This window comes from Muntiacus reevesi, chromosome 17 (assembly GCF_963930625.1).
Source record: "Muntiacus reevesi chromosome 17, mMunRee1.1, whole genome shotgun sequence".
In the NCBI taxonomy this organism is placed as follows: Eukaryota; Metazoa; Chordata; class Mammalia; order Artiodactyla; family Cervidae; genus Muntiacus; species Muntiacus reevesi.
The window spans coordinates 1,857,073-1,916,768 of record NC_089265.1 but is presented as its reverse complement, the minus strand read 5'-3'; the positions used below and the strand labels follow the sequence as shown (position 1 = coordinate 1,916,768).

General features: G+C 41.1%; 1 protein-coding gene and 1 pseudogene across 1 annotated transcript; both read left to right on the top strand.

Moving 5' to 3' along the window:
* Nucleotides 1-9,994: 9,994 nt before the first annotated feature.
* LOC136148446 (kynurenine/alpha-aminoadipate aminotransferase, mitochondrial) lies at nucleotides 9,995-32,015 on the top strand. Its single transcript, XM_065907999.1, has 13 exons — nucleotides 9,995-10,311; nucleotides 10,868-11,036; nucleotides 12,377-12,509; nucleotides 16,368-16,442; nucleotides 18,239-18,448; nucleotides 19,524-19,589; nucleotides 20,608-20,690; nucleotides 21,099-21,195; nucleotides 22,348-22,409; nucleotides 22,677-22,741; nucleotides 26,808-26,914; nucleotides 30,636-30,737; nucleotides 31,667-32,015. Exons 1-13 carry the CDS (start codon nucleotides 10,245-10,247, stop codon nucleotides 31,706-31,708), a joined length of 1,278 nt encoding a protein of 425 aa, XP_065764071.1. The 5' UTR covers nucleotides 9,995-10,244; the 3' UTR covers nucleotides 31,709-32,015.
* Nucleotides 32,016-41,978: 9,963 nt separating this feature from the next.
* LOC136148737 (kynurenine/alpha-aminoadipate aminotransferase, mitochondrial-like) lies at nucleotides 41,979-59,086 on the top strand (annotated as a pseudogene).
* The last annotated feature ends 610 nt before the right edge of the window (nucleotides 59,087-59,696 follow it).

The following is a 59,696-nucleotide window of genomic DNA, read 5'->3' as shown; positions in this document are numbered from 1 at the left end:
TATAGTAAAATGCCAGGCTGGATGAAGCACAAGCTGGAATCAAGATTGCCGGGAGACATATCAATAACCTCAGATAAGCAGATGACACCACCCTTTTGGCACAAAGTGAAGAGGAATTAAAGAGCCTCTTGATGAAAGTGAAAGAGGAGAGTGAAAAAACTGGCTTAAAACTCAACATTCAAAAAACTAAGATCACGGCATCCGGTCCCATCACTTCATGGCAAACAGATGGGAAAACAGTGGAAACAGTGACAGTCTTTATTTTCTTGGGCTCCAAAATCACTGCAGATCGTGACTGCAGCCATGAAATTAAAAGACGTTTGCTCCTTGGAAGAAAAGTTATTACAAACCTAGACAGCATACAAAAAAGCAAAGACATTACTTTGCCAACAAAGGTCTGTCTAGTCAAAGCCATGGTTTTTCCAGTAGTCATGTATGGATGTGAGAGTTGGACTATAAAGAAAGCTGAGTGCCAAAGAATTGATGCTTCTGAACTGTGGTATTGGAGAAGACTCTTGAGAGTCCCTTGGACTGTGAGGAGATCAAACCAGTCCATCCTCAAGGAAATCAGTCCTGAATATTCATTGGAAGGACTGATGCTGAAGCTGGAACTCCAATACTTTGGCCGCCTGATGAGAAGAGCTGACTCATTTGAAAAGACCCTGATGCTGGGAAAGATTGAAGGAAGGAAAAGAAGGAGACTACAGAGGATGAGATGGTTGGATGGCATCACCAACTCAATGGACATAAGTTTGAGCAAGCTCTGGGAGTTAGTGATAGATAGGGAAGCCCTGCATGCTGCAGTCCATGGGGTCGCAAAAAGTTGGACAAAACTCAGCAACTGAACTGAACTGATAGTCGCTTTATAATTTCCCATTAATTTTCTTTGAAACTAATGTTTCACAGTAAATAATTTGTAAGAATATAACCAAATTCAAAATGGTATATCATGTAAACTCTATTTTTAATTAAATTTAACAAAATTTAATTTAATGCAAAAGTTGTTAGAATTTGGCCATTAGGTATAATTCTCAGTAAGAGAATCACAGATGATATGCTATAGCACAGGAATCTCTTTAAAATAAAATTCTAAAACTAAACATACCTAAAGGTCTGCTTGCTAATTCTAAATGAGGAGGAGAGATCCAGGACATAGAAAAATGTACTAAATTGTATTTTTATGATACTACACAACTTCAAAAATGTATTCATATCAGTTACATAATTTCTTGCTACTACACTCCTTTCAGGTACTTAGAATATACTTTTTAAAGATTTTCTTTCTCACCTTTAAGATCTTTATTTTCCTCATCTGATTATTAAGTATATGCTGATCTAAAATTTTTCAAACAATCCAGGATGAATAAGCAATAAAGTTAAAGCTGCTGGCTGTCTCAGCCTCAGAATTCATCATCTATCCTTTTAGATGTTTTTGTGCATGTACACATAATATGTACAAGAATAGGATGCCATTAAGACAGTATCAGAAATACCCTGTATCTGTTTTCTGTTGCTGTAGAAAACTTTACCAACATTCCATGATCTAGTCCTTGTAAAGTTATCAGGTTCTTTGAGGAATTAGGACACTTACGTCAGTTATTCCCATCTTCCTTATGTATATAAACATCTCCATCACGGCTATTATTTTCCTAGCATCTGAATGAGCTGGAGCAGTGAGCCCTGGTGAGAATCACTATGGTTATTTCAAGCTGACCTAAAATTAAAAGTTGTCAGAAGGTTCAGAGAGCCCCAGGCAGGATAAACCCAGGGAGGAACACACAGAGAGGCATAGTACTCAAATTGACAAAAATTAAAGAAAAAATATTAAAAGTAATAAGGGAAAAGGCAATAAATAGTGTGCAAGGGAATCCCCATAAAGTTATCAGCTGGTTTCTCAGCAGAAATTGTGCAGGTCAGAAGGGAGTGACATGATATATTTAAAGTGATAAAAGGGAAGGACTTACAACTGAGAATACTATACCCAGCAAGGCTCTCATGCAGATTCCACAGAGAAATGAAAAGCTTTACAGACAAGTAAAAGCTAAGAGAATTCAGCATCACCAGACCAACTTTACCATCTGAGCCACCAGGGAATTCTTGATGGCTCAGACGGTAAAGAATCTGCCTGCAATACAGGAGACCCAGGGTCAGGAAGATCTCTGGAAGAAAGGAATGGTTACCCACTTCAGAATTCTTGCCTGGAGAATTCCATGAACAGAGGAGACTGGTGGGCTACAGTCCCTTTTGTCACAGAGTCAGACACAACTGAGCAACTAACACCTTTTTTTCACTTTCAGACCAGCTTTGCAACAAATGCTAAAGGAACTGCTCTAGGTGAAAAAGAAAAGGCCACAACTAAAAACAAAGAAATTATGAATGGAAAAGCTCACCAGTAAAGGCAAACATACAGTAAATGCTTCTCACCAGCAGTCGTGAGAAGAGTACAGCATAGACATAGGATACTGGAAATACCTTTGAAATTAAAAGACCAGTAACTTAAAATGATCATGTATATAGATGCTATGTCAAAACCTCATGATAACCACAAACCAAAAATCTAAAATAGATACACACAAAAAAGATAAAGGAATCTAAACACAACACCAAAGTTAGTCATCAAATCACAAGAGAACAAAAGAAGAAGGGAAGAAAAAAGATCTACAAGAACAAACCCCAATTAATTAATTAAATGGCAACAAGAACATATATACTGAAAATTACCTTAAGCCTAAATGGATTAAATGCTTCAACCAAAAGACACAGACTGGCTGAATGGATACAAAAACAATACCTTATACATAAGAGACCCACTTCAGACCTAGGGACACACACAGACTGAAAGTGAGGAGATGGGAAAATGCATCCTAAGCATATGGAAACCAAAAGAAAACTGGAGTAGCAATATTCACATCAGACAAAACAGACTTTAAAATAGAGACTGTTACAAGAGACAAGGAAGGACAGTACAGTATGATCAAGAAATCAATCCAAGAAGAAGAAATAACAATTGTAAATATATACGCAACCAACCCAGGAGTACCTCAATATATAAAGCAAATAGAGCAGTTGTCACTCTGCAGGGTTTCCTTCTGATTTAAATTTAAATATTGACTTGTCAATTATGAGTCCCTCCTCTGGTCCCATGTAAAAAAGTCTTTAATGCTTCCCTATAGATCACTGAAACTGAAGATTTGTTCTTTGAAAAGATAAACAAAATTGATAAACCACTAGGCACACTCATCAAGAAAAAAAAGGAGAGGACTCAAATCAATAAAATGGGAACTGAAAAAGGAGAAGTTGCAACAGACACCACAGAAATACTAAGGATCATGAGAGACTACTACAAGCAACTACAATATACACCAATAAAATGAACAGCCTAGAAAAAATGGACAAATTCTTAGGAAGGTACCAAGACTGAACCAGGAGGAAAGAAAAAATATGAATAGACCAATTACATGTATTGAAATTAAATCAGAAATTTAAAAGCTCACAACAAGCAAAAGTCCAGGACCAGAGAGCCTCACAGGTAAATTCTATTAAACATTTACAGAAGTGTTAACACCCATCCTTCTGAAACTTTTCAAAAAATTGCAGAGGAAGGAAATTTCTGAATTCATTTTATGAGGCAACCATCACTCTGATACCAAATCAGACAAGATATCACAAAAATAGAAAATCACAGGCCAATATCACTGATGAGCACAAATGCAAGAAATCCTCAACAAAATACTATCAAATCAACTCAAAAAAAAAACATTAAAAAGATCACACATCATGATCAAGGGGATTTATCCCAGGGAAGTTAGGATTTTTCAATATTAAGAAAATAATCAATGTGATATACACGTTAACAAATTAAAGATGGCTTTTATTTTTAATTTGGATCATCTCAATAGATGCAGAAAAATCTTTTGATAAAATTCAACATCCATTTATGATTTAAAAAAAACTCTTCAGGAAGTGGGCATAAAAGGACCATATGGTGGTTCCCTGGTGGTTCAGATGGTAAAGAATCTGCCTGCAATGCAGAAGACCTGGGTTTAATCCCTGGGTCGGGAAGATCCCCTGGAGAAGGAAATGGCCACCCACTGCAGTATTCTTGCCTGGAGAATCCCATAGACAAAGAAGCCTGGTGGCCTACAGTCCATAGGATCACAAAGAGTCAGACATGACTGAGCAACTATCATTCACTTACTTTGATGTCAACATAATAAGGCCATATATAACAACCCACAGTGCATATTGTACTCAACTGTGAAAAGCTGAAAGCATTTCCTCTAAGTAAAACTGTCGCTGTTTGCAGATTACACAATGTAGTACACAGAAAATCTTAAAAATGCTACCAGGAAACTTCTGGGGTTCATTGGTGGACTCCATAAGCTTGCAGGATACAAAATTAATAAATAGAAATCTGTAGCATTTCTATACACAAACAAAAGAAAATATCAGAACAGAAATTAAGGAAACAATCCCATTCACTATAGCAAAATAATAATAAAGATAAAAAAAAAAAAAAAAAAAAACCTGTGACTAAACTTACCTTAGAAGGCAAAAACCTATACTCTGAAAACTATAAGATTTGATAAGATATATTGAAAATATAGATGACACAAACAGATGGAAAGATGCACTGTGTTGTTGGACTGGAAGTATCAGTATTATTCAAATAACCATATTATCCAAGGCAATCTACAGATTCAATGCAATACCCATCGAAGGCATTTTTCATAGAACTAGAACACATAATTTTAAATTTTTTATGGAAATATCAAAGATCTCTAATAGCCAAAACAATCTTGAGAAAGAGGAATGGAGTTGGAGGAAACATGCTTCTTGTCTTCAGCCTATATTACAAAGCTACAGTCATCAGAACAGTAGAGTACTGGCAGAAACTGAGACATTAGATCAGCGGGACAGGACAGAAAGTGCAGAAATAAACTCAAAACCTGTGGTCACCTAGTCTACGGCAAAGGGGGCAAGAATATACAATGGCAAGAGACAGTCTCCTCAACAGGCGTTGGGACAACTGGACGGCTTCACGTAAGAGAACAAAATCAGAACATTCTCTAATACCATAAACAAAAATAAACTGAAGATGGCTTATAGACCTAAATGCAAGAATGGATACTATAAAACTCCAAGCGGAAAACACAGGTAGAACATTCTTGACATAAGTGGCAGCAATATCTTTTTGGGTCCATCTTCTAGAGTAAATGGAAATAAAAACAAAACTAAACAAATAGGACCTAATTAAACTTACAAGCTTTTGCACAGCAAAGGAAACCATAAATAAAATGAGAAGGTAACTTAGGGAATTGGAGAAAATATTTTAAAAGATGCTCCTGACAAAAGATTAATTTCCAAAATATTCAAAGAGCTCATATAGCTTAATATCAAACAAAACCAAAAAAATCCAATCAAAAATGGAGAGAAGACTTATATAGACATTTCTGCAAAGAAGAGATACAGATTACAAACAGGTACATTAAAAGATGCTCAAAATCACTAATTATTAGTGAAATGCTAATCAAAATTACAATCAGGTATCACATCACAAGGGCTTCCCAGGTGACACAGTGGTAAAGAATCCACCTGCAAAGCAGGAGACATAGGTTCCATTCCTGGATCGGGAAGATCCCCTGGAGGAGGAATTGGCTACCCACTCCAGCATTCTTACCTGAGAAATTCCATGGGCAGAGCAGCCTGGCAGGCTACAGTACATGAGGTCACAAAAAAGTCAGATATGACTTAGCAACTAAACAACAACATCACATCACAGTGGTCAGAATGGCCATTATTAAAAAGCCTACAAATCATAAATGCTGGAGACAGTGTGGAGAAAAAGGAACCCTCCTGCATTGCTGGTGGGAATGTAAACTGGCACAACCACTATAAAGAATAGTTTGGAGATTCCTTAAAAAACTAAAAATACACCTACCATGTTATCCTGCTATCCCACTTCTTGGCAGATATCTAGAGAAAACTCTAATTCAAAAAGATACATGCACCTCACTGTTCATTCTAGCACTATTGTCAATAGACCAAGGCACTGAAGCAACCTAAATGTCTGTTGACAGATGAATTGATTAAAAAAAGATATGGTACATATTATTCAGCCACACAAAAAGAATGAAATACTGCCATTTGCAGCAACATGGGTAGATTCAGAGATTATGACATTAAGTGAACTGAGACAGAGAAAGACAAACATTATATGATACTACTTATATGAGGAATCTTATTTTAAAAAAGATACAAATGCACTTATATACAAAATAGGAATAGACTCATAGATATAGAACATAAACTTGTGCTTACCAATGTCAATGGGAGCAGAAGGGAGGGAGAAGTTAAATTAGGAGCTTGGATTAAAATAAACAAAGTATGTTATCTATAAAATAGATAAGTTCTAACGGTATAGCACAGGGATCTATACTCAATATCCTTTAATAACATATAACAGAAAAAATCTGCAAAAGAATATAGATGTTTAATTGAATCACTTTGCTGTACACTTGAAACTACACATTACAAATTAACTATACCTCAATTTTTAAAAAGAGACACTTTGGAGCCTTAACCCCTAGTACCTAGGAGTGTGACCTTCTCTGAACACAAAGTCCTTATGGAAGTAACCAAGTTAACACGAGGTGATGAAGGTGAGCCCTGGTCTAATGAGACTGGTGTCCTTATAAGAAGCTTGACAACAGGGGCGTGCACACTACAAGGAGATGCCATATGAAGACAAAGGCCGACATCACGTTGATGCAGCCACAAGACAAAGAAGACTGAAAATTACAACACACCACCAGCATCTAGGAGAGAGGCCTGGAACAGATTCTGGGCCACAGGTCTCAGAGAGAACCACCCCTACCGACGCCTTCATCCTGTACTTCCAACCTCCAGACCTGTCCTTTGTCTCTATCATCACTTTAAATAAAATACAGTGTGAAGATTCCTTAAAAAACTGGAAATAGAACTGCCATATGACCCAGAAATCCCACTATTGGCCATACACACCTAGGAAACCAGAATTGAAAGAGACACATGTACCCCAATGTTCATCTCAGCACTGTTTATAATAGCCAGGACATGGAAGCAACCTAGATGTCCATCAGCAGACAAATGGATAAGAAAGCTGTGGTACACATACACAATGGAGTATTTAGTTCAGTTCAGTTCAGTCACTCAGTTGTGTCCGACTCTTTGCGACCCCACGAATCACAGCACGCCAGACCTCCCTGTCCAGCACCAACACCCGGAGTTTACTCAAACTCATGTCCATCGAGTCGGTGATGCCATCCAGCCATCTCATCCTCTGTCGTCCCTTTCTCCTCCTGCCCCCAATCCCTCCCAATATCGGGGTCTTTTCCAATGAGTCAACTCTTCACATGAGGTGGCCAAAGTAGTGGAGTTTCAGCTTCAGCATCAGTCCTTCCAATGAACACCCAGGACTGATTTCCTTTAGGATGGACTGGTTGGATCTCCATGCAGTCCAAGGGACTCTCAAGAGTCTTCTCCAGCATCATAGTTCAAAAGCATCAATTCTTTGGCGCTCAGCTTTCTTCACCACCCAACTCTCACATCCATACATGACCACTGGAAAAACCATAGCCTTGACTAGATGGACCTTTGCTGGCTTTTTAATATGCTATCTAGGTTGGTCATAACTTTCCTTCCAAGGAGTATGCGTCTTTTAATTTCATGGCTGCAATCACCATCTGCAGTGATTTTGGAGCCCCAAAAAAAGTCTGATACTGTTTCCACTGTTTCCCCATCTTTTTCCCATGAAGTGATGGGATCAGATGCCATGATCTTAGTTTTCTGAATGTTGAGCTTTAAGCCAACTTTTTCACTCTCCTCTTTCACTTTCATCAAGAGGCTTTTTAGTTCCTCTTCACTTTCCGCCATAAGGGTGGCGTCATCCGCATATCTGAGGTTATTGACTTCTCCTGGCAATCTTGATTCCAGCTTGTGCTTCCTCCAGCCCAGCGTTTCTCATGATGTACTCTGCATATAAGTTAAATAAGCAGGGTGACAATATATAGCCTTGACGTACTCCTGTTCCTATTTGGAACCAGTCTGTTGTTCCATGTCCAGTTCTAACTCTTGCTTCCTGACCTGCATATAGGTTTCTCAAGAGGCAGGTCATATGGTCTGGTATTCCCATCTCTGTCAGAATTTTCCACAGTTTATTGTGATCCACACAGTCAAAGGCTTTAGCATAGTCAATAAAGCAGAAATAGATGTTTTTCTGGAACTCTCTTGCTTTTTTTGATGATCTAGTGGATGTTGGCAATTTGATCTCTGGTTCCTTTTCTAAAACCAGCTTGAACATCTGGAAGTTCATTACTCAGCCATTAGAAAGAATACATTTAAATCAGTTCTCATGAGATAGATGAAACTGGAGCCTATTATGCAGAGTGAAGTAAGCCAGAAAGAAAAACACCAATACAGTATAGTAATGCATATATATGGAATTTAGAAAGATGGTAACAATAACCCTGTATGCGAGACAGCAAAAGAGACACAGATGTATAGAACAGTCTTTTGGACTCTGTGAGAGAGGGCAAAGGTGGGATGATATGGGAGAATGGCATTGAAACATGTAAAATATCATATGTGAAACAAATCACCAGTCCAGGTTCGATGCATGATACAGGGTGCTCGGGGCTGGTGCACTGGGATGACTCAGAGGGATGGGATGGGGAGGGAAGTGGGAGGGGGTTTCAGGATGGGGAACACATGTACAACCGTGGCGGATTCACGTCAAAATAAATAGCATACAGCTTCCAGCACAGAGGAAGCACTCAACAAATGTTTAGAGAATGACTGGGTCCAGAACACCTGGCCTTATAATTCATTCTGTACCCAAGAGTCCTAAGCCAAGCCTTTAAAAGGCAGCCTGAGCTGCGAACATTGATCACTTCTTCCACACCCTCAGCAGAATTCCTCCTGTGGTTGCTCCTGACAGTTCCAAAGTCTGGTCTTTTTGATTTTCCACCAATCAATCACCTCTTCCATTTTCAGCTTCTGCTCTTCAGGCAAGCTGTCGCTAGCGTAGCCCTTGACTACCCTTTCCCACCACACTGGCCGTTCTCTGCCTTGAATTTCCAAGCACAAACTCAGGGCCACTGCATTCCAGTATCTGCTCTGATGGGTCACTTCTCTTCCTGTCTACCTGAACTCAATCATCACCACCTCACAATGAATCAGCACCCTCAAACTCTCACCTGTCCCACTCCCGTAGCCGAGTGGAAAATTCAGCAAACTGATGAAGGTTCAGAGCCTGCATCTTATGAAGAGAAAGCTCTTCAGTTTTGGCTCCCTTAGTTTTGTTACCATTGACTGGAAATGTGGGGGGGGATTAATTCCATACTTTAAAAAATAAACTTCTATATGTAATCAGTACTATAAGAAGCACACACCTGTACAAGAATATAGCTGCAAAAGCTAATTTTCTCCTATGCCCTGCACGCCAGAAACCAATACCCAGAGGAGGTTCCTACTGGCAAAGGGAAGATGTTTAAGTTTGTATTAAGGATGGAATCACACTACCTAAATGTGAGGGGGAAATCCTGAATCTCTAGTAACATCAACATCTCCATTTTATCGCCCCTACTATCCTGCTCCTGGCCAACCGGCCGCTGCCCTGCAGGGACTGCAGGTCCCGTTCAAGCTGCTAATGCGGCCCGGCCAGCTCCCCACACTGCCTGCCCCAAGACACACCACCGAGCCACAGGCGCCCGGCCGGGCCTTGGGTTGGAGGGGCGGACCATCAGGGCGGGGCCGGAATGGAGGCGTGTTCTCGGGCTGGAGGCGAGGACCGGTCCAGAGGCGCGGCCAGGGGTGGGGTTGACCTGCACCCACAGGTTGGAGGCGGAGACGAGACCCGCGGCGCGGCAAGCAGCCACTACGGGAGTGGAGGCGTGGTCTCGGGGCAGAAACCGACTGGAGCGGCGGCCATTGGCTCTAGACCACGTCACGCAGGGAGGGAGGGGGCACGCGTCGTGACTCTGCCAGTGGACTTTGCCAGGCCTGCCGCCCGCCGGCCGGATCCTAACCAGGCCCGAGCGCAGCCTGCAGCCGGGACTCTGGCGGCCTCTCCTGGCCCTGCACGCCAGAAACCGATACCCAGAGGAGGTGCCTTTCTCAGGCAAGAGTTAGGCGGCCGGACTGAGGAAGATCCTCGGTTTTCCTAGTCTTCAGCCACCGAAGGAAGGTCTTGGTCCAATCGGAGAATGAATTACGCTCGGTTCATCACCGCCACGAGCGCGGCCAGAAAGCCTTCTACCATCCGAGTCATGAGTGAGTCCGAGCTGCGCCCTCTCCCATGGGCTGGAAGTGGGGGTGGGGGTCCCTGCAAAGCGGCTCCAGCCTGGGTGAACCTGGCTCTGCGCAGACTGGCACAGAAATCGGGCTGGAACTGGCGCGAGGGCAGGGAATCTGCAACAGAGAGAGGCCAGGCCGCGGGCCTGCTTAGAGACCAGGGGGCTCTCCTGGGCGCAGGGGTCAGGGTTCAGCACAGCCTGCAGGCGCTTGCAGAGTGGGAGGGCGGGGACACAGGACAGAAGGGGGTGTGGGAGCCTGGCGGGCAGGGAGGGCCGAGTGGAGGAGGGTTTTCTGTTACTGTGGCCTCTGCTTTGTCCGGGTGATCAGTCGGCCTTCTCAGTGGCACGTGTTGATTCCTCAGTTCCTCCACTACTGAGGTCAGTCCAGACATGTTTCTTTCAGACTAGCATTCTATCACTAGACATGGTTACACTGTAAAGTTTTATTGACTTTAATGAAACATGCTGAACCATCTCTGTTTATGAAAGTCTTCACTGAAAGTGTTTCTTCTTCTTTTCCATATTTATTGTAGCTGAAATATTGAGCAAAGCACCGAAATCTGTCATCTCCTTGGCAACTGGGGCACCAAACCCCAACATGTTCCCTTTCAAGACTGCTGTTATCACCATAGAAAACGGAAAACCCATCCAATTTAATGAACAGATGATGAAGAGAGCACTGCAGTATTCTCAGAGTGCTGGGTACTGATCAGTATTTCAGCTGCTAACTTGTGTGGACTCTGTGACCCCATGGACCATAGCACACCTGGTTTCCCTGTCCTTCACTATCTCCCAGAGTTTACTCAAACTCATGTTCACTGTGTTGGTGATGCTATCCAACCACATTATGCTCTGCTGCCCCCTTCTCCTCCTCCCCTCAATCTGATCAGTAGATAATTTAACTTAGTTGGTTCATTTTCATGAGCAATATTCTACAGCCAGCAGATAAGCATCTTGTGTCTTTTTAAACTGGATATTCAGCATTTAGGAAAGTCTGGGGAAGAGTTTTCAGAGTAATTAAGAGCAGCAATGTTTCTGACTGCTTAAGATCCCTAGTGACTGATTCTCAACCTTCATGACTAGGAGAGGGAGAAGTTTTTGAAAGTAGGTACCATTTGTGCTCAGACTGGAAAAAAAAAAAAGAGAGAGAGAGAAAATAGATAGGTAAAGAAACCAGGATAGGAGAAAGGAGGAGTGGATGATGCAGGAAGCAGACATTTTAGGTCCTGAGAAAAAGTTTTAATGATTATGTTTCCATGCTAACCAGGCAGCTATGGAAATGTGTTGCCTGCAGTTCAGATGTATTTAATTTCATAAAGGCAAACGGAACAAATATTCTAAAGCTTTCCTTAGCTGGTCTTCTTCCACTGATGAAGAGTAACTTACAGACTGTCTATTAATTATATTTTATTAGTCCATTGCTTTGTGATGGAAGAATAATGCATGTTAGGTACATAATTGTATATAATGTATACCGAGAACACACCTGCCAATGCAGGAGACATAAGAGATGTGGGTTTGATCCTGGGGTTGGGAAGATCCCCTACAGAAAAAAATGATAACCCACTCCAGTATTCTTACAAGCATAATCCCATGGACAGAGAAGCCTGGCAAGCTACAGTTCATGGTGTTGGAAAGAGTAGGAAACGACTAAGCAACTAACACATACAGGCTTATCTTTCCATGATGCAAAGAACTTAGTGAACCTGAACTTCAGGTATCCTACAAAATCTCCCTAAGAAAAACAAAAAGGCAATACCATAGTGAATGCTCTAACGGAAAAGAAAAACTATAGGTTTTGGAATAAGAAAGCTTTAGATTCAAGTCTCAACTCATTTAACCACCAGTTGATTAATTTATGTGAATTTCTTACTCTGTAAACTTCTTGCCTTGTATTTTAAGTAAAGATAGTAATATCAGCAAGAGGCATTCAAAGATTTTTAAACTGAATATATAAAGTGCCTGATATGACCATTTAGTTACTGTCTACTATTATTATGATTTTCACTACTGTCAATTTTTAAATGCATTTTATGCTTTAGAATCCCAGAGCTGTTATCCTGGCTAAAACAGTTACAAGTAAAATTGCATAATCCGCCCACCATCCATTATGCACCCAGCCAAGGGCAGATGGACATATGTGTCACATGTGGCAGCCAACAAGGTCTCTGTAAGGTAAGAGTGGAGGGGAAGGGCACCCATGGAAAGAATCTAACATGTGCACCCATATTGCCATCTCTCCCTTAACCACAGAGCAGCATGTTTTGTGGGTTAGGAAATCTTCAACAGAATCATAAAGGGAACCTGAAGACATTCACCAACATGATTCCTCTTAAACAGAGAGCCCAGAGCGCTGAGTCCTTAGGACAAGCTTCCCTGCAGCTTAGTGAGCTCGGATCAGTTTCATGTGGCTCAGAGATGCAGGCTAATTTGAGTTAGGCTGTGGTTATGTCCATATGACTTTTAAATTCTTCGAGGGTGTGTCCTGACCCTCCTGAGATGAGGCCTCATCCCTTTGCGTGTCTGCTGCTGTCATCGTCTGTACCAGCGGCCTCCTGCGCCCCATCTCCCTCTCGGCTGCGCTTCTCCAGATCTAAGGATGCGTCTGTGGCTGTGGCTGACTTCTCCCCTGGGCTGGCGTCTTCTCTCTCTGTCTCCCTCTCGGCCATGCTTCTCCAGATCTAAGGATGCGTCTGTGGCTGTGGCTGACTTCTCCCCTGGGCTGGCATCTTCTCTCTCTCTGTCTCTCTCTTGGCCGCGCTTCTCCAGATCTAAGGATGCGATTGTGGCTGTGGCTGGCTTCTCCCCTGGGTTGGCATCTTCTCTCTCTGTCTCTCTCTCGGCCATGCTTCTCCAGATCTAAGGATGCATCTGTGGCTGTGACTGACTTCTTCCCTGGGCTGGCGTCTTCTCTCTCTGTCTCCCTCTCAGCCGCACTTCTCCAGATCTAACGATGCATCTGTGGCTGTGGCTGACTTCTCCCCGGGGCTGGCAGCCTCTCTGTCTCTCTTTCATTCTTTCTGTTTGTCTCTCTCTCCACCTCTCTCCTGGTAGTCCACTGAGGTCTCCAACACTGGGTGTGCCCCCATAAAGAGACCATGTTCTCAGTCTCGTATCTTTTTCTTTTCTTTTTCTTGAATAATTAGTCCTGGATAAGGAGGTTCTGTATTAGTCTGCACATCTAGCTTAAAGTATGATTCTTGTTTATATCAAACCAGAGTGGTTTTCTTGTTCCTCTTATGTAAGTGTGAAACCTATAATCTGGTTACTTTTAATGAATTTTAATTAAATTATTATTACAGAATAATGTATTGAAGTAATAACACTTTAAAACTTCCTCCCTGTTTTATGACTTAATTAAGACAAAGACATGGATAAGCTGCTGTTTGAGGTTTTTTTTTTTTCTTGAAGAGAAATATTTGTGATGCCCCAGACCAGTAGGAAAAAAGTTCTTTTCAGTGAAATACCTTTCCTAGAAAGGTATACCATGAGCCTTTATTTTTCCCCCACAAAAGATGCTCTGGAAAGTTTCTTCTTTGTCTGTCTCAACATTAGTCATATCAAAGAGGAAGACAGCACACATGGCCAAAAACATTAGTAACTCACTGGCTTAGAGCCATGCAGTTACAGAGGCCTCCTGGGAATATGGTTTAACATTTCTTCCACTTTAGTCTCCAGAATAAATATTATTTTAGGTGTACAAATCTCAAATAATAAACAGCACTCACTCCTCATTTAGGATTTTGGACTTTGTCATGTCCCCTTACCAGCATAGGAAATGTTGGTCATGAGGTTTTCATCTGATCCATGGCCTATACATGGATTTGCTTGGTCCTAGGAGGGCCTGTAAAATGTAAATCAACTAACTTGTCAGAGGAAACTGTGTTTGTCATAAAATGCCTAAAGCTCGTAAGAAATAGTAAATGGAATACCCTAGGCCAAATCAGGAAAGAAAAGTCAGATATTCTGTCTCAATGGATACTGGCCATGATGTCTGTCAAGAGCTCTAAGTTGTTAAAATGATACAGTGGAGAGGCTTGACCTGGGGATGATGAAACATCCCAGGGTAGGAAAGGATGGGTCTGTGCCTTGGGTAAGATTAGTTGGAACATGTTGGGGTCCTTGAATAGACCGGAACCTGGTGGTCTGGAGTTGACAATAAGAAAGTGAAAGAGAGAAAGAGAGAGAGAAAGACAGACAGACAGACATGGGGACTCAAGCTCTGATGGAGCAAGGGTGCTTTATTAGCAGAAATGCAGGCTTATGTATCTTTAGTAAGATGATTACTCAGCTATTACACAGGAAGAAATTTTATCAATAGCCACAATATGGATAGTCTAATACATACAAGGTCATGGATGCTGAAAAGAGTCACTGAAGGGGATTCATACAGGTCTCATCCTATGACCTCAGTCCTGGAAACAGCGTGCTGTGTCACTCATTTCCAGAATAGGAACTGATAAGGAACAGAGAATCCTTGAGAAGTGGCAACATATTGGATTCCTTAAAATCTAACGTCCCCTGACAGAAAAGGACCCCTCTGATTCAGGCAGGAACATCTCTGTCTGGCTCTACTGATGTCCTGAGGCATCACACTGTCCTCAAGATCCGCTCTGATTTGCAGGCCTGGTCTCCCTTGACCTCCGAGTCTCCCGAGCCCTTGCTGAAACCATCCTTTCTGGAACACTCCCCCGTCCTTTACCTGCCCGCCCTGCAGTGTCCATGGTTCACAGGAGCCCCGCAAGACTGGGCCTCGGGCCTCTTCCCCTTCCCGCACACACCGCCCCTGGGCATCACACCAGGGGACCAGGCCCACGCCTCCATCGCCAGGCGCCCTCCACATCCACGTGTCCACCGCCCCCACTGGCCTCATCCCAGGCTGCTTCAGTGGCACCTCACACCAAAACACTCACCTGCTTCTCCCTCAGAAACAGACAACATTCGCGGTGTTTTCCAGTGAATGACACCCCTCCCATCACCTTACTGTACAGCCAGAAATCCAGAGGTCCCTCCTTACCCCCTCCTTCTCCACTTCCCCTCAGCCCACAGTCACATCCCTTGCTTCTGGTTTCCTAAATGCCCCTCAGTTCTCTTCAGCTCCACCACCCCATCCAGACTACCCTTGCCTTTCCCTGGGACTGCAGCAAAAACCTCCCAAATGAGCCTAAAATCTTCCCAGACTCCACCTGGATCCTCATTTTTCTTTCATACTTTGATTCTGCAGCCAGAATGACCTTCTCTTACTCTTGTCTGATCTCATGACTCCTGGGTCCCGCCCTCTACTTAAAACTCTCCCTGGCTCACTTGCCCAAAGGCCTCCATGGGATGCTGTCCCTCCACTTTCTTCTAACCTCCCTCCACTCTCCTCTTCACACCACCTCAACCCACAGGATTCTTTCAGTTTCTCAGATGTCCACCTATCATCACCTCTTCCCCAACTCTTCACTTCCTCAAGGAAGCCTTCCCTGAATACCCCAAGTCTGCTGAGTGATGAGCACTTAGCACACTGGCATCACACAGCAGTGCTTATCGCTGATTCTACATGTGTATTTATCTGAGTAGTGTCTAGCTCAGCGCACTAGCACCTTCATGAGGGTAAAACCGTCCATATAATCTTCACTTTCTCTCCATATATTACACAGGCCTGGCTTATAACAGAGACAAACTTTTTTCAAAGAAAGCATAAATGTGTTTAGGATCCAAATCAGTTCTGTTATTTTTCAGTGTAGAAGAGAGGTTGGCAAACTATGGCTTGAGAGCCAAAGAGAATCATCCCATGTCTGATCCTGTAAGTAGAGCGTTACTGGAACTCAGCCACACCATCGGCTTGCATGTTGTCTATGGCTGCGCTCTCACCACAGAGGCAGAGATGAGTATGGGCAACACAGACTCCAGGTCCACAGAACACGTCCCATCTGGCATTTACGGAAAACTTGCCAACTCCTGCTCTGGAACTCAGCTCAAAAAGAAGTTGTGGGGGTTTCTACAACTGGAAATCATACTCTCCAAGCTAACCTGTGCTTCTTTTGTTAGGTGTTTGAAATGATCGTTAATCCTGGAGATAATATCCTTGTAAATGAACCTATTTATTCAGGAACAATTCATGCTGTGAGTACACATTCTTACAAAAGGCAACTCTTTTTTATAGTAAATAAAGAGAAAGCGCTGCACCTGTAGAATTATCTGCCCACTGAAAAATACAATAGCATCTTTCTTTGTGAAGAACAGAAGTTTTAATAGTAGCAAAATATGCTAACCATAACTTCTGATATATACATTTCTTTTTACAAAGTCTAAGTGTAGAGGTGCTAAAATTCAGTTGTGCAAAATCCTGTCCAGTGTTCTTAATATTTCACTTGAAATGCCTCTTAATTTACAAAGACATTTTTCATTACTGCCTATATTACCACATGTCTAAGACAAATCATATGTCAATGTAATATAACTAAACCTATCAGTATGACCAGGACTTTCACATCTAGTGTTTATTATAAGACTCTAGACCCAGAATGAAGAAGCAGATCACCTGCTCTGCTGGGCCCTGGTCAGAACTCAGCACTCTCTGCGGCACAATACTTTGGGGTTGATGTGAACATAGCCTGGAGCACAGTCAGAGAGACGCAACCGGAGTAACAAAAATTTAGAAATAAGACCATACATCCAATGCTCTTTTCCACAGAAAGAGGAGATCCATGGGGACATGAGGATTGTCCTCAATTACATTAAAGTTAGCCGTGTCACAGAGGAGTTAGATTTGTCTGTGTGTGTCCTTAGGTTGACAGAACTGGAACCAAAAGGTGGAAACTACAGGGAAGAAATTTCAACTCAATTTCAAAATAAATTTCAACTAATTAACCATCAGCTTTACCCACTCTCTGAGGAAAAAAGCAAACCCATCCCTGCAGGCGCTCAAAGAAAGCAGCCAGACACAAAAGAACAAATATCGTGTGATTCCCCTTAAACAAAATACATAAAACAAGCAAACTCATAGGGACCAGAAGCTGATTAGAGGTGACCAAGCACTGGGGAGGGGGGAGGGGGTAGTTGTTGCTTAGTGGGTACAGGTTTCTGTTTGGAGTGATGAAATGATTCTGGAATGGATAGTGTCATGAGATGCACACATCGCGAACACAGTTATTGCCACTGAATCACACTTTAGAATGGCACAGTTTTTACCACAACTTTAAAAAATAAATAAAATAATTCCCTTTTCTTCATGGTTGGAGACTAATTATTAATTACGTTCCTAAACTATACATAAAAACTTGCATCTATGTAAATAGCTGGATGCACACACACTGTCACATGCCCACACAGAGATCTGTGCCAGGCTCTAAAGGAAAGAGGCTGAAGTTCCATGTGCAAGACTTCTATAGAACTATGTTCATGAACAAGGCCACTACTATCAAACTTCAGCCTCTACAGTCAGTACAATATAGATCTACTTTCACACACCCTGATGCTCCCTGGTGTCCCAGCACCACCCTGGCCCCCCCACCCCTCTCCTGAGACCACCCTGAACCCCATACAGTGCAGAGCTATGCTGGCATGGCAGAGGGTCGCCAGGACCCCACTCCTACCGGCTCTGTGTCTGTTGCTCCAGCGCTACACCGCTTGTCCAACATTTTAAGTATCACCTCTGCTTATAACGTTTTATATATGAGCATCACAGGTGCTTTCTAAGATTGATTTACTTTCTCAGAATCATTCCTTAATAAACACCTATTTTATGAACCAGTTCTAATCATAATCATGAAGATAATGCAGTATGGGCATAGAGCTGAGGGCAGGTTTGTGTTTAAGGGTGTAAATGGTAACACTCTCCTTACTGTAAGAACCCTTGAACCTGATATTTTGTACTCAGGTCTCAATCTCGGACTTGCTTTTCTCTGTGTATTTGACAGCTGCAACCCCTGGGCTGCAACATGATTAATGTTTCCAGTGATGAGCACGGGATTATTCCAGACTCCCTCAGAGAAATACTTTCCAAATGGAAACCAGAAGATTCAAAGGACCCCAAGAAAAACACCCCCAAATTTCTTTACACTGTCCCAAATGGCAACAATCCTGCTGGGAACTCGTTAACAGCTGAGCGCAAAAGGGAAATCTATGAGGTATTTTCACAGAAGGTGTTACATACTTCTGTTCTTGTTTCTTTCTGACTCTTTAGAAGAGTGCTCCCAAATTCCTTCTCCGGTTAGGCTCTTCCTCTCAAGAAAGATGATTTTTAATAAAACGAAGCCATCTATGCCAGTGTTGCCACAAATTTAAACATAAGAAATGACTACAGTCTGGTGGACTATGATATGCTTCTTTCCCTTTAATTGATATTTCCATTGAAAGAGATGCTATTCTTGGTGGGGTGTTACACTCCCCTCTTACTCCCTTTTTTTCTGTCTGCCCCTCCTCTCCCACCTCCAGTCCATCCCGTGGCCCCCACTACCCAAACCCACCATCTCCTCAGCCACCCTCCCCGCTGACCCTGGGACTCTTTCGCGGGGCTGCTCCCCCCACACGCAGCCCGTCCCCCAGCGCCGGCCCCACCACCAGTCACTGAATCCTTCCTGCTCACCTGTGGAGCACCAGGCCCAACCCCAGCCGCTTCCCACCACACACGGAAAATAAAGATAAAAGTCCTTCACTTCCACACACTGATGGGACCTGGGCCTCTGCTCCCAACCTGGGGGCTCTCACAGCCTTCCCTCTGTCCCTTAAACAGCCATGCCTTCTAGAAACTTCTGTCCCTAAAACACACCAAGGATCTTCTGACTCCAGGGCCACTGCTCCCTGCTCCCTCAGTCTAAACGTCTTCTCCCCAGCATCTGCACAGCTGATCCTTCCCGGCGGCCTGAGCCCCCTGGCGCTTCCCTGTCTCTCCCTCTCAAACATCAGCCTCTTCACCCACTTGCCGGGCCCTCAGGACCTCCCACCTCATCCTCCTCTGGTCTAGCCAGCTCCTCTATCTAGGAGCTCAGGTTCTGTCTTTACCACCAGAATGAAAGTTCTGTGAGGACAGAGCCTTTAGGGCTGTTCCTGTCCTCCTCCTAGGACAGCGGGGACTCAGTAGTTGCTGGGATGAATGAATGAATGATTGAATGAGTACAAAGAACTATGACTGATTTCAAGTAATTTTCATCTTAGACAGCTCTTAACTTTAACCTTACTCTAACTTTATCTAACGTGTTTTAGCTCGCAAGAAAATATGACTTCCTCGTCATAGAAGATGATCCTTACTATTTTATGCAGTTCAACAAGGTAAGTGACAGTGTCAACTCAGCCCACAATTAAAAGACGAGGTGTTGTTAATGCACGTGATTGCATTTTGGCCTGGCTGCTGAATATTTTCATCTGTGGTGTTAACTGCTTATTCCAGAAATTCCCTACTTTTAGAATAATGGCTGGCCATCTGTGCCAGGCACGTGGAGGAACATGTGAGTCAAGCTGAGGGTCGTCTTGACTCCATAAACACGGTACCAGGGATGTGGAGTGGGTGTCTCCTGGGGTGTCAGCCTCAGTCTCTCAGGGGCGGCTGATGTGCTGGAGGACTTGGGAGCTGTGTTCAGAGAGAAGGCAGAGGGCTGTGCTCAGTCAGTGATGTAACTGTGAGTAGAGGAGGGTGCTAGCATCATGCTCCCTGCCTGCCATCCCTGTCACATAGGGAAGGAACTCACATGCACAATAAAGGACTTCTAGATCCTTCCCCACTGTCCATGTGCACCACTGTCCCCGAGCATTGTTCCCTAGGAGACAACAGTAATGGTACACACTCCAATGCCCGGTTCCTCAAAATCTAACACTAGAATTGCTCTCAGGGCTGCAGAGAACAGACACATGGATTCAGTCCCCACTACGAATCTACTGAAAAGAAACACAATTCTTGGCTTTTTGTCTATTTGCCTGGCTATCATGTCTGCCTGCCACCCACCCTAAACACAACCATGGCCCCCTTCCCTATGGGCATTTACTTCGAAATAAAAGTGGAAGATTCACCATTGCACGCTGACTACATGGCTCATCTTCATTTATACTTTTTTGTGTTTCTAGTTGTTCTAAGGGTCAGCATTCTCTCTCTAAGGAGCCCTGCATGCTGATAGCTCTCCTCATTGTGGTCTTTTCCAAACAAATTTTCCTGGAATCCTTCCTGAAAAACTGTTCATCCTGGATCTCAAGCCTTGGGACAAGGAGGTCCTATGTGAAATTTCCCCACTCTCTGCACAAAGTAGGGATACAGACTCTAACAGATATAAATACTGTATTTATCTTCCATTTCAAGCCCTGGGCACCGACGTTTCTCTCCATGGACGTGGATGGGCGTGTCATCCGAGCTGACTCTTTCTCCAAAGTCCTGTCCTCGGGGTAAGGCCCTGGCTCTGCCTTCAGGCTGCAGATAAAGGTGACAGGGGCTGCCCCTCAGCATCTTTTAGTACAAAAAGTGCTTCTCGTTTAAGGTGCCTGTATTCCACTCACCTTAACACATCTGTTTGAAGATTACTATCGTATTTTCTCCCAATCCATCCCCACTGGTCAAAAGTCCTTGATCATTAAGCTATACCTGTAAGGGGACTAGTCAGATTTGGGTGCATGTACAGAAGAATTTAAAAATATCTCATCAGATATTAACTCTATTTTAAGTGTACAATTAAGTTTAAATGTATACTTTACATAAGAAGTAGTTTTACTAGAAGGTGTTAAATTTCATGAAATCAGTAACATGGTATTAACTGATAATGCATGATTGGTAATGTGCCTTTTCGTTTTGAGCAGGTTGAGAATAGGGTTTATAACTGGTCCAAAGCCCTTGATTGAGAGAATTGTTTTACACATACAAGTTTCAACAATGCACCCCAGCACTTTTGCTCAGGTAATGACAGTTTATGAAATATGAATTTTTTGAATCAGATCATAAAAGAAATAGATGCTGGCAAATAAGACAAAGTAAAGTGTCACCAACAGAGACATCACTGACTGCATCTGTAGCTCCACATGGACTAGCTAGACAGCACATATTTGCTCTAAAAGGCAGAAGAGTTTTGAGTGGACCTGATGCTGTTTCAAGTGTAGACCAAGCCCCTTGAGAGTCAGATGTTATTCATCTTGTGTCCTGGCATCTAGCCCAGGAACCTCATAAAAACAATGTTAAACTCAACAGGATGGAAGGTGTTTGGTGAAGTAACACACAGTTCGCTCCACTGTCCTAAAGTCTAAGAGCAAGGGTTCCAAACCAGCCAGTGGCCAGGTGTCTGCCTTCACTGCCCATGTGCTAACCTCCCTACAGACACCGGCTGGAATGTATTTTAATTAAAAGACAGTAAAATTATTTTTGGAGATTGTATAAATTTCTTCACAAGCTTTGAGAAATTATTGGACCCATTCCTAAGGCAACCTTGAAAATCATACCTTGAGGACAGAACCGCTACCTATGAAGGCCAAAAGAGTAGTTTATGTAGAATGGACATTTGTGTGATATTATATATTCCACAAAGTGCAGATTCCCTGTGTTTTATCACCTTGGGGACTTTTTCCATATTTTCCATATCTGTTATCAATCAAATTTCACTATCCATTTACAACATTTAGAACATCTATTCTGGATAAAAAAATCTCTGGAAATATTGTATAACTTCATGCATCAACTGTATGCATTTTATACTTAGGCCATCCAGGGCAGCATTTATTGGGGCATCTGGGACTAGACAGTCTGACTTGAGTCCAGGCTCTGTGACAAGCTGCCTAATAAGGGTATCACAAAGACCAACTAATCTGAAATATTAATACATTCACATGTTATAGCAGCTTCTGACACACAGTGAGGACCTTATAATTATCTGTTATGTTTAATATAATATTATTGTGCAACAATATTGTTGTTGTCACTGTTGTTAATCAACACTGACTCTAAAAAGCTTAGTGCATCTTCTTGGTGTGGTCTGCACATAATCAAGAGTGATTTGCTTGCATTTTTGGCAAAAACACATTTAGAGCATGAACCTTATTTCTGTCCCATGCTTTTTAGCTCCTGGTCTCACAGCTTCTATACCAATGGGGAGAAGAGGGCTTCCTGGCTCACGTAGACAGGTACTGTACTTGAGGTTTCATACTTTACATAGAAATGGACTTCACTCTATTAATTTTCATTTTTTAATTATTCCAAAATGATTGAAAAACCACAAAGTAGAAAGTTTACCACTGAACAGGTCAAAGAAATATGGTCTATTCCCTCATCAAGAATTCAACACCTTCATCAAGATACAAAATAGATTCTTATAGACTGGACCCTCAGAGCCTTTTAGATTCTGCAATCAGTATAGCAAACACATATTTTTCATTGTTTTCTTCCTCTAGGGTTATTGATTTCTACAGGAAGCAGAGGGATGCATTAATGGCAGCAGCAGACAAGTGGTTAAGTGGTAAGTGGAATGCACATCCTATCCTGGAATGAGCAGCAGTCCTTATATGAGTGAGTGATACCACAGAGTATTGTTAATAATCCTGGGGAAGGAAACAGGGTCCAGGAGGATTCTTGGCAAGAAAATGTTACCCTATGAATAATCTTAGTAGTAATGGCACAAAGACATAAAGGAAAACAATAGAATGGCAAAGACTAGAGATCTCTTCAAGAAAATTAGAGATACCAAGGAAACATTTCATGCAAAGATGGGCACAATAAAGGACAGAAATGGTAAGAACCTAACAGAAACAGAAGAAATTGAGAAGAGGTGGCAGGAATACACAGAAGAACTGTACAAAAAAGGTCTTAATGACCTGGATAACCACTATGGTGTGGTTACTAACCTAGAGCCAGACATCCTGGAGTGTGAAGTCTAGTGGACCTTAGGAAGAATCACTATGAACAAAACTAGTGGAGGTGATGGAATTCCAGGCAAGGTATTTCAAATCCTAAAAGATGATGCTGTGAAAGTGCTGCACTCAATATGCCAGCAAATTGGGAAAACTCAGCAGTGGCCACAGGACTGGAAAAGGTCAGTTTTCTTTCCAATTCCAAAGAAAGGCAATCCCAAAGAATGCTCAAACTACCGCACAATTTTGCTCATTTCACATGATAGCAAGGTAATGCTCAAAATCCTTCAAGCTAGGCTTCAACAGTACGTGAACCAAGAACTTCCAGATGTTCAAGCTGAATTCAGAAAAGGCAGAGGAACCAGACATCAAATTGCCAACATCCATTGGATCATAGAAAAAGCAAGGGAATTGAAGAAAAACATCTACTTCTGCTTCACTGACTATGCTAAAGTCTTTGATTGTGTGGATCACAACAAACTGTGGAAAATTCTTAAAGAGTTGGGAATACCAGACCACCTTACCTGCCTCCTGATAAACCTGTAGACATGTCAAGAAGCAACAGTTAGAACCAGACATGGAACAATGGACCATTTCAAAACCGGAAAAGGAGTATGTCAAGGCTGTATATTGTCACCATGTTTATTAATTTATATGAAGAGTACATCACATGAAATGCCAGGTTGGATGAAGCACAAGCTGGAATCAAGACTGCTGGGAGTAATATCAATAACCTCAGATATGCAGATGATGCCACCTTAATGGAAGAAAGAAAAGACCTAAATCGCCTCTTCATGAAGGTGAAAGAGGAAACAGGAAAAGCTGGCTTAAAACTCAGTATTCAGAAAACTAAGATCATGGCATCTGGTCCCATCACTTCAAGACAAATAGACGGGAAAAGAATGAAAACAGTGACAGACTTTATTTTCTTGGGTTGCAAAATCACTGTGGATGGTAACTGCAGCCACAAAATTAAAAGATGCTTCTCTTTGGAAGAAAAGTCTTGAAAAACCTAGACAGCATATTAAAAAACAGATTTCACTTTGCTGAGAAAGGTCCATTTAGTTAAAGCTATGGTTTTTTCAGTAGTCGTATATGGATGTGAGTGTTGGACCATAAAGAAATCTGAGCACTGAAGAACTGACGCTTTTGAACTGAGGTGTTGGAGAAGACTGTTCAGAGTCCCTTGCACTCTCCAACCAGTCCCTCCTAAAGGAGATCAGTCCTGAATATTCACTGGATGGATGGATGCTGAAGCTGAAGCTCCAACACTTTGGTCACCTGATGCGAAGAACTGACTCAATGGAAAAGACCCTGATGCTGGGAAGGATTGCAGGCAGGAGGAGAAGGGGACAACCGAGGATGAGATGGTTGGATGGCATCATCCACTCAATGGACACAAGTCTGAGCAAGTTCTGAAAGACAGTGAAGGACAGAAAGGCCTTGCTTGCTGCAGTCCGTGGGGTCACAGAGCCGGACACGACTGAGCGACTGAACAACAGCACAAACCCTGACACAGCTCTACATGTTTCTATTATGAAGTCTAAACCTGACTTCAGCGGAGGATCTGTGCTTTAAAAAAATTATCAATTAGGCTAACAGTCAACCAGCAATAACCTACTTAAAGCCAACATCTGTACTGAAAGGTTTTCAAAATTTTGCTCCAAACAGAAGAGGAATTATGACATGAGCAATATATTCCTTTTCTAATCTGACTCCATAAAGACAAAATGGTACTATAGTACAAACTAAATGCAATCTAAGGTGGATTTCTCATTACAGGTGATTTGCCTTGTAATTATTAACTTCATTTATCTAATATTTTCTATCACTAATCTTATTTCAGAATGGTTTAGATTTAATTGTCTATTAACGAAGAAAGTAAAATGAATTGCGTGACTTTAATTATACCACTAAAAATGCTTTTGGCAAGAGTAATAGTAAATACAAAGTATCAATTCCTTGTTTCCATCACATCTGCTTCCCTATGAAGTCTTATCTTTTTGATAAGAGTACTATTGTATCACTTCTATCATGTTGAAAAAAAGGTTTTAATCCTTATCCATGTTTTTTTTTTCCCCCTAAAGACTAATAACTAAAATCAAAGTAACTCTTGTTCCTTCTTGGTTTCTCTATGCTTATATTCAATGAAACAAAGCCTACAATTATACCTGGAATTCTTGAATTTTAAGTACTTCTTAATTGTGCATACATGCTGAGTTGCTAAGTCATGTTCAACTCTTTGGTACCCCATGGACTATGTCCATGGGATTTTCCAGGCAAGAATACTGGCATGGGTTGCTATTACCTTCTCCAAGGGATCTTCCCAACCCAAGAAATCGAATCTGCATCTCCTGCATTGGCAGGTGGATTCTTTATCACTGACCTACCTGGGAAGCCCATACTTCTTAATTATTAGCACATTCTGATTTAAAATAATATCAATAATATCAGATATGCAGATGATACCACCCGTATGGCAGAAAGTGAAGAGGAACTAAAGAGCCTCTTGATGAAAGTGAAAGAGGAGAGTGAAAAAATTGGCTTAAAGCTCAGCATTCAGAAAACTAAGATCATGGCATCTGGCCCCATCACTTCATGGGATATAGATGGGAAAACAGTGGAAACAGTGACAGACTATTTTTGGGGGCTCCAAAATCACTGCAGATGGTGATTGCAGGCATGAAAATTAAAAGACGGTTACTCCTTGGAAGGAAAGTTATGACCAACCTAGATAGCATATTAAAAAGCAGAGACGTTACTTTGCCAACAAAGGTCCATCTAGTCAAGGCTATTGTTTTTCCAGTAGTCATATATGAATTTGAGAGTTGGACTGTGAAGAAAGCTGAGCACTGAAGAATTGATACTTTTGAACTGTGGTGTTGGAGAAGACTCTTCAGAGTCCCTTGGACTGCACTGCAAGAAGATCCAACCAGTCCATCCTAAAGCAGATCAGTCCTGGGTGTTCATTGGAAAGACTGATGCTGAAGCTGAAACCAATACTTTGGCCACCTCATGCAAAGAGTTGACTCTTTGGAAAAGACCCTGATGCTGGGAAGGACTGGGGACAGAAGGAGAAGGGGACAACAGAGGATGAGATGGCTGGATGGCATCACCGACTCAATGGACATGGGTTTGAGTAGCTTCCGGGAGTTTGTGATGGACAAGGAGGCCTGGCGTGCTATGATTCATGGGGTCACAAAGAGTCAGACATGACTGAGCGACTGAACTGAACTGATTTAAAAAAAAAAAACAACTTCATTAGACTTCTGAACAACTACATAAATGATATGATTTATTGAAACACTAGTAGACTCTAGAAAGAGTTGAGGAATCCTCTCCTAAAATTGAAAGAGTGTCTTAGGGGGCAGCTCTAAGGAAGGGAGGTGGGCATGATGCTGGAGTTCCTGAATGGCCCTGAGACCCACTAAAATCCTAAATATACATGATTCCCCTCACTCCGTTTCAAACGTTCCCCTTGCTTTTTGAAATAAAACTGTAACGCTCATTTTCAAGACTCATAAAACTATGTTTAAAAAAAAAAAAATGCTATCCCCTAGGGAACTTTTTTTGGAAATACTAGTTTACAGTTACTGCAGTACATCATTTAAGCAATATAGTTGACATCATAAACAATGGCCTTAGGAAATATTTATTCTCTGCTTCTCTTTTTAGGTTTGGCAGAATGGTATGTTCCTACTGCAGGAATGTTTCTGTGGGTTAAAATTAAGGGCATTCATGATGTAAGAAAATTGATTGAAGAAAAAGCCTTTAAGAAAGAGGTAAAACGGGGGGTGGGGGGGAAGCTATACTTTTTCTTTAAGGTGATATCTTAACAAAAACAGCGAGAGATGTTTATTGTTGCCTACTCAAGGATGATTTTGCCTACCAGTTACAATATCTTATTATTAGGATCATAATAGATTGGGGGGCTGTGTTTTTAATATTTACTTATTTACTTGACTGTACCAGTCTTTGTTCCAGCATAAAAACTTCACTGTGGCATGTGCAATCTAGTTCCCTAACCAGAGCCTCTGCATTGGGAGTGCCAAGTCTGAGCCATGGGACCACCAGGGAAGTCCTGAGATCACGACAGATTTGGGGTTACAGAATTAGTCTCCTGGTCTAAACTAGGGGAAATGCAGTCCTTCAGCTCAGCTACTGGTTAGCTTAGTGGCTAAGAGCACAGCCTCTGGAGCCACAGTCCTTAGGAGGGAGCCCAGCTCCAGCCCTGCCCCGATAGGTGGTGCTGGGTGAGGTGTTCTTGCCAAGTCTCATCTGGAAAATGCAGATAAAAGCAATCTTTCCCTCTTAGGGCTGCTATGATGATGACAGGCGTCAACATGGAAAAACACTTAGACTAATGCTTGGAACATTGTTTACAATGCTCAGTATTGGCCATTATAATATTTAAAGTAGAAAAGTTTTTTTCCTGACTATGAAAGTAGCATCATACTTCATTAAGGCATAATGAAAAAATTTTAAATAGCCCATAGAGTTACCACCCAGATTTTATTACCATTTGTTGATATATTTTCTTGAGGAGTTTGTATATACCTAGTATTTTGGCTGTGAAATTATTTTTTAAAGTATAGTTGATTTACAATGTTACATTAGTCTCGTGTATACCATACTGATTCAAAATTTTTGAAGGTTAGACTTCATTTAAAGTTATAAAATATTGGCTATATTCCCTATGCTGTATAATATATCCCTGTATCTTATTTATTTTATACATAGTAGTTTGTACATCTTTTTCCTCTATTTCTATATTGCCCCTCCCTGCTCTCTCTTCCCACTGGTAACCACAAGTTTGTTCTCTATAGGTATGGGTCTGTTTCTTTCTGTTGTATTTATTTTTTAGATTCTGCATCTAAGTGACAACATGGTATTTCTCTTCTTATGAATTATTTCACTAGGCATAATACCCTCCAAGTCCATTCATGTTGTCACAAATGGCAGGACTTCATTTTCCTCTGGCTGAGTTCCAATGTATATGTGTACCACATCTTCTTTATTCATTCATGTTTGATGAGCACTTAGGTTGTTCCTTATCTTGTGTATTGTAAATAATATTGGGGTGCGTGTATCTATTCAGATTAGTGTTTTGTATTTTTCCAGATATATGATTGGATTGGATTGCTGGATCATATGGTAGCTCTATTTTTAATTTTTTGAGGAACCTCAATATTGTTTTCCATAGTGACTGCACCACTTTACTTTTCCACCAACAGTGCATGAGGGTTCCCTTCTCTCCACATCCTTGCCAACACTTGTTACTTGTGTTCTTTTTGTTTATAACCATTCTGAGAGGTGTGAGGTGACATCTCACTGTGGTTTTACTTTGCATTTCTCTGATAATCAGTGATGTTGAACATCCTTTCATGCATTTGTGGATGCTCTGCATTTTTAGTCAATTTTGTAATATGGCTATGCAATTGTTTTAAATGATTAAAATTACACAGAAAAGTTTACATCCTGCTTTTTTTACTTAAAATTATCCTGCAAAGGTTGCTTCTGGGTTTTTCTCTCCTTTTATACTTAAATCGTAAGTATACTTAGATTTCATTCAGGGGCATTGATTATACTGAGAAATCTAAACTTTTTTGCCTGGCTTTCCAATTTACCAATTATCCTTTCTCTATTAATTGATTCCTTTACTGTGTTTGTCAGTCTTTTCTAAACACCCAGATCTGTTTCTAGTATACCTTTTTTCTTGAAGCAGTGAGTACAAAAGAACAGACTGTTGATATTGGCCAACTCCCATGCTAGAGCATAGGAGATGAGGCAGTCTAGAGGCCAGAGCTGGGAACTGGCTGACTGGACCTGAGACCAAATCCACTCCCCTGGGAAAGTCACTCACCTTCTCTAAGCGTTGCACTTGCGCACAGGACTCATGCTTTATGAATGTTTTACTGCTAATGACAGCACATAGTAAATGCTTAATAAATACTTACATGACTCAAAGAAGTGCATTTTAGTATAATAAGTCAATTTTATAACATTGTTTGCTTTTTTATCAATGCCATAATCATCCGGAACATTTGATGAATGGCTACTTGTGTGTATCCCTGAGCTAGGAGCTAAGGATACAGACTTCATATTTTATTATAGTTTTTTCAGTCCCCTTCATTTATTCCATATTCCCTGTTGCATTTACCTTTAACTTTTCTACATAATCACCAACTTTATCACCACTCTATTAGTCTAGACTTTGACCATCTTGGAAGGAAATTACTACCACTTCCTCCTTCTCTACAGAAATTTGCTTCTGGCACATTCCAAGAGTCCCACAATATTGAGAGAAATGATGGTTTTCATTCTAGATGCTTCCCAGGAGGTACTAGTGGTAAAGAACCTGCAGGAGACGCGGGTATGATCCCTGGGTCGGGAAGGTCCCCTGGAGGAGGGCATGACAATCCATTCCAGTATTCTTGCCTGGAGAATCCCATGGACAGAGGAGCTTGGTGGGCTATTGTCCATAGTGTCACACAGAGTCAGACACAACTGAAGCAACTTAGCACGTTAATCAAGACACAAAACTCATCTTCTGCCTTGAAATCTTCTCCCCAGAATGCCCCAGATCATTTCATTCCCACCTCATCTAACTTCAGCAGAGAGGTCCCAAGTTTACACCATGTAACAAGCAGTTACTTGAAACTTTGAATGTCATGATTGTACTAGACAACCATCAAAGATTTTATTTCTGACTCAGGAACAATTTTCAAAGACATGGTGTGCAGGCTCCTCTGCTCCTGCCATGAGTCAGAGACCCAGGTTCGTGGCCACCTTCTTGCTCTTCATTTTTCAACACACAGATCCATGATGACTGCACACTGCAGAGGGCATGGAGGGTCACACAGGGAGATGTTCAGGGGCCAGGCTGAGAAGGAGCACCAAGATGACCCCTCTCCTGGCTGGGATGCAAGCACTCAGCCACAGGCATCTAGAGAGAGGCTGGGAACAGTGTTTTCATGGCCAGGAAGCAGTGGACATGTGCTTTAGGCAGTGAGCTGCCAGCCACAGAGGTCACCAAGTCGAGCAGGTGTCCCACCATTTGGACACAATCAGTTGACATTTTTACTCCATCGCTCTGTGTATTAAGTGTTACCACCTCTTTGAGTAATCAATTTTCTTTCCACTCGGGGCCTCCACACTGTATCTTCTCCCTGAAGGACTCTTCCCTTACTTTTTGCTTGACCAACACCTACTTATCTCTCAAGTCCCAGCTTAAAGGTCACCTCCAAATTTGATACCTTAAAAAGAGGTTTGGATTTATTTCACTTTTCTAGTTACATTAAATATTTATATACTTTTCCAGTTCTATGCTTTTAGTTTTGTTTATTGTATGACATGCAGAATTTTTATATAAATTGATTTTTCTCTTGTGATTTCTTTAATTGCTTTTAAACTTAAAAAGTCTTCCCCTACTCAGGTTAGATTTTCCTCTATTTTTATTGTCCCTTTAATGGAATATCACCTATTTTCCTTAAACTCTGTCAGATATTCATGCTTCCGGGATGTGGTTTCTACATTGATAGTTCAGCTCCTTGCCCCTACTTCAGAGCATCCTTCTCTTCAGCTTCTCCAGAACAGATGGACTTGGTGAGTACCATATTCTCTTTAGAGAAACACTAGATACCAATTTATTTTTTGTGTTCATTTGTGAGTTACAACATTATTTGTTGTCTTCCTTGTTTTCTGAAAAGCGAGAATAATTGGAAAGTCATAAGCTACCATTCAAAGAGATTGCCAAACTTCTTTAGAAAAATGATGAGAGCAAGTTGCAGTTGAATTTTTATTGTCTTCATGAAGTTTTGAGACCTACTCAACATTGTTTGCAGATTATCAACATGTTACAAAGAGAAACTTTCACTCCTTCATGGAATTAACATGAGCCAAAAGTATAAATTCATTAAGTCATCACTCTATCTCTGAAGGAAAAATTCAGCAAAGGTCAAATAAAATAATATTAATGATTAGAGTTAATTAGTTGATTAATCACAAAGTCTATCTTCAACCAAGATAACAGGAAGTAAGTTCCTAGGCACTGACTGGTGTGTCGAGAACTCACAGACAAGCCATAAACTGAGATCCAGTAACTGTGAGAAGAGCATATACATATCCTGGGAGATGGGTGTCTCTGGGTGTGTTCTTGATTTACTTGCTTTCTCACATCATTAAGTATGCTTTTCATAAGTTATATATGAATAGAGTTGGACAACTGAAACTATACAGAAGGCATATGCAAGTGAGGGAGTATATGCAAAAACCAATTTGTGTTGTGACAGAAAAAGATGATTTTGAGGGAATAAGAATTTAAAAAAATTCCTGGGACTCTGATATGCTTCCATGTTCATATATTAGTGGACATGATGGCATCTGACTCAGATAAAGCTGAGGTTAAGCCTGACCTTACATTGTCTGATCTCAACCTAAAGATGGACTCTCTTTTTTTGAATTTCTAAAGTTATGACAGACTTATCCTAAATGGCATCCTAATTTTCTTAATTCTTCTCTCTGTTCTATTTTAGGCCTTTCAGAGATTGGCCCAACTTATAAAAGAATCTTTATGAAGAAATCAAACTCTTCATAGCACTCATGGATTTCAGATGCTATGTATTTATCTGTATTTCAGCAAGAAGAAACAATCATTGGTGCTAGATTTACAGATAGGGTTTCACTAAATATGTCATGCCTGTAGTAATTTAACTACACAACTTTCAAAGTGCCCTTGAACCCATCAGATCTCCAAGATATATTTATAATTCATCCATATCTTTTGATAAATATTCAACCCACACAGTTAATTTTATCCTGGATTTTATTGTAAAGAACTCTGTATTCACTTTATAATTTCCCATAAATCTTCTTTGAAACTGATATTTTATAGTAAATTATTTATAAGCCAATAAGTTAAAAATGGTATATAATGTGAACTTTATCTCTTTTTAAGGAAATGTTATAAAAGCTTCCACCTGGTGCAGTAGTAAAGAATCTGCCCACCAATTCAGGAGACTCAGGTTCAATCCCTGGGTTGGGAAGATCCCCTGGAGTAGGAAACCCACTCCAGTATTCTTACTGGGAAATCCCATGGACCGAGGAGCCTTGCGGGTTAGAGTCCCCCACACAAAGAGGTCACAAAGAGTCTGACATGACTGAGCACTCACTCACTCAATGAAAGCTTATTGCAAAAGTTGTTAGAATTTGACCATTATGCATAATTTTCAGTAAGAATATCACAGACATTATATAATATAAAAATCTCTATAACATGAAATTCCAAAACTAAACATTCCTAAATATGTTCCTATTAATTCTGAGGAGGAGAGATTGAGGACTTTGAAAATATTGTATTTTATGATTCTACACAACTTCAAAAACACATTCTTACCAGTTATGTGATTTCAAGCTACTACATACCTTTGAGGTACTCAGGATATACTTTTTAATGATTTTCTTTCTCATCTTTTATGATCTTTATTTTCCCATCTGATTATTAAAAATATGCTCATGTAATTTTTCAGATAATCCAGGAAATGTAAAGAATAAAGTAAAAGCCACTGCCTCTCTCATCACACCATTTATCTTCCACCCTTTTAGATGTTTCTGTGCATGTACACGTAATATACAAAAAAATAGGATGTCATTAGGACAGTGTCATAAACACCCTGCATCTGTTTTCTGTCGCTATAGAACAATTTACCAGCATTCCAATTTAGTCATTGTAAAATTATCAGGTCCTTTAAGGAATTAGGAAGTATAGATTACTGTCATTCCCAAGATTCTTGTGTACATAAATACCTCCATCACAGTTATTATTTTTCCACCATGTGAATGAGTTGGAATGAGTTGGAATGTTTGCTCCTGGTGGTCATTGCTATAGCTATTTCAAGCTGACTTACAATGAACAACTGTCAGGAAGCACAGAGAGTCACAGGCAGAATAAATCCGGGGGGGAACATGAAGATATACATACTAATCAAACTGACAAAGGAAAAATATTAAAAGCTAAAAAAGGAAAAGGAAAAAATAACATACAATGTAATTCACATGGGGTTATCAGCTGATTTCTCAGCAGAAACATTGACCAGGAAGGAGTGACATGATAACTTTAAAGTGAGGAAAGGGAAGAAACTGAATACCCAGCGAGGCTTTCATGCAGATTTGACAGAAAAATCAAAAGCTTTACAGATAAACAAAAGGTAAGAGAACTCAGCACCACCAGACCAGCTTTACAATAAATGCCAAAGGAACTTCTCTAGGTGGAAAAGAAAAGGCCACAACTAGAAAGAAGAAAATTATGAATGGACAAGCTCACTGGTAAAGGCACACATGGTAAGCATAGGAAATCAGCCACACCTAAATATATCAAAAGCATCAATCATGAGGAAAGCACAATGCAGGGTATTGGAAATGCATTTGAAATTAAAAGACCAGCAACTTAAAATAATTGTGTTTAATTATAGATGCTGTATCAAAACTTCCTGGTCACCACAAACTGAAAATCTACAATAGACACAAACATAAAAAAGAAAAAAGGATCCATACACAACACTAAAGTTAGCTATCACATTATAAGAGAGGAGAACAAAAGAGGAAGGAAAAAAAGACTCATAAAAACAATTAACAAAGTGGTAATAAGGACATACCTGTGGATAATTACTTTAAATGTAAATGAATTAAATCCTTTAAATGAAAGACACTGGCTGGCTCAATGGATAGAAACACAAGACGCTGTCTGCACAAGCACCACTTCAGACCTAGGGACACACACAGACTGAATGTGAGGAGTTCAGAAAAGGCATTCCACGTAAATGGAAACCAAAAGAAAGCCAGAGGGGCAACACCCAGACAAAATAGACTTTAAAATAAAGACTGTTACAAGAGGCAGAGGAGGACACTGCATAATGATCAAGGGGTCAATCCAAGATGAAGTTATACATGTATAAATAAATATGCAACCAACACAGGTGCACCTGAATATATAATATGCAAATAGAAACAGCCAGAGAAAGGGAACAGTTGTCACTCAGCATGGTTTCCTTCAAATTTAAATTTAAATATTGACTTGTCCACTTTAGGATTCCCTCCCCCCAGTGTAAGAAAGTCGTTAGTGCTTCCCTATAGATCAATGAAACTAAAAGCTGATTCTTTGAAATGAGCAAAATGGATAAACCACTAGTCATACTCATAAAGTAAAAAAAAAAAGAAGAGGATTCAAATCAATAAAATTAGAAATGAAAAGAGAGAAGCTACAGCTGACACCATAGAAATAAAAGGGACCATAAAAGACTACTGTGAGTAACTATACACCAATAAAATGGAAAGCCAGAGGAAAGGGACAGTTCTTAGGAAGGCACCAAGACTGAATGAGGACGAAATAGAAAATATGAACAGACCAATTATCAATACTGAAACTGAATCAGAAAATTTAAAACTCCAAACAACCAAAAGCCCAGGACCAAATGGTTTCACAGGTGAATTCTACCAAGCATTTAAAGAAGAGTTAACAATCATCCTTCTAAAATTATTTCAAAAAAAATTGCAGAGAAAGGAACAGTTCCAAACTCATTCTATGAGGCCACTGTCACCCTAATAACAAAACCAGACAAAGATATCACAAAAAAAGGAAATTACAGGCCAATATCACTGATGAACACAGATACAAAAATACTCAACAGAATACTAGCAAATCAACTCCAACAATACAATATAAAGATCACACACCATGATCAAAGCGATTTATCACAGGGGTGCTAGAATTTTTCATTATTTGGAAATCAATCAGTGTGATGCATTATATTAACAAACTGAAAAATAAAAACCATATTATCATCTCAATAGATGCAGAAAAGACTTTTGATAAAATTCAACATCCATTTATGATAAAAACTCCTCAGAAAGTGGGCATAAAGGGACCATATCTCAACATAATAGGACCATATCTCAACATAATAAGGCCATATGTGACAAACCAGTAGCTAATCTCATAGTCAACAGTGAAAAGCTGAAAGCATTTCCATTAAGTTCAGAAACAAGAAGCGAATGCCCCCTCAACATTTTTATTCTACATAGATTTGGAACTCCTAGCCATGCAAGCACACAGGAAAAAAAAAAGGAATTCAAGTTGGAAAAGAAGAAAGTAAAACTATCACAGTTTGCATATGACATGCTGCTATATGTAGAAAATCCTAAAGACTCTATCAGGAAACTATTAGAGTTCATTAATAAATCCTGTACATTTTCAAGATACAAAATTAACCTACAGAAATCTGTTGCATTCCTATGCACAAACAAGGAAATATCAAAAGAAAAGTTAAGGAAACACTCTCATTTACTACAGTATCAAAAAGAATAGACTACTTAGGATTAAACCTACCTAAGGAGGCAAAGACTTATACTCCAAAAACTGTTAGATAATGATAAAAGATTTAGAAGATGACACGAGCAGGTATAAAGATACACTGTGTTCTTGGATTGGAAGCATCAGAATTGTTCAAATGATGATACTATTCAAGCCAGTCTACAGATTCCAATGCAATACCATTCAAATTACCAAAGACATTTTTCACAGAACTTGAAAAAATAAATTTAAAATATGTATGGAGGGCTTCCCTGGCGTTCTGCTAGTGGTTAAGAATCTGCCTACCGATGCAGGGGACACAGGTTCGATGCTTGGCGGGAATATCACACTTGCTGAGGGGCAACCAAGCACTCTGGCCACACTCCTGAAGCCCACATGCCAGGAGCCCAGGCTCTGCAGCAAGAGAAGCCACCACAAGGAGAAGCCCGCACACTGCAGTGACACAGAGCCGCTGCTTGCTGCAGTGAGAGAGAGCCCTCACGCAGCAGCCGAGACCCAGCACAGCCAAAAGTAAACAAATAAAAATGCTTTTAATGTATGGAAACACAGAAGACCCCCAAATACCCAACGCCATCTTGAGAAAGAAGAATGGGGCCGGAGGAATCACGCTCCCTGACTACTGATATAAAGGAGTCATCAGAACACTACAGAACTGGCACAAAAATAGAAGCACAGATCAATGGAACAGGATAAAATGCCGAAAAATAAACCCACAAATGTATGGCCAAGTGATCTGTGACAAAAGAGGCAAGAATGTGCAATGGAGAAGAAACAGTCTCTTCAACAGGTGGTACTAGGAAAAGTGGACAGCTACACTGTTAAAGAATGAAATTAATTAGAACATTCTCTAATTAGAATACCCATTCTCTAATACCCTAAACAAAAATAAACTGGAAATAGCTTATAGATCTAAATGTAAGAAGAGATACTATGAAACTTCTAAAGGAAATCTTAGGGAGAATATTCTTTGACATAAATGGCAGCAATATTTTTTTGGATCAATCCTAGACTAATGAAAATAAAAAGAAAAACAAGAAATGGGACCTAATTAAACTTAAAAGCTTTTACAGAGCAAAGGAAATCATAAAAATGAGAAAAGATCACTTAGGGAATAGGAGACAATATTTGCGAAAGATGCTACTGACAAAGAATTAATTTCCAAAATATACGAAGAACTATTACAGCTTAACATGAAAAAAACAACCCAATCAAAAAAATGGTCAAGAGACCTAAATAGGCACTTCTGGAAAGAAGACATACATGACCAACAGGCACATGAAAAGATGTTCAACATGACTATTTATTACAGAAATGAAAATCTAAATTTCAATGAAGTACCATGTCACATTGGTCAGAATGGTCATCATTAAAAAGTCTACAAAATAAAATTTTCCAGACAGTGTGGAGAAAAAGGAATCCTCCTTACACTATTGGTGGGAATGTAAGCTGGTGTAGCCATGTGGAAAATTCTATGTAGCTTATTTTTAAAACTAAAAGTGGAGTTGCATATGATCCTGCAATTCCACTCCCGGGTATATATATATGGAGAAAATTCTAATTCAAATAGATACACGCATCCCAATATTCATAGCAGCATTACTTACATAGCCAAGACATGGAAACAACCTAAATGGACATCACAGATAAATGGAAAAAGAAAATCTGGCACATATTACTCAGCCATTAAAAAAAAGAAGAATGAAATAATGCCATTTGCAGCAACATAGGCAGACCTAGATATTATCATATTAAATGAAGACAGAGAAATAAATATTACATATCACTTATATACAGAATTTTTTTAAAATGATACAAATGAACTTATTTAGAAAACAGGAAAAGAGTCATAGACATAGAACATAAAATTAGCATTTCTAGGGGATGGAGAGATGACAGGAAAAAGAAGAAGCTTAAGCAGGAGTCTGAGATTAAAATATAAATAGCAACCCACTCCAGTATTCTTGCCTAGAAAAAAATCCCATGGACAAAGGACCCTGGAGGGCTACAGTCCATGGGGTCACAAAGAGTCAGACACAACTGAGCAACTGAGCATATATAAGATAGATAAACAATGAGAACCTATGGCATAGCACAGAGAACCACATTCAATATCTTGTGATAACCTATAACAGAAAAAATCTGAAAGGGAATACATATACATGTATACATAACCGAATCACTTTGTTGTATACTTGAAACTAACAACATTGTAAATTAACTATACTTTAATGTTTTAAAAAGGATACTTTGGAGTCTTAAGCCCTAGTGCCTAGGAGTGTGGCTTTATTTGAATACAAAGTCCTTAGGGAGGTAACCAAGTTAACTCCAGGCAATGAAGGCAAGCCCTCTGGCGTCGTTATGAGTTTGACGACAGGGGCGTGCACACAACAGGGAGACACCACGTGAAGACGAAGGCCGACACCACGGTGATGCAGCCACAAGACAAGGAACGCTCAACCACACCAACACACCACCAGCATCTAGGAGAGAGGCCTGGGACAGACTCTGGGCCACAGGTCACAGAGAGAGTCGTGCCTGCCGACGCCTTCACCCTGCACTTCCAGCCTCCAGACCTGTGGCTTGTCGCCATCATCACTTTAAATGTGATACAGTTCCCAGCACAGGGGAGCACTCAACAAATGTTTACAGAATGACTGGGTCCAGAACTCCTGGCCCTTTAATTCACGCTGTCCCCAGGAGTCCTAAGCCAAGCCTTTTAAAAGGCAGCCTGAGCTGTGAAACTTGATCACTCATTCCACACCCTCAGGAGAATTCCTCCTGCGGTTGCTTCTGACAGTTTCAAAGTCTGGTCTCTGATTTTCTAGCATTCAATCACCTCTTCAGCTTCTGATCCTTAGGTGAACTGTCCCCAGCTTAGCCCTTGACTACCCTTTCCCACCACACTGGCCGTCCTCTGCCTTGAATTTCCAAGCACAAACTCAGGTCCCCTGCATTCCAGTATCTGCTCTGATGGGCTACTTCTCTGCTTCTCTGCCTGACCTCAATGATCACCATCTCACAGTGAATCACCACTCCTACAGCCAAGGATAAAACTCAGCAAACTGATGAAGGTTGAGAGCCTGCATCTTACAACAAGCTGGCCTAAAATCTCTTTACTCTGGACTCCTTTAGTTCTGTTATCATTGATTGAAAGTGTGGGTGGGGATTAATTCCATACTTAAAAAAAAAACAACTGTATATAATAAATATTATAAGAAGCACAGACCTGTGCAAGAATATGGCTGCAAAGGATAAATTCTAATTTTCTTCTTGGCTCAGAATACCAAATACCTTTCACCAAACACCTTCCTACTGCCAAAGGGAAGAAGTTTAGATTTGTATTAAGTATCTAAGGGAATCACACTAATGGGGTGGGGGGACGATCCTGAATCTCTAGTAACATCAGTAACTCCACTTTTATTTCATAATTAACTATTGCTTATAACTTAGTTAATTTTAAAAGTTAGAGCTTCTTGAGCTAATTTCTAGAAACATTCAGAGGCAACACTTTTCTAAATAGGTAACCTCACAAAGATTCTTAATTGCATATATGAATTAACTAAGGACATAATTTTCCTTAAAAGTTGCCATACAGTTTTTCTAGCCAAAACCATCAGCAGACTGAGTTCTTAGGTTTGCTTAGAACATTATTGTTGTTGTTGCTGCTGCTGCTGCTGCTGCTGCTGCTAAGTCGCTTCAGTCGTGTCCGATTCTGTGCGACCCCATAGAGGGCAGTCCACCAGGCTCCTCTGTCCCTGGGATTCTCCAGGCAAGAATACTGGAGTGGGTTGCCATTTCCTTCTTCAAGAACATTATTACTAGTCACAATAACAGCTAAGAGTCACTGAGTACTTTTATAAGATCTGATTTAATCCCGCTTACAGCCCTATGAGCAAACTGATGCACAGCAAGATTAAGTAACTTCATTAAGTGGGATTTAAACCACTTGAGGTCTCTGAATCCAGAATTCCATCATTGCCTTTTGGGTTTCCAGCAGCTTTACTAATATATTCCCTTGTGTTCCTAAGCTAGGGGCTTCCCCAGTGGCTTAGCAAGTAAAGAATCTGCCTGCAAGGCAGTAGATTTAGAAGATGCAGGTTCGATCTCTTGGTTGGGAAGACCTGCCATTTCCTGGAGAAGGAAATGGCAACCCACTCCAGTATTCTTGCCTGGAAAATCCCATGGACAGAGGAGCCTGGCGGGTTACAGTCAATAGGGTCACTAGAGTCAAACATGACTGAGCACCCAAGCTGGGGGCATAAACATTTTCCTGGGCTATCTCATCCTGCTGTTGCCAGGACCTAGATAAGGGCAAAAGGGACTCCAAGATCAAACTATTATGTCTAAGAAAGCCTTTGGCAGAGGGTCAATACTCACTCATTCAGGAAGAATTCAACAGTGTTTACCAAATGAATGAACCCAGTTGGGAATTTGGTTAAAAAGAAATGACTTTTAATACCCATTTAAGAATTTAAAAAGAAAGGAACTGTTTACAAATCTCTCATTAAGGGCTCCTATGGAAGCCTGTGTATTCCATTTTGATGCTTCAGAAAAGAGAAATCACAGAGAAAACTGTGGAGGGTGTGGGGAGGAGGATTATTCTATCAGAAAAGTGGGACAAGGTGCAGCCCCAAGTCCTGAATCTCTTTGGATCTACACTTCCAACCTAAATCTAAAATGGACAGTCAGAGGGCCCAAGGGAAGAGGAGACAGTAAAATTTGAGGAGATCCTCAGGGTGGTTCCTGCAAAGTTTGCATCAACACTGAATCCTCACTCTACAATACTCTGGTTGCGACTTCCCTGGTGGTCCCAGGCCTTCCCGTGAAGGCTGCTTGGGTAAGCTTGGGTTAGATGAGGGAAGTAAGATCCCACCTGCCTTGGGAAACCTAGTCCACCAGGCCACAGAGGCCCAGCCCAGGAGCCGGGGTGCCCTTGCTCTGCTACAAGAGAAGCATCCCCCCACAACATCAAGAAGACTAGGGTAACTAGAGACAAGCACCCATAGCCGACAACCAGAGAAAGACGTGCACTCGGCAGAAACAAAGAATCTAAAACGAGGTTTTAAAACTGTAAAACTCTCAGGTCTTGGAGACAGAGGCTCTGCAAATCACCAGTCCACTTTGGTGACCTGCCAGGAGAGGGTCTACAGTCTGCACTGCTGAAAGGAGAGCTTCGCGTCAGATTGGTCACGGTGCCAAGCCAGCAGGCGGCCTTCCTCCAGGACCTGAGCAGGGCAGACTAAGAGCCTTCCACCAGCCCCTCGCCTGGATCCAGGCAGCTCCCCAGTCAATCCGCCACTTTCTTCTGCGACTCCAGCTGCAGTCAGGAATCTGACTGGATTTTGAATCCTGGTTAAGGCTGCAATGCTGGAGGGCCAGGTTCCCGCACTGCCTGCGCCAAGACTGATGACCAGGCCGCAGGCGCGGTCAGGACCTAGACCAGGATGGAGGTGAGGCCAGGGGCGGGGGCCAGCGGATGGGCATGACAAGGGGAGGTACCAAAGGCCGCGGGGCAGGAAGGGGCATGTATATTGCCACTGCCAGTGGACTTTGCCAGTCCTGCCATCTGCCGCAGCCGGTTCCTAACCACATTCGAACAACACCTGCAGCCAGGGCTTCCCTGGTCTCTCCTGCTCCCCATACCAGACTCAGACTAGGGGACAGAGGAGGAGACCTTTTCAGGGCAAGATTTAGGAGGAACAATTGAGGTGGATCCTTAGCTTTCCTAGTCTTCAACTACCAAAAGAGGGGCTTGGTGCTTGGAATCGATAATGAATTACACTCGTCATGGCTAGGAGTGCAGCCAGAAACTCTTCTGCCCTTCGAGTCACTGGTGAGTTGGGGTGCAGCTCTCTGTTAGGAGGGATGGGTCCAAGAGATCTGCAGCCGGCTCTGCGCAGACTTGGGACAGGCACTGCCCGCGCTCTCAAAGAACTCAGCTGGAACTGGCGCGAGGGCAGGGAATCTGCAACAGAGAGAGGCCAGGCCGCGGGCCTGCTTAGAGACCAGGGGGCTCTCCTGGGCGCAGGGGTCAGGGTTCAGCACAGCCTGCAGGCGCGTGCAGAGTGGGAGGGCGGGGACACAGGACAGAAGGGGGTGTGGGAGCCTGGCGGGCAGGGAGGGCCGAGTGGAGGAGGGTTTTCTGTTACTCTGGCCTCTGCTTTGTCTGGGTGATCAGTTGGCCTTCTCAGTGGCACGTGTTGATTCCTCAGTTCCTCCACTAGTGAGGTCAGTCCAGACAAAGTCATCTTCTATGTTTCTTTCAGACTAGCATTCTATCACTAGACATGGTTACACTGTAAAGTTTTATTGACTTTAATGAAACATGCTGACCATCTCCGTTTACAAAACACATGTTTCTTACTCTCTCCCCTTTGTTGAAGGTGAGAAACTGGGCAAGGCACTGAAATCTGTCCTCTGCTTGGCAACTGGGGCACCAAACCCCAGCATGCTCCCTTTCAAGACTGAAAGACTGAACAGATGATGAAGAGAGCACTGCAGTATTCTCAGACTGCTGGGTACTGATAAGTAGTTCAGCCGCTAAGTCATGTCAACTCTTTACGACCCCATGGGCTGCAGCTTGCCTGGCTTCCCTCTCTTTCACTACCTCCCAGAGTTTGCTTAAACTCATGTCCACTGAGTCAGTGATGCTATCCAGCCATCTCATCCTCTGTCGCCACCTTCTCTTCCTGCCCTCAATCTGATCAATAGATAATTTAACTTAGTTGGTTCATTTTCATGAGCAATATTCTGCAGCCAGCTAATAAATGACTATGTCTTTTTTTAACTGGATATTCAACAGTTAGGAAGGTTTGGGGGAAGAGTTGTTCAAGAAAAATTAAGAGCAGGAATGATACTGACTGCTTAACACTCCTCAGTGCCTGCTTTTCAACCTTAAAAGTAGTCAGCTGCAGAAGGAGAAGTTTCAAAAGGAGGTACCATTTGAGCTGAGACTGGAAAGAAAGACAGAAAGAAGATAAACTAGGAGAAGAATCAGGGGAGAAGAGAGGAGGAAAAAGATGATCCAGAAAACACTTTAGGGCCTAGGGAATTTTTCACTAATTATATTCCTATTCTAACAGGCAGCTATGGAAACACACTGCCCACAATTTAGATGTGTTTAACTTCATAAAGGAAACAGAACAAATATTATAAGGCTTTCTTTAAGTGGTCTTCTTTCAGTGATGAAGAGTAACTTACAGAATGTCTATTAATTATACTTTATCAGAGTCTGTTTCCTCTGTGATTGAAGGATTAATACACACTGGGAACATAACAATAGTATTGTACATAATGTATACCTAGGCTTTTCTTTCTGTGATGCAAACAACTTACTGAACCCAAACTTCTAGGTATCCTACAAAAATCTCCCTAAGAAAAACAAAACTCATATACACAGTGAATTCTCTAACGTAAAAGAAAAAGTAGAGGTTTTGCAATAAGAAAGCAGTAGATTCAAGTCTCAGCTCATTAAACCACCAGCTGATGAACTTTATGTGGATTTCTTAATCTTTCAGTTTGTTGCCTTATGTTTTAAGTAAGATATTAATATCAGCAAAAAGCATTTAAGGATTTTTAAACTGAATGTATAAAGTCCCTGGTATGAAGCCACCTGAAGAAGGAAATGGCAGCCCATTTCAGTATTCTTGCCTGTGAAATCCCATGGACAAAGGAACCTGACAGGCTACAGTCCATGGAGTCGCAAGAGTCAGACACAACTTAGCAAGAAAACCACCACCACCATGAAACTACCACATGGTTGCTGTCTACTACTATTATGATTTTCACTACTGTCAGTTTTTAAATGCGTTTTATGCTTTAGACTCCCAGAGCTGTTATCCTGGCTAAAACAGTTACAAGTAAAATTGCATAATCCGCCCACCATCCATTATGCACCCAGCCAAGGGCAGATGGACATATGTGTCACATGTGGCAGCCAACAAGGTCTCTGTAAGGTAAGAGTGGGGCGGAAGGGCACCCATGGAAAGAATCTAACATGTGCACCCATATTGCCATCTCTCCCTTAACCACAGAGCACCATGTCTTATGGGATAGCAAGTCTTCACCAAAATCGTAAGTGGAACTTGAAGACATTCACCAACATGATTCCTCTTAAACAGAGAGCCCAGAGCGCTGAGTCCTTAGGACAAGCTTCCCTGCAGCTTAGTGAGCTCGGATCAGTTTCGTGTGGCTCAGAGATGCAGGCTAATTTGAGTTAGGCTGTGGTTATGTCCATATGACTTTTAAATTCTTCGAGGGTGTGTCCTGACCCTCCTGAGATGAGGCCTCATCCCTTTGCGTGTCTGCTGCTGTCATCGTCTGTACCAGCGGCCTCCTGCGCCCCATCTTCCTCTTGGCCATGCTTCTCCAGATCTGAGGATGCGTCTGTGGCTGTGGCTGACTTCTCCCCTGGGCTGGCGTCTTCTCTCTCTGTCTCCCTCTCGGCCACGCTTCTCCAGATCTGAGGATGCGTCTGTGGCTGTGGCTGACCTCTCCCCTGGGCTGGCATCTTCTCTCTCTCTGTCTCCCTCTTAGCCGCGCTTCTCCAGATCTGAGGATGCGTCTGTGGCTGTGGCTGACTTCTCCCCTGGGCTGGCGTCTTCTCTCTCTGTCTCCCTCTCGGCCGCGCTTCTCCAGATCTAAGGATGCGTCTGTGGCTGTGGCTAACTTCTCCCCTGGGCCGGTGTCTTCTCTGTTTCCCTCTCGGCCACGCTTCTCCAGATCTAAGGATGCGTCTATGGCTGTGGCTGACTTCTCCCCTGGGCTGGCGTCTTCTCTGTCTCTCTGTCTCCCTCTCAGCCGCGCTTCTCCAGATCTGAGGATGCGTCTGTGGCTGTGGCTGACTTCTCTCCTGGGCTGGCATCTTCTCTCTCTGTCTGTCTTTCATTCTTTCTGTTTGTCTCCCTCTCTCTCTGCCTCTCTCCTGGGTTTCAGGAAGTCCACAGAGGTAACCATCGCTGGGTATTCCCCAAACAAGAGACCGTGCATACAGCTCTCAGTTTCATCTACTTCTTTTCTTTTCTTTTTCATGAATAATTAGTTCTGGATAAAATTCTAATTCAGTCTTTACCTCTAGATTAAAGCCTGACTCTTGTTTATATCAAGCCTGAGTAGCTTTTTGCTCCTTTTTTATGTAAATGTAAAAGACATCATCTGGTGAGTTTCAATGAATTTTAGTTAAATTATTATTATTACAGAATAATATATTAAAGTAATAAGATTTTACATTTTCCCCCTCTTTTGGACTTAATAAGAAAAAAATAAAAGGATTAGCTGTTGTTTGAGTCTTTTTCTTGAAAACAAACATTTGTGATGCCCCAGAATAGTAGGAGAAAAAGTTCTTTTCAGTGAAATTCTTTTCTTAGGAAGGTATACTGCAAGCCTTTTTATCCCCCTAGAAAGATGCACAAGAAAGTTTCTTCTTTGTCCGTCTCAATATTTGTCATATCGAAGAGGAAGACGGCATAGGTGGCCAAATACACCAGTAACTCATTGGCTTATCACCATACTGCTACCAAGATTTCCTGGGAATCTGCTTTAATCTTTCTTCCATTTTGTTCTCCAGGATAGATATTATTTTAGATGCCCGTGTCTCAGATAATAAACAGCCCTCCCTCCTCATTTAGGATACTGGACTTTCTCAGGTCCCTCATCAACATGAGAAACGTTTGTGATGAGGTTTTTCATCTGACACCTGGATAATACACAAGCCGCCTTAGTGACTCATTTGGTCCCTGGAGGTCCTGTGTGCTTCCCAGGTGGCTCAGTGGTAAAGAATCTGCCTGCCAGTTAAAGAGATGCAGGTTTGATCCTTGCGTCGGGAAGACCCCCTGCAGCAGAGAATGGCAACCTTGCCTAGAAAATCCCATGGGCAGATGAGCCTGGCGGGCTACAGTCCATGGAGTCACAAAAGTCAGATACGACTTAATGACTACACAACAACAACAATAACAAAGGAGGTCCTGTAAATCCTGAATCAGTTAGAAACTTTTCAGAGAAGGACACTGTTTTTGTCTTAAAATGCCAAAAACTCTTAAGGAATAGTAAATGGAATATCTGAGGCCATATCAGGAAACTAAAGTCAGATCTTCTGTCTCAATGGATAATGGCCATGCTGTTTATCAAGAGCTCTGGGTTGTTAAAATGATACAGAGGAGACTCTTGACCTGGGGACTGTGAAACATCCCAGGGCAGGGAAGGACAATTCTGTGAGTGCTAAGTTGCTTCCGTTGTGTCCAACTCTTTGCCAACCCACGGACATAGCCTGCCAGGCTCCTCTGTCCACGGGATTCTCCAGGCAAGAATACCGGAGTATTCTTGGGCATGGGTGGCCATGCCCTCCACCAGGGGATCTTCCCCACCCAGGTATCAAACCAGCATCTCCTGTGTCTCCTGCATTGGCAGGTGGGTTCTTTACCACTAGGGCCACCTGGGAAGCCCATGTTTCTGGGACTTCTGCAAACTTAGTCATCATGGTGGACTAGCACTTCCATAAGGGTAAAAACTATACCATTATTCTCATCACTTTATCTCCATCCTTTACACAAGCATGGCTTCTAGCAAATATTTTAAATTTTTACAAACAAGGAATAAGTGAATTTTAGGAGCCAAATCAGTTATGTTTTGTTTTTCAACCTAGAACACAGGTTGGCAAACTATGGCTTGACAGCAAAACCAGCTCTTGTCTGATCCTGTAAGTAGAGCGTTACTGGAATTCAGCCACACCATCGGCTTACACATTGTCTATGGCTGCATTCCCACCATGGAAGCAGAGATGAGTAGTGGCAACAGAGACACCGGGGCCACAGAACATGTCCCATCTGGCATTTATGGAAAACTTCCCAATGCCTACTCTAGAATACTAGTGAGATCAAACTTAAAAAAAAAAAAAAAAGTCGTGGGGGTTTCTATGACTGGAAATCATACTCTCCAAGCTAACCTGTGCCTCTTTTGTTAGGTGTTTGAAATGATCGTTAATCCTGGAGATAATATCCTCATAAATGAACATAATTATTCAGGAACAATTCATGCTGTGAGTACACATTCTTACAAAAGGCTACTCTCTCTCTTATAATAAATAAGGAGAAAACACCACAACTTTAGAATTATCTGTCCACTGAAAAATAAAATAGCATATTTCTTCTGTAACAGAATCTTTAGCACATGCAAAATATGTCAAATGTATACACCCTCTATTTATATACGTCTTTGACAGTCTAAATGTAGAGGTGCTAAAATTGGATTGTACAAAATCATGTCCAGATTTCTTATTATTTCACTTGAAATGTGACAATTGACAAAGACTTTTTTATTACCATCTGTATTCCCACAAGTCAGTGTATAAGCATATGTCAGTATAGCTGAAAACTAACATGTTAAGTCTAGTACTCTCACACCCGGTGTTAACTGATGGATCCTAATATCCAGAGTAAGGAGGCAGATCATCTGCTCTGCAGGGCCCTGGTCAGGACACAGCACTGTCTGGGGCACAATACTTTTGGGTCGATGTAAACACAGACTGGAGCACAGTCAGAGAGAAGCAAAGAGTGAACAACAAATTGGAAACACACAATGAATGGTTTTAGGAACTACTCTATTTCCCAGAAAGAGAAGACTCCATAGGGACAAGACGATTGTCCTCAACTACATTAAAGTTAGCCATGTCACAGAGGAGTTAGCTTTGTCTGTGCATGTCCTTAGGTTGATGTAACTGGAACCAAAGGGTGGAAACTACAGGGAAGCAATGTCCTGTCAGTGTAACTTTCTAACCACAGCCTTACCAGCGCTCTGAGGAGGAGAGCAGGCCCATCACTGCAGGCACTCCAAGTAACTCATGGCCACCTCACACAGATGCTAGCAAACTAATTCCAGCTTAGATTAGGTGACTTAATGAGATGATGCTTATGCTTTACTGATCTTATTTTCATGGATTATCTTTTTTCTAATTTAATATTGTCTTTGTAAAAATGAATATGCATAAAGCAATTAGCTTATCTTGATGAAAGGCATATTTCCTCAACACTCCTAAGTAGAGGTAAAATTATTTATAAACACTGCTTTTCTAATGAACAAACTGAAACGGAAATTAAGAAAACAATTCCATTTATAATAGCACCCAAAAGAATAAAACATCTGGAAATAAATCTAACAAAACAGGTGAAAGACTTCCACATTAACAGCTATAAAACATTGATGAAAGAGATTAGAGAAGACTCCCATAAACAGAAAGCTATCACCTTCTCCTGGATTGGAAGACTTAATACCGTTCAGATGTTGATATTACCAAAGCTAAACACACATTCCACACAGTCCCTATCAAAATTCCAATGGCTTTTTTTGCAAAATAGAAAAGCCAATCCTCAAATTCATATGGGATTGGAAGATGTCTAAATAGCCAAAATATTCCTGAAAAAGACCAAAGTTAGTGGACTCATGGTTCCCAATTTCAAACTGTAGCAAAGCTACAGTAATCAAAATCAGGTGATACTGGCATAAGTATAGACAGCTAGTCCAATGAAATAGAACTGAGAATCCAGAAATAAACCCTACAGCTGTGGCCAATTGATTTTGACATGGGTACAACTCAATAGGAAAAAAAAAATCTCTTCAATGAATTGTGCAGGAATAACTGGATTTCCATGTACAAAAGAAAGAGACCAGACCTTTACCTCACTCTGTATAAAAATGTAACTCAAAATGGATAAAACACTTAAATATAAGAGTTAAAACTATAAATTCTTAGGAGAAAGCATAATGGCAAATTTTCTTGACTTTGGATTTGGCACTAAGACATAACAACAAAAATACAAGCAACAACAACATAAATATAGATGAATTGGACTTCATCAAAAATTAATAAAATATTTTCAGCATCAAAGGGCATTATGAAAAAGTGAAAAGACAGCCTAGAGAGTAGGCGAAAACACCTGCAAATCATATATATGATAGGAGCTCAATATCCAGAGTCTATAAAGACCTCCTACAACTGAATAATAAAAGACAAAGAAATTAATTTAAAAATAGACAAAGTACTTGAATAGACATTTCTCCAAGGAAGATATATAAGTGGCCAGTAAGTACATGAAAAGATGCTCAACGTCACTAGTCAATAGAGGAAGGAAAGTCAAAACCACAATGAGATACTACTTCACACCAACCAGGATGGCTATTATATTTTTTTAATGGAACACAGCAAGTAACAGAAATTGCTGGTGAAAATGTACATTGCTGGTTAAAATGCAAAATGGTGTAACCTGTAAACTGGTGTAAACTGTAAAAAAACTGTTTATCAGTGCCTCAAAATTTTACTCCTAGTATATAACGAAAAAAACTGAAAAACTGGGGGTCAAACAGAAATGTAAATGTTCATAGTAGCAATATAATAGCCAAAATATGGGTGCTGCCCAAGTGTACATCTGTGGATGAATAAATGTGGTCTATCCACACAATGGAATATTATTCATCCAGAAAAAGGAAGTTCTGATACCTCCTACAACATGGATAAACCTTGAAAACATTATCCCAAGTGAAAGAAGCCAGACACTAAAGAACAAACACTGTGTGATTCCACTTATATGAAATATCTGAAATAGGCAAATTCACAGAGACTGAAAATTGATTACAGGTTACAGGAACCAGGGAGGGGTGGGGGAGGTGGAAATGGGGGGTTCTTGCTTAATGGGTACAAGGGGTCTGTTTGTAGTGATGATAAGATTTGGGAAAATAATAATAACAATGGATATACACATTGTGGCTGTAGTTAATACCACTGAATTCCTCACCTTAAAATGGCAAATTTTTATTATTTATGTATTTGGTCATAATTTTAAAAACTAAGTTAAAACAATTGCCTTTTCTTAGTGAGTGGATACTCCTTAGGCATAAGATTACACAATGCCTATAAATATAAAACTTGTGTCTATGTAAATTGTTCACGTGCACACACAGAGAACAATGCCAGGCTGTGAGGGAATATGCTGATGGTCCGTATTGTTTATTTCATGATCCAATACTGACTTCTTGCATTCATGTTTGGTGGCTCAGACTGTAAAGAATCTGTCTGCAATGCAGGAGATCTGGGTTTGGTCCCTGGATTGGGGAGATCCCCTGGAGAAGGGAATGGAAATCCACTCCAGTATTCTTGCAGAGGAGCCTGATGGGCTACAGTCCATGGAGTCACAAAGAGTCAGACACAACTGAGCACAACAACAGCAACAAATTATACAATCTAACCTGACCCCAAGCTTAAGACAAGTTTAACATGAATAAAGACTGAGCAGCTAACACTTTCACTCTCATACATCATCTGATTTTTAAGTCTACAGCCTTTTAAGTTTACCACAGTGCAGTCTGGATAACTCCCATTTAGTGAATAATTTTACATTTGACTGCTAAAAAAGTGTTTGCTTATCCTCTGTAAAAAGTTTTTTCTGAGGCCCTCACTCAATTATTATTTTTAAATTTTTATTGAAATATAGTCTATTTTCAATGTTGTCTTAGTTTCAGATATATAGCAAAGCAATTCAGTTATATATATAAATATTTTATAGGGCTTCCCTGGTGGCTTAGAGGGTAAAGCATCTGCCTGCAATGAGGGAGACCAGGTTCAATCTCTGAGTCGGGAAGATCCCCTGGAGAAGGAAATGGCAACCCACTCCAGTACTCTTGCCTAGAAAACCCCATGGACGGAGGATCCTGGGAGGCTGCAGTCCATGGGGTCGCAAGCTTTCAGATTATTTTCCACTATAGGTCATTACAAGGGGTTCAATATATTTTCCTGTGCTATAAGTTCTTGTGGGTTACCTATTTTATATATAGTAGTGTGTATATTTTAATTCCATAACTCCTAATTTATTTCTCCCCTCCTCTTTCCCTTTAGTAGTCATAAGCTTGTTTTCTATGTCTGTGATATCTATTTCCTTTGTAAATATGTTCCTTTGTATAATTTTTTAGATTCCATGCATAAATAATATCAAGATATTTGTCTTTCATCATCTGACTTACTTCATATGATAAACTGTAGGTCCATGCATGTTGCTGAATATGGCATTATTTCATTCTTTTTCATGACTCAGTAATATTCCATTGCGTGTGTGTATACCGCATCTGTGGGTGGTACTAGCGGTAAAGAACCTGGCTGCCAATGCAGGAGATGTAAGAGACATGGGTTCAATCCCTGGGTTGGGGAGATTCCCTGGAGGAAGGCATGGCAACCCACTCCAGTATTCTTGCCTGGAGAATCCCCATGGAGAGAGGAGGCTGGCAGGCTACAGTCCATAGGGTCACAAAGAGTCAGACATGACTGAAGCGACTTAGCACGCACCCATGCACCACACCTATATCTATTCATCTGTCGACAAACTTTTAGGTTGCTTTCATGTCTTGCTATTGTAAACAGTGCTGCAAAGAACATTAGGTGCCTGTATCTTCTCAAATTATGCTTTTCTTCAGATATATGTCCAGGAATGGGGTCGCTGGAACATATGATACTCTTGTTTTCAATTTTTTAAGGAATCTTCACACTGTTCTTCAGAGTGGCAATACCAATTTACTTGCTCCCCAACAGTATAGGAGGGTTCCCTTTCTCCATACCCTTTCCAGCATTTGTTATTTATAGACTTTTCAGTCATAGCTATTCTGACAGGTGTGGCTGTCACTGCAGTTTTCATTTGCATTTCTCTAATAATTAGTGATGTTGAGCATCCTTTCATGTGACTGTTGGCCATCTGCATGTCTTCTTTGGAGAAATGTATACTTAGATCTGGGCTTCCCTGGTAACTCAGCTGCTAAAGAATCCACCTGCAAAGCAGGGGACCCCAATTCAATTCCTGTGTCAGGAAGATCCCCTGGAGAAAGGATAGGCTACCTGCTCAAGAATTCTTGGGCTTCCCTGTTGGCTCCATCAGTAAAGAATCCGTCTGCAATGTGGAAGACCTGGATTCGACCCCTGGGTTGGGACGATACCCTGGAGGAGGGCATGGCAACCTACTTTAGTATTCTTGCCTGGAGAATCTCCTAGGACAGAGCAGCCTGGCAGGCTGCAGTTCATGGGGTCGCAAACAGTCGGAGACGACTGAGCAACTAAGCAGAGGACAGCACATATTTAGAAGTCCTGCCCAACGCAGGACTGGGTTGTTTGCTTTTTGACATTGAGCTGTATGAGCTGTCTGTATATTTTGGAAATTATTCCCATATCGGTTCCATTGTTTGCAAATAGGTTCTCCCAGTCCCTACTGTCTTAGCATTTGTTGATGGTTTCCTCTGCTTGTTATTTATAAGTCCCAATTTTTTCATTAAATGCTCATCCATGAACATAAAAAAAAAAAGAAACACAAGATTTTGATAAAACTCTGTCTATAAGCAAGGCCACTACTTTCGACTTCAGCCTCTGCAGTCAGTACAATATAGATATACTTTCACACCCCTTGAGGAGCCACAGCCCTGATGCTCCTTGGTGACCCAACACCACCCTGGCCCCCCCCACCCCTCTCCTGAGACCACCCTGAACCCCATACAGTGCAGAGCTATGCTGGCATGGCAGAGGGTCGCCAGGATCCCACTCCACCCGGCTCTGTGTCTGTTGCTCCCACGCTACACCGCTTATCCAACATTTTAAGTATCACCTCTGCTTATGACGTTTTATATATGAGCATCACAGGTGCTTTCTAAGATTGATTTACTTTCTCAGAATCATTCCTTAATAAACACCTATTTCATGAGCCAGTTCTAATCATAATCATGAAGATAATGCAGTGTGGGCATAGAGCTGAGGGCAGGTTTATGCTTAAGGGTGTAAATGGTAACACTCTCCTTACTGTAAGAACCCTTGAACCTGATATTTTGTACTCAGGTCTCAATCTCGGACTTGCTTTTCTCTGTGTATTTGACAGCTCCAACCCCTGGGCTGCAACATGATTAATGTTTCCAGTGATGAGCACGGGATTATTCCAGACTCCCTCAGAGAAATACTTTCCAAATGGAAACCAGAAGATTCAAAGGACCCTGAGAAAAACACCCCCAAATTTCTTTACACTGTCCCAAATGGCAACAACCCTGCTGGGAACTCCTTAACAGCTGAGCACAAAAGGGAAATCTATGAGGTATTTTCAGAGAAGGTATACCTGGCTGTGTTCTTGTTTCCTTCTGACTCTTTGGAAGAGTGCTCCCAAATTCCTTCTCTGGTTAGCCTCTTCCTCTCAAGTAAGGTGATTTTTAATAAAAAGAAGTCATCAATGTCAATGGTCCCAATAAATTTAAACACAAGAATTTAAACACAAGAAATTACTACCCTCTTGTTGACTATGATATATTCCTTTCCTCTGACACGTCCATTGAAAGAAATGTTATTGGTGTGATGTTAAACTCTATGAGGTTATTTAATAATTGAACTCTATTTGATTTTCATTATTTTTTGTTTGAATTTTCAACCTGTCTCTTCCCTTTCCTACATCCTGTCATTTCAGGATACAAAGAAATTCCTTAAAAAGAGAAGGCAGATTTCTTCTGCAGTCTCTTCTAGATGGCTGACCATGATCCTTAAGATTGTCACTATAAACATTACCCTAAGGATCACTTATTAAGCTACACAGAAATGAGTACCAAGAACTGTGATTACAATTGATTTTCACCTCAGAAAGCTCTTAAAAAATAAATATGCTCCTTTAACCTTTTATTAGCTCACAAGAAAATATGACTTCCTCATTATAGATGATGATCCTTACTATTTCAAGCACTTCAACAAGGTAAGTGACAGTGTCAACTCAGCCCACAATTAGAAGATGACGTGTTATTGCAACAAAAAGAATAAAACACTTAGGAGTATATCTACCTAAAGAAACAAAAGACCTATACATAGAAAACTATAAAACACTGATGAAAGAAATCAAAGAGGACACAAACAAATGGAGAAACATACCGGGTTCATGGATTGGAAGAATCAATATTGTCAAAATGGCTATTCTACCCAAAGCAATCTATAGATTCAATGCAATCCCTATCAAGCTACCAATGGTATTTTTCACAGAACTAGAACAAATAATTTCACAATTTGTATGGAAATACAAAAAACTTCGAATAGCCAAAGCAATCTTGAGAAAGAACAATGGAACTGGAGGAATCAACCTGCCTGACTTCAGACTCTACTACAAAGCCACAGTCATCAAGACAGTATGGTACTGGCACAAAGACAGAAATATAGATCAATGGAACAGAATAGAAAGCCCAGAGATAAATCCACGAGCCTATGTACACCTTATCTTCGACAAAGGAGGCAAGGATATACAATGGAAAAAAGACAACCTCTTTAACAAGTGGTGCTGGCAAAACTGGTCAACCACTTGTAAAAGAATGAAACTAGAACACTTTCTAACACCATACACAAAAATAAACTCAAAATGGATTAAAGATCTAAATGTAAGACCAGAAACTATAAAACTCCTAGAGGAGAACATAGGCAAAACACTCTCCGGCATAAATCACAGCAGGATCCTCTATGACCCACCTCCCAGAATATTGGAAATAAAAGCAAAAAGAAACAAACGGGACCTAATGAAACTTAAAAGCTTTTGCACAACAAAGGAAACTACAAGTAAGGTGAAAAGACAGTCCTCAGATTGGGAGAAAATAATAGCAAATGAAGAAACAGACAAAGGATTAATCTCAAAAATATACAAGCAACTCCTGAAGCTCAATTCCAGAAAAATAAATGACCCAATCAAAAAAATGGGCCAAAGAACTAAACAGACATTTCTCCAAAGAAGACATACAGATGGCTAACAAACACATGAAAAGATGCTCAACATCACTCATTATCAGAGAAATGCAAATCAAAACAACAATGAGGTACCATTACACGCCAGTCAGGATGGCTGCTATCCAAAAGTCTACAAGCAATACATGCTGGAGAGGGTGTGGAGAAAAGGGAACCCTCTTACACTGTTGGTGGGAATGCAAACTAGTACAGCCACTCTGGAAAACAGTGTGGAGATTTCTTAAAAAACTGGAAATAGAACTGCCATATGACCCAGCAATACCACTTCTGGGCATACACACTGAGGAAACCAGATCTGAAAGAGACACGTGCACCCCAATGTTCATCATAGCACTGTTTATAATAGCTAGGATATGGAAGCAACCTAGATGCCCATCAGCAGATGAATGGATAAGGAAGCTGTGGTCCATATACACCATGGAATATTACTCAGCCATTAAAAAGAATTCATTTGAATCAGTTCTAATGAGATGGATGAAACTGGAGCCCATTATTCAGAGTGAAGTAAGCCAGAAAGATAAAGAGCATTACAGCATACTAACACATATATATGGAATTTAGAAAGATGGTAATGATAACCCTATATGCAAAACAGAAAGAGAGACACAGAAGTACAGAACAGACTTTTGGACTCTGTGGGAGAAGGTGAGGGTGGGATGTTTAGAGAGAACAGCATGTATATTATCTATAGTGAAACAGATCACCAGCCCAGGTGGGATGCATGAGACAAGTGCTTGGGCCTGGTGCACTGGGAAGACCCAGAGGAATCAGGTGGAGAGGGAGGTGGGAGGTGGGATCGGGATGGGAATACATGTAACTCCATGGCTGATTCATGTCAATGTATGAAAAAACCCACTGCAATGCTGTGAAGTAATTAGCCTCCAACTAATAAAAATAAATGAAAAAAAAATTAAAAAAAAAAAAAGATGATGAGGTGTTATTAATGAACCTGACTGGATTTTAGCCTGGCTGCTGATAGGTTCATCTGTGGTATTACCGCTTATTCCAGAAATTTCCTACCTTTAGAACAGTGCCTGGCTCTGTGCAAGCACATGGAAAAACTCATGAGTCAAAGTGAGGGTCATCTTGACTCCAAATCCAGATGGTAGCTCCTTAAAACATTGTACCAGGGATGTGGAGTGGGTGTCTCCTGGGGTGTCAGCCTCAGTCTCTCAGGGGCGGCTGATGTGCTGGAGGACTTGGGAGCTGTGTTCAGAGAGAAGGCGGAGGGCTGTGCTCAGTCAGTGATGTAACTGTGAGCAGAGGAGGGTGTTCCTAGCATCATGCTCCCTGCCTGCCATCCCTGTCACGTAGGGAAGGAACTCACCTGCACAATAAAGGACTTCTAGATCCTTCCCCACTGTCCATGTGCACCACTGTCCCCGAGCATTGTTCCCTAGGAGACAACAGTAATGGTACACACTCCAATGCCCGGTTCCTCAAAATCTAACACTAGAGTTGCTCTCAGGGCTGCAGAGAACAGACACATGGATTCAGTCCCCACTACGAATCTACTGAAAAGAAACACAACTCTTGGCTTTTTACCTATTTACCTATCATGCCTGCCTGCCACCCACCCTAAACACAACATGGCCCCCTTCCCTGTGGGCATTTACTTTGGAATAAATTTGGAAGTTTCAGCATTGCATATTGACTACCTGGCTCATCTTCGTTTGCACATTCTTTGTGTTTCTAGTTGTTCTAAAGGTCAGCATTTTCTCTCTAAACAGCACTGAATGCTGACAGCCTCTTTCCTTTCCAACTATTCCAAACTAGTTTTTCTTAAATCCTTCTTCTAAATCTGTCCGTCCTAGATCTCAACCCTTTGGACAAGAAGGTTTTGTGTGAGGTTTCCCTAAAATCCTAGGAGTGGCATCATGAACAAGTGGGAGATGTGTGTTTGGCAGGGAAGCTGTGCAGATCGGCAGGTACAAATAAAAGTACATGCATCTGGTTCTTACTCCATTTCACAGGGCTGAGATGAAGACAAGGGAAAGGATGTTTGTGCTTCTATTCTCCAAATCCTTTCCTCCCTACTGTGCACAAAGTAGGGATACAGACTCTAACAGATAAAAATACTGTATTTATCTTCCATTTCAAGCCCTGGGCACCAACATTTCTCTCCATGGATGTGGATGGGAGTATCATCCGAGCTGACTCTTTTTTAAAGTCCTGTCCTCGGGGTAAGGCCCTGGCTCTGCCTTCAGGCTGCAGATAAAGGTGACCGGGCTGCCCCTCAGCATCTTTTAATACAAAAAGTGCTTCTCATTTAAGGTGCTTGTGTTCCACTCACCTTAGCACATAGTTTGATTATTACTATTAACAGGTTTTTATCCCAATCCATCCCCAAGGGTGAAAATCTCTGACCATTAAGCTATAATAGCTGTAGGAGGACTACTGAGGTTTTTGGGTACATGTACAAAAGAACACTTTTAGAAATACCTGATCAGATATGCATTCCATTTTAAGTATACAATTACATTTATATGTGTATTCTAAATAAGAAATCAATTAACTAGAAGGTTTAACCTTCCAGGTCCCTTCATCCCCAGGTCACAACTTTCCTCACCATGAAATCAGTAACATAGTATTAATTGATGATGCACGATTGGTAGTGTGCCTTTTTTCTCTTTGTGCAGGTTGAGAATTGGGTTTATAACTGGTCCAAAGCCCTTGATCGAGAGAATTGTTCTATACACTGAAGTTTCAACAATGCACACTAGCACTTTCACCCAGGTAAGGACAATTTGTGGCTTTCCCAGACGGTCAAACCGTAAAGAAACTGCCCGCAATGTAGGAGACCTGGGTTTGATCCCTGGGTGGGGAAGATCCCCTGGAGAAGGGAATGGCAACCCATTCTCCCCTGAAGAATTCAATGGACAGAGGAGCCTGGAAGGCTACAGTTCATAGGGTCACAAAGAGTGAGACACCACTTAACTAACAGTGACAATTTAGGAAATAGGAGTTTCTTGAATCAGATCATAAAGGAAACAGATGTGGACAAATAAGACAGAGGGAAGGTGGCAGGGAGAGAAGTCACTGATTGCAACTCTAGTTCCCTATGGGCTGAATTAAGAGACCAGATACCACAGACGTTTGCTCTAAAAGGCAAAAGAGATTTGAATAGACCTGAGCTGTTCACAGTGGAGACCAAGTCCCTTGAAAGTCAAAGATCTTATTCATCTTGTGTTCTGGCATCCAGCCCAGGAACCCCATAAAAACTATGTTGGACACAACAGGACTGAAGAGGTTTGGTGAAGTAACACACTGTTAGCTTCATTGTCCTAGAGTCTGACAGCAAGGGTTCCAAACATGCCAGTGGCCAGGTGTCTACCTTCATTGCCCACGTGCTAATCTCCCTATGGACACCAATTGGAATGCATGTCAATTAAAAGATGGTAAAATTATTTGGAGGGAATGTATAAATTTCTTCACAAGCTTTGAAAAATCACTGGACCCATCCCTAAGGCAACCTTGGGAATCAGACCTTAATGACAGAACTGCTACATAAGAAGGCAAAAGGGGTCATTTATGTAGAATGGACATTTGTTTGATATTATATTTGATAGGTCAAAATATTTGTTCAGGCTTTTCTGTAAGATGTCATGAAAGACTGGAACAAATTTTTTGGCCAAGCTTATAGATTTCACAAAGTGCAGATGCCCCCATGTTTTATTAAGTTGGAGAATTTTTCCTTATTTTCTGTATATGTTATCAACCAAATTTCACTATTCGTTTACAACATTTAGAACTTTCATTCTGGATTTTAAAAAAATCTCTGGATATACTGTATAACTTCCTGCATTGACTGTATGTATTTTATACTTAGAGAGGCCATCTAGGGCAGCATTTATTGGGGGGATCTGGGACTAGACAGTCTGACTTGAGTCCAGGCTCTGTGGTGAGCTATGACCTCAGGAAAGTTTACCTCATGCCTCAGTCTCTTCCTCAGTAGTGTGGAAACAATGACCTGCCTAATAAGGGTATTACGAAGACCATGAATGCTTGCTCAGTCACTTTAATCATGTCCGACTCTTTGTAACCCTACATACTGTAGCCCGCCAGAGTCCTCTGTCCATGGGATTCTTGAGAAAAGAACACTGGAGTGGGTTGCCATGCCCTCCTCCAGGGGATCTTCCTGACCCAGGGATCGAACCCTCATCTCCTGCATCTTCAGCATCGCAGGCAGATTCTTTACCCACTGAGCTACCTGGGAAGCCCCACAAAGTTCAACTTGACTGAAACATTAATATACTTTATGGTACAGCAGTTTTTGGCACATAGCAAGGACCGTATAAATATGTGTTAGTTTTATTGTTGTCATTATCATTAACCAATATTGTTATAAGTCACTGGCCCTACAAAACTTGGTGCCACTTGGTGCATCTTTTTTAGGATGGTTTGCACATAGTCAAGAGTGATTATGTTTGGCAAAAAAACACACATTTTAGAGGATGAACCTTGTTACTGTCTCTTTCTTTTTATTTCCTGGTATCACAGTTTCTACAGCAATGGGGAGAAGAGGACTTCCTGGTTTATGTAGACAGGTATTGTATTTTAGGTTCCATACTTTACATAAAAATGGATGTCACTCAGTTATTCTGTTTTGAATTATTCCAAAATGATGTAAAAAACACAAGATACAAAGTTTACTACCTGACAAACCAAACAAATATGCTCTATTCCCTCATCAAGTTTAAACATTTTCATCAAGATACAAAATAGATTCTTACAGGCTGGACCCCAGAGCCTTTTGGTTTCTGCAAGCAGTGTAGCAAACACAGCCTTCTCATTGTTTTCTTCCTCTAGGGTTACTGATTTCTAGCGGAAGCAGAGGGATGCATTATTGGCAGCTGCAGACAAGTGGTTAAGTGGTGAGTGGAACATACATCCTGTCCTGGAATGAGCAGCAGTGCTTATATGAGTGAGTGATACCACAGAGTATTGTTAATAACCCTGGGGAAGGAAACAGGGTCCAGGAGTATTCTTGACAAGAAAATGTTACCCTATGCATAATCTCAGAAGTAACAGCACAAACCCTGGCACAATTCTAGCATTTCTACCATACCTAACTGCAGCAAAGAATCTGTGACTTTAAAAAAAAAAAAAGACCAGTTAATCTATCAAGCAGCAATAACCTACTTAAAGCCAAATAACATCTGTATTGAAAAGTTTTCAAAATTTTGCTCCAAATAGAAGAATTGTGAAATCAACAACATACTGCTTTGCTGACTCTATAAGGACAAAATAGTGCAATCTAAGGCGGGTTTCTCATTAGAGATGATTTGCCTTTTAATTATTAACTTCATTTATCTAACATGTAATATTTTATATTGCTAATTTGATTTCAGCATTATTTAGATTTAATTTTCTATTAAGGAAGAAAATAAAATGAATTGCATGACTTTAATTACACCACTAAAAATGC

Coding starts and splice junctions, on each gene's coding strand:
- LOC136148446 (XM_065907999.1), top strand. CDS start 10,245: ATGAATTACGCTCGGTTCATCACCGCCACGAGCGCGGCCAGAAAGCCT. Junction 22,742..26,807: donor AGCAGACAAGTGGTTAAGTG/GTAAGTGGAATG, acceptor TTCTCTTTTTAG/GTTTGGCAGAATGGTATGTT. Junction 30,738..31,666: donor CTCCAGAACAGATGGACTTG/GTGAGTACCATA, acceptor GTTCTATTTTAG/GCCTTTCAGAGATTGGCCCA.